Below are 72,089 nucleotides of genomic sequence, written 5' to 3' on the forward strand. Positions count from 1 at the left end.
TCCTGTACTGTGGATAAAAATTAGAAACATTAAGCCATTAAATCATTTCACCAGTACTTTAAACAATAGGAGCAGACTTGCATGTTACTGTACAAGTTTAGAACCGTCTCTTTTGTAGGCTAGATAAATATTCAGCATTGTAACTCTAACACTTTTCACACTTCCCATACACTGCATGACCTATTTCCCAGTCCTTTTTCATGTGGGACAGGTTTTAAATAAAATAGAAATTCCTCTTGCTTCTTACAGATTGGAGTTGATTAAATATTCTACTGATAAAGGGTAAGCAAATGTCAGATTCAATACAATAAAAAGAGAAATGAGAGTTCATACAAGCAGCAAAGCAAACAATCCATTTTCATACTTTATTAGAAACATTTATTGCCATAATGACTGCATTATACTAAGCAAGCAGGTGGAAAGGTGCTCTGTGCAAGATATTCTCAAATATCTTTATTTTGAGGATTTTATATCTCCAATATTTAGACAGATGTTTTATTCCCTATAATATAGTCAGAGTATGAAATGCTGTAATTTCAGTTACTACATAAGGATCAAAATTGTACTTGAAGATCATGGCCTGTCATTGTGATTTCAACAATAATGGTAGACCATTAAATGCTCAATTTTTCTGCTTTGACTTTATATTCCCAATGGTGAGTTGCTTTAGATATAGATGGTAGAGCTCCGTGTGCACCGGCAAATGCTCTGCCCAAATTTGCGGAACACATTGCGAGTGCACTTCTCAGTTATTTTGCTCCCTATACGATTTTATAGATACGCAAGTCTGATCCAGGGCCTAAATGGAAATGACAAAGATAGCCAGTTTTTCCTTCTGTGGGCTCCACCGCTATCAAACAGCTGGCACTCGTTATCTTAACAAACAGTGGGAACTGTAATTAAGCAGATCTGTGTTCAATAAGACACCAGTGCCACCAGTGCTACCCTTTGTAACAAGAATGGTTACTTGTTTCAGAGCTTGACTTTCTCTTAATTTACCAAATCAGGAAGCCCAGTCAGCAAATAATTTAACAAAAGATTTCATTATTATCCTTCATTTAATTTAAGAAAGAATTTAACCTATGATCAGTGCTCAGGCCCCAAGCTTGCATTCCTCCTGCAGCCCAGCTTCCTATTAAAGTCAGTGGGAGCTTTGGCTGTGTAAGTAACGCAGGACTCGCTTCACTCTTAGGATTTTCATTATTATTATTTTATGGCCAATGCATTTTATTTTCAAGGATTCTTCTACTTTGCAACAAATTTTGAAATATGCATCAGTTTGCGTTTAGGATAAGAAAAAGAGAAAAAGGAAAAGCCTGACATCTTAACCAAGAAAATTTACTACCGAGTTTCTTCTTTTTATTAATAAAGATCATTAAGACACCAGTTTTTCTTTTACTGGCAGCATTCCACAGCCAGAGTATTCACAATGTCTAGGACACTTTCATTTTGTAATCTGGAGGATACAGTATATTAATTTTCAGGATTTATCACAAGAAAAGTGAAGTCATACTAAGTACAGTAGGTGTAACTAACTTTCATGTCAAAAAAGCTGTAAAGAGTGCCAGAAGCTCTGCTGGGCTAATAATAAGCTAAAAGGATATAAACTTGATTAGTCTCACTTAAGAAGCAAGAAGATAAAGTAAGCTTGAAAAGGCCTTTGCTCTTCCTTCAACTTCAGTGGGTTGAAGAGAATCACGAAGCTTATCACCATGAGATGCTCGCTAGAATGCTGGTATAGTTATTAGTTATATGTTAATTCATACTATACCGCACCCATCCGCAGCCACACCAGCAGAATTTGTAATTCTGTCCAAAGTGCCAAAATCTTTGCAGCATCTCAGTGCTGTCACGCCATGTCACATTCCCTTAAGTGCACCTTGCAAAGTGATATAAAGCCTCCTTATTAAAAATTTCCAGCTACTAGAGGAAAATTGTTCCCCAAATGGAGGACCAAGAATGTCCTTTCCCTGCTTTTGAAGGCTGCAGACACACTGGTGCATCCTCAGCCCTCCGCACGCCCTCCGCACTCCCCGCTCCTAGGACAGGAGCCTTGGAGGCTCTTCGTTGCCCTCTGCCATTGTGGGGGTCCAGGGACATCTAAAACGGGACCTGGGGCTGAGCAAATGCCTTGAGTTCACCAGTGCCATGGTGTCTTTGCACCTACTGCAGCATCCACCCCTTCAGTAAAATCAGCTTTAGTATGGACTGTGCACGGGTCAAAAATGCAGCAAGTTGGGTCCAGCTACCAGGAACATCTCAGAAGGGTAAAGCAAGAGTGGGATAGCAAGCTTGCTGTAACTATGCTTTTCTATGGGAAAATGCACCAAAATCCACATATTAGCAATCCGATTTTAGTAAATTGTAATCACACGCCAGTCTCGGGTTTACCCCTTACTCTCGTGGAATATCGTTTGTGTGCCCTTTCCAAAAGTCTTTGAACTTGAGAGAAAATTATGTCTGGAAATACTTGAGCGCGTGGCTCCGATAGTTGCTTACATTTCCCCGCAGTTACACACCCATACTTTTTTTAACCCTTGAGAATTAAAACTAGTTAAGGAATAATAATTCTTAGTGGTTTTGATTAACTCTTCTCACTGTGTTTTCACTATCCTCACTTAACCTTTGCTCCCCAAACACCTATTGCTTCTTGAAGTTGGCAATGACTGCCAGTTTGCCAGCTCCTTTCTCATCATTTTCCCAGAAATCACGAGTCTCACTTACCCCCAGGTGAATCAGCAGTAACTTGACTGAAAAATGACTTCTGGTCATTCAAGAAGAAAATAGTCCTGCTTGCCATCCGAGCCCAGGCAAGAGGACATAGACTGCGGTTTGGCCTCAAGGAGAAATAAGTTGGACAACAGTTTTCTGTCACCGAGTGTTTCCCGAAGTAAGCACGTCGTGACGGGAGCCGTGTCCTAATGAAGAAAAACAGGGTATTATCAAATGTAAATTGTAGTTAATGGTGCATATGGTTCTGCATGCTGATATTGATTATTACAGATTAAGATAAGTTTCGGGATGGAATATAGCTTGTGTATGCGGTAACATCTGCAAACCGGGATTCTCCATCAGGTGCCACGTCAGCGCGGCACCGCCTGTGATGCTGGGATGTGTGGAAGAGGCACCAGGAGGGAGGAAGGAAATGGGAACCGGTGCAGGAAACACTCCCGAAAGGGGTGAGCAGGGCAGGGGGGAAGGAGAAGGGAACAAGACTGAGGACGGGAGGGGAGACAGCAACGAATATGAGAGGTGATGGGGCAAATGGACAAGAGCGTGCAGAGGTGGGCTGAGACCCATGCCGGGGTGAGCTGCGGTCTGTATGTAACCGATGCTGTTTTCCTTAAAAAGTGGAAAATATATATAAAACCATCAAAAGAGTGATATTAAGGCAGGTCACACCCCAGAGACCACCAGGGCTTAGGATGTCCCAGGGAAGGCAGAAAGGATGGCACATGCCCGCAAGACCTGCACAGGCAGGTTAACAAGTTTGGGGGGCCAAAAAACTCAGTGCTGTTCCAAGGTACAGGCACAGGTCCAACATAGAAGATATTTTCTCTCCCCCCCGCCCTTATTATATCCTTCGTTATTACATTGTATCCAATTATCATATGTATATTTTTGCTAGAAAGAGATAAAGCTGCTGGTGTGAATTAAGGCACGATCTGTAGAACAAGTCAAAGATCTAGGTTTTGAGGGATATTTTGGTTTTATTTCCTGGTTGTGTCCAGGATGTAGAAATCATGTTCGTATGATAAATTACTCACTGCATAAACCACAAAACATGAAAAAAATGTAAGAACGGTGGATCTTGGCAATTACCAGATCAAATGAAATTCAGTAAAGCCATATACAGAGTCCAAAGGTTTAGGCATTTATCTACACAAATAAAACTTCTAAAACAGTTTTAAAAGTTTTCCTCTAGGTATTCATTTTAATGCAGCCATCAACTTCTTTTTCCTTATTTATTTTATAACCCGAAGATTTTTACCAGAGATCCCTGAAAACCTGTATGCAGAGCAGCCAGGAGGTGCAGCAGCTCCCCAAACCCCAAGAACCTTGCACAGCTTGTCGCCAAAATTTCCTTCAGTGTAAGGTCAGGGAGTGATTTGCACGCACAGCCCAACTCACAAGCGGATCCAGCCTGTCTCTGCAACGAGAGGGACCAGCACATGACATCTAACCACTGGGACCCTCAAATGGGTTCAGCCTGATCCAGGCTTCAAACCACCCAATTCAGGAATGATGAGGACAACGGCTGTAGCTCCGACTTGTAGTTTACAAGGGAGGAATAAGGTTGCAGCACTTGCTCCAAGGTGTGGGTGGTGCATGCGATGAAAAAGCTATGCCCGCTTCAGCAAGAAACCTCTTAGGAAAGCACAAAACCCTACAAGCTCAAGTTTCAGGAGGCCAGACAAGCAAAAGGTTTAATGGTTGTAATTATCTGGAGTTTTTGCAAAGCAGTGGTGTGTGTACTTTCACACAGCCATCAGCCCTCTCACCACCCAGCTCAGTGTACCTTTGAAATCCAAACGTGCTTCAGCCGGACGGACGTTGGAGGAAGGAAGGCTCAGTCAACACCACAGTGCACGTGGCTTGTAAAGCTTTTTTTGTGGTTGGCTTGGTCCTAATTTGTCAGGAAAACAAAGTAGGTCAGGTAGAGGGAAGAGTAAGTCCCCACTCCAGAGAGCTCGAAAATCTCAGCTTTGAAGAAGTATAATATGGGAAGCTCCCCGGTTTGTCTAGATCGCCTGAAAACACCATTTGGGGATGCCGTGCTGCATGCCCCACAGAGGGGACCCAGACCCAGGTGACCCTCAATGCTTTGGAAACCAAGTCATGATCTGGTCTTTGCTGACCGAGTCCTGACAGTCCGCTCCCTACCTGTCCCCAACATATCATAATGATTTAAGCACCAAAACTCAGCCATATAATTAGCAGAAGAAACTGAGGGTTTCTGCTGTAAGGCTGTGATTAAATTAGCCATTTATGGATTTCTGAAAGAAAGGAGACTAAAATGTTTTATAGTGTAGTTAAAAGAACCAGTGAACGATTCCCTCATGTTGAACATTTCCTAATGTCAGAAGCAGGGTGGATGACATAGAAATCATAAATCCAATTGACAAGTGTTAAAAATCACTTTAGTCTGCCAACTTACTAGAAATTCAATAAAATGGTATGGGAGAATTTATTTGTGTATGTGCAATAGATATGTGTGAAATTAAACCAGCAGAGGTGTCCGTGTGCAACACGCACACGACAGGGTGAGGTTCTCCATCACCCACGTATCACAAACGGGGTAGAAAAGGGATGCAGGAAAACAATCCCAGATGGCTGGCTTTGGGAGGCGAGAGGAGGCGGGAAGGGATGGAGTGGGGTGGCGGGATGGGGGCAGATTCTTTGGGGCCAATCCTGCTCTCTGGCCGGTGGCCCCATTGCACCCGCACGCTGGGGATGGCCTCGGTGCTTCCAGTGAGGTTGCTATTTATTTTTGCATGCTTATTTTATACTTCATCCTGTTTAATGTATATTAACTCAGGTTTTTGCCTGCATGGAGTGGGACTTTTAGAGGCATGAAATGACAAAACACGGCTTTGTTTTCCAGCCGGATTCCCTCCGCATACGCTCCTCCGGTGTCTGCCTCGGCTTCCAGCTCCATCATCACATCCAACAGAGCCTGGGGCAAAGCTGGAGAAAAACACCCAGCGCATTCAATTTACAAACAGAAATAAACACCTTTTCAGCAAGTTCTACATAATCACTAAACAAAACCAGGGGAGGAAAAAAAACCCCACCCTCAACAGAACGTTTTCTGTGTAGTTTGTGTGCGGCGGTGACCCTTTATTTTCTTGAGGAAATAACACTATTATGGAAAGATGTCTAGCACTGGGATCTCGAATGGCGTCACAGTCCCCTTTCTTGTTTACTAAGGAGCTAGCGGTTTGGCTGCCGCGTCGCACCTCGGCGGATTGCCCGGCTGTGCCTGCGCGGGGCCGGCACGGCTGCTCTCTCCCCCGGCGACGCCGGTGCCATGCCCCCAGACCAAAGCCGTTTCGCGGTGGCGGCTGCTGGCGGCTCCGGCCGCCGAAACGCGCAACTTCGCTGAGCGGCGGCGGAACGGGCGAAAATTAATCAGATATGAAAATGTCTGAAGCAATAAATTAACACACAGCAGGGGGGTGATAGCTTAATCCTTTCTAGTCCAAACAGTACCTGACACCCATTACTGCTACAGGAGGTGGGACACCGTAGCGGTACTGGAGCGAAAATGATCATTCCCGACTGATTTGAGGCATTGCAATAGGTAAGTAATGCGATTCTGGGAGGGAACCTGCGTGGGGTTTTATAGCGTTTGTACACTGAATCCAGGTTAACCCACCAGTGTGTTTCCCTGGGCTTCCTTGTTTTGATTAACCTAGAGAAGGGGTGTTTTAAGTTTAAGCAGAATTTTATTATTTTAAGTCTTTGATGAGCACTTTATAATAACCACTCATTATTCACGTAAAAGCTAATAATGTATAGCTAACACTCACACAACATAAAACATTACCATCTTGACTGGATACATTTATTTGTAGAATGATTAAACAACTAAGATAAAATCATTAGCAGTCAGCATCTAACAGTGAGCATCTGTATAGTAATTTAATATTTACTGTGAAGAACCATAATATCTATTTGGAACTAATATACTGAAAGTTTCAAAATACATTTTTTAATATAACTGACGTAGATTTCTGCAATAGTTTCTTCCAGGAAAATAACATCAGCCTGTTTTTTAGCATTGATGGCAGATAAACAAAAATGTTGTTGCCAAGAACTTTATTGCAAAATGAAATTTCCTGGGAAACATATTTAATTTGCTGCTTTCCCTAATACTATGCCAAGCTCTCTTTCAGGTACACCCATGTAAACCTACACTGACTTCAGCTTTTACTAGAAGGCTGGGTTTTCTTACTTTCTGTAGCATATATATTGAAACTAAAGAAACCTATGAGCTCATGGACAAATTAAGAGAGCACTTAGATACTTCTTTCCCCTTTCTTCCCCTTCTTGGCTGAAATTCAGAAATACGAGCACTAGATGAAAAGACAGAATTCAGAATTTGAGCACACTTCACGCATCCCACATTTATCTGCTCAGTGCAACATTAATTTTTCTTTGAAAACAACCAGCCACTTGTGAAGCCACGACCTTCTGACTCCTTCAGAAGGACAATAAATAATGATGATATGAACTACATAGACCTATAATAATGGCACATTCACGTTCTGTGGGTCAGCTGATAGGGTTGCTCACCAAATTCATCGCAAGTGGCCACAACCTGCCCATAGTACACTGGTCTGGAGAGAAATGGATTTGGCTCCGGTGCTCAGACAAATACAACATAAACCCATGGCACGGGCTGAAACACCAGGCTGCAACATTATTTTTGCCCAGGTATGAAATCACCGTAACTACATGCAGCTCTGTGCTCCCGTGCATACGTGGCGTTGATAGCTCACAGGCTGGCGCAATCCAGAATCACTCTAGAGGCATTTGGGGGCAAGAAGTGAGGACGTGGAGCCTACCAGACCTGCAGATGTTGGCACTGCTTCTAAAGCTCAAAGTCCACTGGCACACGGGCTTCTCATGGCTGGTTCTTGCCGATGGCACAGGGTCAGCTCTGCCCATCTCATTCACTGCTGAGGGCTGGACCGTGGTTCTACTGACTGGGACCCATCACGCTGGCCTAGGAACTGCTTAAAAATTGAGTAAAATATTAGCTTTAGCCAAATGGTTTCCATCTCCCAAACTCTATGGAAAAATATGAAAATATGAACATTTTGGTCAGCAGCATCTCCGCTCGCCCGGGACAGCTGAGGAGGGGTGGGCACCGGTGCAGCCCCGCTGCCGTGCGCAGGCAGCCCGACCCTGCTCCGTCAGGGCACGCTGCTATGAAAGCACAATTCATCTCCCGGTGATGGACACTTTAGAGCGGTTTCTCAACTGTTTAAAGTTGAAAGAGCATCAAACCCTTTTGAAGAAAACCTACAGATCACCTTGGAAAGTGTCACCACAACTGTCTCCCTCTGCAATCCAGGGCCAAAACTTTGTGTGCTCACCGACTGCATTTGCTCCCTTTTCAAGCCATTTGGCTTTTTGTACGTGTGAGAGCACATGGGTGCTTTTGGTCACCCCAGACAGTGTCCCAGATCACTTCTCAATGTTGTGTGGCTCACCGGTGGCTCCAGGACCACGAGAAAATAAAAGTAGGCTGGAGTATTGAAAAAATGATATATGTCCACATTTATACCTAACGAAATCTTAGGCGTAACAGACTTGATTCTTCACCTCTCTGCGGTGTGTACATAGTGGTTCACACTTGCGAGAATCCAGAACAAACTCGACATTAATGCTACCTCTCTGACAAGGCAGTTTTATATACTCAATTACCACTGCATTATCTTTCATCTCTACTGTATGTGAAAACAGTAAGAACCAAATATATTTCACTTACAGTTCCTTCATTCAAAAGAGTTTGCCTTTGTCTTCCTTTACTCTATTCACTGACAGCAAACTTCATGAATTAACTGGCTCATGGTATAACTCATGCATGGAAATCCAATATAACCTCTTGGCTATAAGCAGTAACACTTCACTTATCATACACTAAAAGAATTTTTACTAGTTAATTAAGATTTGTTTGCTTAATTTTTTTCAGGCAGTTCAGGATGTTGCTATTCTGTCATTTGGCTGGGAAAATTGTGATGTATACACTGTATAAAAGTGCCAAAATAAGAAATGTTAGACTGCAGTGTCTGTGGTAGTAAATCTTTTTTGTAATCCTAACTTCATATTACCATTGAATTGTTCCTCTCGAGCTGTGCAGACAGTTGAAGTATTTGAGCATAGTCACATATGCTTTGCTGCTGCTAACAGCCTAAAGTTAGTAATCTGGAGGCACACATACAGCGCCGAGTATGCTGTTGGCACTCCTCAGGCTGCAAAATATTACAGCACACCTTATATAGTGCTTGCTTTCGAAATTTCCTTTGCACTTTGTTTACTATATATTCCAATAGTGTAATATTAAACAAAAACAGTGTGTCCTGTGCCAGAATGATTGATTACTACACCGTGGCAAGGTCACCTCCTAGGAACAGGCTGAGTGCAGTAAGGGCTGTCTGACTCATACAGTTAACACTATATCCGCATTGTATGAATGTCACCAGCAATCCAGTGATTTATTGCTTGGAAGGCTCTGTTCAATTTTTTCTGCCTGACCAAATTGCACATTTTCTAGAAAAAGAAGCAAAAATATTTCAGCACATGGATTACCCCAAGTCCTCATTTCTCCCACTAGGTTCAACGAGTCTTTTCAAAGATGCTGATCATCAAAACCTCATATTTTTCACTTTTTTTCCACTCTCTTCTGCCAGATATTTGGCAAAAATGATTATTACACTAATGAAAAGGTGCAGCAGAAGATTAAGGGTTTTTTAATCAGATTTTGGTAACATCTGTGGGCCAGGAATAAGGGCAGCTGTATGTTCTGTTTCTTAATTTTAGTAAGATTTACTCTGGGTATAAAATGTTAGCCTCAGGCAAAATTTAACTGGCTTAAAAGAAAAGAAATGATAGTCTTACAGAAACTACCTAACTCAAACTGTTTGAAAACAGTGACTGAGATTAATCCCTTTTGCTCTAAGAAATTCCTACTTTCTGACAAAGAAGATATAATTATAGATTGAGAGAAATGACTTTCAAAATTAACATTCCAGCAGACCCCGACATAATAGATACATTCATTCCTGGTGTATCTGCATGGAAATCAAAGGAGATACATCATGTTTGAATCTGGGCTTTTATTTTTAGAACATAGAGCACATTTGTGGCGCGCTGGTTCGCTCGCACCCCGTGCACAGAGGGAGAGATGTAACAGCCCCGCACCCAGCCGGGAAACCATACTGGGGGTCCAGACACCTGGGCTCAGTTCTGGGCTCTGCAAACCTGGGGCCAAGGAAAGGGGATGGGTTTTGGGAAGGCATTTGGGTGCCTAGAAATCCAGGCAGGTGGAGTAGAGGTGGGCGTTGCAGCATTTTCAAAAATCACCTTTTTCGGTAGGCAACTGTATCTTTAGGTGTCTTTTCCATACCTTTAAAATCTGCTTTCTGTTTCTCTTTCCATCTCATGCCACCCTCGTATCATTAGGCCTCAGTCCTCACAGGAAAAAAAAAAAAGATCAGTGGAAAATATGGGGTAATATAACCCTTTATCTCAAAGAACAATAAAAAATAGTTAGGTAATGTATCTTAACAAATGCTACATAATGCGTCAATTAATGCTGCATCTAGCGAACTGTATCTGACACAGAACTGAGGTATATCGGGTCTCCTGAACCCATCACAATTACTCTGTTTTTTTCTATTATGACAATAAGCGTATCTGTGCAATGAAACTCCCATTACCTACCTGCCCTTCAAAGCGCTCTCTGAACATCGGCTCAGAGGCCACAATTTAGGAAGCAACGACTGGAACCATCTTGAGACATTAAAGAGTGTCTTCCAGCTCTTAGCACGGTTTTTATGCCAGGACCAACATTTCCCCCAGCAGTCTTCTCCTGCTCTTGTTTATACCTGTGGACTAATTTTAATTTTAAATGGGAAAGAAAATTAATCTGGGGTGAAAGAGAGCAAGGATCTAAGCACAGATGGGTATGCCATACCTCTGGTCTGTTAAGTCCAAAAATGTTCCGGCTCAACAAGGATCAGTTCATTGATTCAGCACACTCCAATGAAAAAAACAGAAAAAAACACAATGAAACAAAGCAAAAGTCAGTTCCATGAGCTGAACAAACCCAAAATGCCCACAGCAGAGGGTGGATCATGGAGCCTCCCGCCCCCGGAGCCACTGCCACCATGCCGCGGTGCCACCAGGAGCTAATTCTGCAGCAGCTCCATTACCACCTGCACGTGACTTCAGTCATACTTCATCTTCTAATTGATATCTGCCATTGCCTCATAACTAACGATGACTAATGGTAATATCTAGAAAGACAAATAAAAGCTAATGCAAAACCATACTGTGGTGCAGTTTCCTTTGGAAAGCTATCAGGCCATTAAGAAGCAATTTGAAGTGAAGATTGATGTGCCCTGGGGGTTGCTCCCAGCGATGCGGTGCCTCTCCGAACGCCCGGGGCCCAGGGGCATCTCGCTCGCTGCGCTGCTCCAGAGGAGGGCACGCTCTCCAAGCCTCTCCGGCTGTGCCAGTGGGTGCCACGCCGGAGCACAGCCAGACCCTGGCACCTTGCTGGCTCTGCCAAAGGCGACCGCAGCCCAAGACATCCAACTGCTCTGAGATGCAGGCACCGCCGCGCCCAAGGAAGTCAGCATCCCGCAGCGACGGCACCTTGCTTTCTCCGTTGCGGGTTTGTTTGCTTTTTTATCCACCAGGAGCTGTGCCACAGTGTGACTTCTTGGATATAAAATATCAAGGAATTAAATGCCCAAGTGCTATAGATGGACAATGACAATAAACATGGCTTGTTTTCAACAGGTAGCACCACACAAAACCAAACTTGGTTTATAACAACATAATGGCTTGATTAAACCTGCTGATTTTTCATGAGAGTCATCTGTACCGTTTTGGAAAAGTTACGCTCTTTTAATTACAAAGTTTATGTCACCCAGTGCAATTTTAATGTAATGAAACATTAAACTGGACCTTGCGCTTGATGTAAGATAAAATTATTCATTGAATATTAGACCACTAGGCCACCTACTGTTCTTTTACAAATGGTTGAACTATCACGGGGTTACAGAACTTAACATGTAAATTGCAGCAGAAGTTATAATTTCTGTTACAAATCCCAAAAGACTGTCATTTAAGTCAAATATATGAGTGAAATTTTGCCTCTGTGCCGTAATAATGCAGGGAAAATGACCAAAATCTGAACATATCTAAAGTAATTATTAACCCAATAATAATGCACTTTTAGTTATTTAATCAAGAGCCTTAAAAATTATTAATGGCAAGTTCTTCTTATAAAAATGGAGTTTTAAACACTGGCATTTAATTTTAGGGATAACAATACTTGATCTAGCCCATTAGTGAGATCTTTTGTAAAGCCAAGCAGTCTGCGCGTTGCAGAGCAATTCCTGCTCGTCTTTGAGATCATTACTCTCACATAAGCGAGAACAGCTTTATAAAATAATCTTTCTTAAAGTGAATTTAATATTTAACTGCACACTGAAAATCTTGAGTAAGTTCAGTTAGATTAAAAAAATCAGGGACTGAAATCCCCCCGTAGAGCAGATTTGCATGGATCCTGCTCAGAAGCCCGTTAAAATCCACCGGATCGTTTCCCTTCATCCCCAAAGCCTTCAGATCGGGTGTATAAATAGGAGAGGGCAGTTGCAGGAAAATTATTCGCAGTGCCTGAGCTTGCCTCCCAGCCGCTGCCGAAGAGGAATCTGAGCAGTGACTGTGCATCACCCTGAATCTGTAATAATAGCACCTTTCCTGTCACTCTTTGTCCCTTCATTTTTAAACGTGATTGGGTCAGGAACAGGCAATTTACATTTTTATATAATCTTTGCTCAGGTGATTCAGCCGCTCTGACGTTTTAGCATTTTGTGTGCAGCTTCAGGTTTCACCTACCCTCCTCGTGCATTTCCATATGATGGGGGTCTGCCATCCTTGCAGCTGATACAGATCTATTTAGCTTCTCCCCCTTGCCATACCTGCAGCCTGTAGCAGGTTGTCAGGGAATGAATTTTCATTTTCTCCCCTGTGAGTCCATCACGTGGCTGTCACCAGAATTTGCTCTGTCTGAACTCCTCCATCCCCCTGATTTATGGCTGGTTGATGAGAGGTTGGAGGGCTCTCAGTGTAGCAATAATCTGCACCCTGGTCCAGCACCCATCTAAAGTTAGGATTTCCGATCTAAATATTTAGTCCCTGTGGTACAGCAATCATTTACGAAATTATTAAATAACTTTTCGTCGGACCGAACACCTTTGGGATATTTTTCTAGGTCAATATTCATCAGCAGACCCCGAATGTAAAGGTTAAGTGCACATTTCCTCTGCCAAATAAGAATGAATTTCAAACCTGATTGATTCTGGTCATGGAAACCGTAAATACTTACTCCAAATGGTAGATAGGTTACTAAGTCCACTCATTTCCACATCTGATATCGATAATACTCTGCTTCCCCCTTATCAGCCCCTCTCATATTTCACCGGAGCGAGCGGCGCGCGGGGAGCCGGCCGTGCCTGTCGGGGCTGGCTGATGGCCCCTGCCTTCCCCCGCGCCATTCTTCAGTGGTCCTTGAATCTTTCACCCCTGTCACTCCTCTTTCATCATTATCTGAGGTGATCGGTCAGCCCTGTGCCACCACCTGTCTCTTCGATCCGATGCCAACAGTGCTCCGGAAAACTGTCACTCCCGAGCTCCTTCCATTTATAGTGAGTCTCATTAACACCTCTCTTCCCTCTGGCCATGTGCCACTACAATTTAAGATGACTGTTGTTACTAAACACGCACAAAAAAATATGGTAAAATAGCGTTAAGAGCCTGATTTAAATCTATTAAAGCCTGACAATTTGGAGTTAAAATCTCCCTCTGTGTCTGCGCATGGTTAGGGGGGTGCATATCTTTTATATTAATGTATTTATACTTGTATAAATATATATATATGCATGTATTCCCCCTCCCGCAGTTTCCCCTCAGCCTCGGCATTGCACCTCGTCTGGGAACAAATGCCGCTGCCGGCCCCCAGACACAAAGCCTGAGTAAAGAGGATTTATGCCGGGGACATAAAGGTGGCCGAGGGAAGGGAGAGGAGGCGGCGGCGGCACTCGGGTGTTCCTGGGGAGAGCGGGGTCCGGGGCAGCCCTGCCGCGGTGGCCCCGATCCCACAAAGCAGCTAAGTCTGCATTTATATTTAAGCGTGTGGGCAGTCCTGTTCAAGAGAACGACTCATAGAGATTAACCCCATGCGTGATGCTGCCTTCGTTTCTTTTTACTTTGATTTTTCTGTCCACGAGCAAATGGGGATAATAATACCTAGATAATAACTCCAGTCCCAGAGCGCTTCCCCGGAAGGAGACTGTGAACGTACCCAAGTTACCTTTAGAAAAATACGTTTTTAAGCTTTTAGGCACCCAAAGATGCTTTAATGTTTGAAATGACATAAACAGTATCAGGAGCATGGACAAACTCTGAGCTGTGGGGGTGCATGGTAAACATTTTGCCACTCTGTTTATATAATTTCAACCCCTTTCGTGAGCCAGAAGAGCTATGAAAGACCACTCGGATGGTTTTTAACTGACAACTGTTTTTCTTGTGCTACCTTCACCCTTAAAATGAGTTAGGATTTCCTTCTCACCAGCTCTCCTAAAACAGTGCTTCTTTGGAAGGCAAAAATAAGAAAAGGGTATAAGCAATGACAAAGAGTGAAACCAAAGGGTTTCTCCCCTTTTGGGAGGCCAGGCCAGTGCAAAAAGTATTTTGCAGAAGCAAGCCCTGCTGCCAGGGACAGGCAGGGACAGGCCTTTGCAGCTCACGCGTGCTCCCATGCCCTTGCAATGGGTGGACCTCCCATGGCCACCGCTGCCACCGCCGGCCTCCCCAGTTAAAGCGCTGCTGGGGATGCCCTGGAAATAGAGACGTTACCACAGACTTCTTCAGGATGACCCGGTGCTTATGACTAAGCACCTGCATAAGCCTTGACAAGGTCTGGGGCTTAAGGAGATTTCAGACCTCGCAGGTTTGTTCTGCTGAGAAAATGGCATTTGGAAAGCTAAAATTCAGTGGGGCGGGTAGCAGGGGGCTGTGCGTGGCCACCTGCTCCCATGGCCCGACGGGCACACGCGTGTGGTTTTGCACATCTAAACTATTCCGGTGCAATCAACGTCCTACGTGCAAAATAGCACTGGCACAATTTTAGTGGTTCTTTTTGAAAATAGAGACTAAAATGCTGTATGCCTTTTAGAAAAAGTCTATATTAAAATCAAGTGACGGGAAGGATTTTATCTTTCATAAAGTCTCAGCATATTAAGAAGCATAAACATATATAGCAGTTCACCAATTTAAAAATAAAATATAGCGCTTTTTATTGGGTTGGATTCAACCCAAAACCTCAGGTTTGACCACCCCAAACTCTGAGAAAGTACAAGAACCTCAATTTAGAGCTAAAGCCAAATTTTGCTACTGGTTCTTGTTTTAATACCGAGCAATGTTTTAATAATGAGCCCACTCTTGGACACCCAAGCTTCAATTGGGCTTAAAACATGAAGGCTCCTCTCCAGCAGGCAGCTGCCTGCAAGCAGAGGGGCTGCCTGTACAGAGCTCCCTGTAGATTAAGGTCTCAGTGGGAGAAGGGCAAGGAGCACCAAAAGGCAAGGAGAAAACAAACTTTTATTTCTTTTTTTTTCTCTGCAATTTAGAAACGGCACAATTTTTTTTTTTTTTTTTATTCTATAAAACGTTTACATAGAGATTGAGATCTCAAATGCCAAGTCTGAGTGTGGAGTGAATTCTTTTTGCCAAGTTACACACCGTGGAAAATAAACCTTTGTAACAGAAGCAGTCCTACGAGCCGCTGCATGAACAGGGCTGCTGTAGCACTCATCCTCCAGGCAGGCTCCCGCTACATTCCCAATCTTGAGATGTTCTCTGCCTATACACGGTGTTTAACGAGCTAAGGTTATATCTAGTAACGCTGAGCTCCTTCTGTGTGTTCAGGCTAAACCACTGGAATAAAGCATTTCCACTTCTTGCTATTTACTGTCTATCAAAATGCTTTCTCAAGTGTGGAGTTAGGGACCACCTGTGCCCACAAGCTCAGCAAAGCAAAACGTGCATACAATGGATGGAAATGAGAGACGAGTCAAGCCACCGCTCTCAAAGTAGCACTCAAGCAATTCACATAAATTTCATCAACAGCCGGACATGTTCTTTCATACCTTCACGTGCATCTCTGCAAACTATGAAACTACCACCATGGACGCCGGTTTTAGCGTCATCTACCTATTTGCCTAGCGAAGCCTTTTGAAAACAGATTGTGAAGTGTATTCCATCATTCAAAATAATCTGATTGAGAAATATAAAATGTGGACATCCAAAGGCCTGATTCATGTTTTTCTGATTATTTTCCTCTTTTTTGATCGCTTATCTACACCTAAAGGTTATGGATATAAGTAAAAATATTTTTAATGCTTTCATGTTAAACATGCCTTGGCCCTGTACAAGCTGCAGCATTTCTTCTCCTGGCTATGAAACGACATCTCCAAAACACGTTGGTGCTATAGGTGATGTCAACATGGACTCTCAGGAAAGCAGCATGGCCAGATGGCACCTTCCCTTCTATTTCTGAGGGTGCTGTTCCCCACACATACACCTCTACGCTCTATTGTATCACATGGAAGTACAAAATCGACTCTGAAACGAAACCGAAGCTCAGCACCCCAGAGCAAGGCACAGCCTTGCAGACCTCACGGCGCGGCGTTAGCGGCGTCTCCGCACAGAACCCTCACTGCACCGAATGTTTAGTGGCATCTTTCTGTCATGTCGATGTCGGGAATTGTATTTCTGGTCCTGAAGTTTGCTTGCAACATTATTGATCATGCAATCTTGTTCTATGACCTGGAACATGTCTGTCAACAGCGTTTCTTAGTCTTACAATGTTCAAAGTCGCAAAGGAAAGTTACTGTCATGAGCTCGGGGAGAAGTCATGCTTTGTGGCTACTCCAGTGCATTAAAGTGCATTAGATTTGTCCATTTGCCAATCATCACTTATTTACTTTTGTGGCGTTAAATAATCTAAATGCAGCGACTACAGATTGATTGTCAGGCTCACGATACCTAGTTATCGTTCCCCCGGAGCAGCACGGGTGCCACGCTGTCAGCGGGGAAGCCCAGGCGTGGTGTGGCACAGCCGCCGAGGCTCGGTCCTGCCTCCTCTCCTACTGACCTCGTCACTGAGGTCTGGCCCGATAGGAATTAGGCAAAAGAAAAAGGCTTAAATATGCTTATGCATATTTTTTTATGCTTATAAAAAGCATTAAAAATGCTTTGTGCTTTTTGTCAACATTCATCCCAATGTTGCTTGTCTAATTATGATCAGCATCGGTTTTACTATTTATTATTCTTTTCCTTCCAACCTGCATGCTTCATACTCCACCTTAAAAGCAACCTCTGTTACGATGCTGAAACCAAAAGAAAAATCTGCGATGGTTAAGAAGCCATTGTACTGTCAGTGCTGCTTATCCTGCTCACGGGCAATGGTTGTGACTTTTTTGCTTCCCCTACCCGGGTCCTGTATCTGTTTGCCCAACGTGCAGGTTTGCATGTTGCTCCGAAGCAGGGCTCTGCCTTCACTGTCAATGTTCACAACACATAACGCAGTGAGATCCTCACTCCCCGTACCAGTACCAGTAAGTACAAATAACGTCCAAAGGCAAGCCAATATGCAGATGCTTTTCTCACGTTTCCTTTTCTTTTTTTTTTTAGATATATGAAAAGTTGTTAAAGCTAAAATTGCAAGCGCAAATCATTCTTCAGCAAGGAAGGAAGGAACAGCAACAGTGTTTGAAGATGGTAATTTTAATTATGCATTTCTGTTGCACCGAGTTAATTTTTTAACCAAGTTTGCAAGCAGCTTCTAATTACATATGCCATGTTTTAGGTGTATCTCAATCCAGAATGAGTTTGAAATACTGGCTTTGCATATACCAGTCCAAAACCTTACCTAAAATCTGTCCTTACATCGTCTGTGAATAGCATTTTTAAAGGAAAACAAAATCCTCTTTCACAGTCTCTGGCTAAATCATCAGCAGATGATCATCACATAACAAAGTAAGCTCTTCTTAAATACAAATGAACACAAAGAGGATGACATGAGGAGCAAACTCCAGCACTCCCATGAGCATTCATGCCTTGTAGTGTTTTGAGACTAAGGAAGGCTTAGGGGAAGGTACCTCCCTGCCTCTACAACTTCTTCACAGGTTTTAAATTAAAAAAAAAGAAAAAGGTTATGCTTGGCTCAAAATCATCTACTATCACAGGTCAACGGGTTTCATGTCTGTTGGCATGCCAGATTTGTACAGTCCCTCATATTTAGCTATAGGGGTTGCTACCATACAGTGAGAATAATGAATTGCAATTAATTTCTTTCATTAAATGGGTTATCAAGATATTCTTCCATAATCTCAGAGAAGGGAATTTTCCAGTAAGCATTTATTTGATGCTTAGTGTAATAAAGTTTTAGGTCCAACTGTACGACAAGTAAGTATCAGCAATAGCAGTAAATAATAATAATATTCTCCACACAGCAGCAAGATCCTACTTGCCTTGACAAAAAATGCTTATGCCGACCGTAGCTCACCTATGGACCATGAATTTACTGGGAGCCGGGCATGTGAGAGTTTCACAGCCCCTGGTATATGCAGATGCACAAGCCCCGTTCACAACACCAAAGGTCCCAAAAAGATTCATAAGGTTTTCCTTTTTCTTTTATATTCTCTTTAATTCAAGGTGTCAGTAACGAAGGTGGGTCAAAAAAGCATATCCAGAGCTCAGATTTTTGCAGTTTGCCACTGTCCATCTCATGGCATCTCCATCCACCTGTGCCTGCAGACAAGGCTGCCAGGAGGTGTTCAGGGAGCTTCAGGGTTGGGGAAAAAAAAGACGATGCCGCAAACATGTAGCTCTAATTGGAAATTTAGAATACAAGAAGCCACTTTGTTAATGGCACCATAACGTTATCCGAAGGTGTCCGAGGGTGCCGTGCACACCGGGACGTTGGGGGACGAGCAGCCTGTCAGTCTTCATTTGGCCTTTCTTGCAGCTTCCACCGAAGTCCCTGCTCCAAATGTGTTTGTTCATCCCCACGTTCGAGCCTCTGACCTGCTGATTTGTTTATTTTTGTTGTTGATGTGCCCATCTGCTAATGTTTGTTTTGTCATTTGTTTACTTCAAGTTAATGTTTCTTTGATTTTATTGTGGAGCACTATGAGGTCCTAAATGATATGGACATGTATAAAAATAAATGATGGTTATTTATCATTATCATTATTGCACTTGGCCAGGCCTTTAGCTCACTAAAGATACTGTCTTCACGAGCCTCTGAGATTTTACTTTTAATCTTGGGGAGATTTCTAATTTCTCAGATATATCCCTAATAATGAGCTGCCTAAGAAAACTGTGATCTTAATTTTCCTGAGCATATGATGAGACACATTAATGATGACGGGTAGAATCAACCCGACCCCCTAAATCCCACTTTCCAATGCAGCGTTGGACTCTTTTTGCCATTTTAACTATTACACTATTACACTATTAGTGTAAAAAACAAAGAGCGAGTACACATGAAATTTGTGAAAGACTTGTAGAAAGTCAAGCTAAATTCAAGCTATTTCCCAACTGAAGTGGGAAATAACAGCGTGGGTTAAAGAGGAGGGAATACAGTGAGTAAAGTACCTGCCTGGCACAGGGAAATGGAAGAAGGTTAACCAAGTTAATCTTCCCCTATTTCCTCCACTCCTCGCACAAGGCCTCCAGGCTGAACCGTCATTAGGAACCATATAATTGACTCATCCACAGGATTTCCTTTTTGTGTTCTGAATTATGGCAGATTTTCCACATTCTTCTTTTGTTTAATTTTAAACATTTGAAGCATTAAAACAGCGGGAATCCTTCATCTACAGGTAGAAGATTTGTCCTATTAGTGAGAACACAGAGCCATTTCTAATTCAGGACACCGCTACCACATATTCCCCAGCACCATTAAAATCTGCTGATTAACCAATGGACCAATGGATCTCCGTGTGCTATACAGCTGTCACATCAGATGTTTTCTCTGCTACAATTGGTGTGTAATTTTGCCGGGTTTAAGTGCAGAAGAGGGGAATTTCCTTGTGATGGTACAAATAATTCATCATGGGCTATAGCTCAAGATTGTTATGAGGGAAAGAAATATCTCACAGTTATACTGTAGTTCATCCTACACCTGACAAGAAGGTGTTTGGCACATATAGTGGAAGCTTGATAAAATGTTTTAAAATCAGACACCGAAAAAGAATTGCAAAAGAAATTCTTCTTCAAAATCATTTTGTGCTGAATTATTTCTTTTTGCTTGAAAGCCCTGTTAATATACAGAAAGCATAGCAGGTCTGTTATTAAATGTGTGCGAAAAACCAGCATAATCACTCATTTCATAGAAAGACGCCTTCGTTTTTGTTTTGTTTTCCAAACCGGTTTTAAAAACAGAGAGCAGCATGTCCTATAGCAAACAGTATAAAACAAATGTTGCTAGCTTTGCTTCATTATGTGGTACATTGTAGTTTTATGCATGTACGCTGTGTGAACAAGAGGGTTAAAAGTTAAACAGTAGCCTAGGGCTAACACACTTGCAAGCTGAACAGGTACAAAATAGGCTTTTGTTGCTTTCAAACTATTACTGTATGTCTTTAGCAGAAACTAACATAACGGGCATCTGTGTGCAAAAATGTATTTCCTTACGGTCTCAGGTATTATGAAATGGGACTATTTTAATGGCTGAAATGCCCATATGACCTTTAATCCAAAGTCGTAAATTTGTCAGTGTCTGAAACTGGCAGGATATCATTCCTAATGAGGCTAGTTTTTAGGACTTTGTATATCAAGAGTACCATCGGAGAGTAACGCGGAAAGTAACCTCACGTGAATTCGGGGACACGGTATTGGTAAATCATTAAAGGGAAATAAAAGAGAGAGCTGTGACGAGAGTGTCATTACAATTTCGCATAAAGTAATGAAGAAATAGCAAAACACGGCGAGCTCAGGTTATTCTATATTTCATAAAATGATAAATAACTACTAGTCATGTTTATGTATAATGAATTACAATCCCGCTACATTTACCTTAGTAACATTTTACAGAGGTTGTATTTTACTCCCAACTACCAATTATGTCATCATCCTGGCATTTACCTGGACGTAATGATACACAGCAAACCCATTCTTGTAACATAACTCATTGCTTAAAAGTGTTTGTAAAGCCATACGGCATCCTATATACTCAGAATGACTTGGATATTGCTATTAAATTTTACAGATTAAAGTTTACTAAATCTTAAAGTCTCGCACAGGTTCCAATATTTCTTATTAATCCTAAAGGAAAAGATGCTCAGCTATTGAAATGTCAAAAACTATGTAGCCCTCTTTAAAAACAAAAAGGAACAACCCAAGCCAGGGAAAGGGCACGTATTAAACAAAGACACACGGCAGCGAAACTACCCCTGCAACTTCAGAATTAAGCTGTGCGTGAATTTTAACGGTTCCTTTGACCCATCACGGGAAGCTCCTTGCTCCATCGTTGTTGTTTCTGTGGAAAACAAGCTGGGAAGGGCACAGACACTTCCCAGCATCTCCGTGCAGGTTTCATTTCTGCAGAACTCAAGTCAGAAATATCTACTGTAATATTATCTTACATTTATTCAATTTAATTTCAGTTTGGGAAGGATAGCATATACATCTTTTTATAAGCTTGTAAGGTCACCAAATTTAAATTAAAGTGACCTCTTTTAAAGCACATTAATAAAAGTACTATGTGGAGGGAAATTTAATATGAATGGTTAAAATGCATGGAATTCAGATTTTACTGTCAAACAGCTCAATTAAACAAATTGAATTTTTAAGCAACAAAAGGGAATTGAATCAAATTAGAAACAGAGTGGGATCTGAAATGTGGACATTTATGAGTGATAGTCACAGGGCCCTCCAGCAGTGAGTTTTCTTTATTTGTTGCCTCAGCAGTTAGAGGGGTTGGCAGGCTGCAACACAAAAGGATAAAAATGTTCACCATTGAAACACAGTTTTTGGCTCCCAATAAATCATCTGTCACTTCATCACAGCCCAGTAGATAATGAGCAATAAAGTTTTCACACTCAGGCAATGAGGAAGCAGACACAAGAAATACAGCTAAAGCTGCTGTCTTTCTTTTCTGTAAACACAAGGTGCTTTGTATAATAAATGACCTCTGGATTTCTGGAAAAGAATAATTCCAGTCTCAGTAAAATAAACCATTTGATGCACTAAAAAAAGCAAAATCTAATAACATTACTTAGTTCCTTTAATGAAAGAAATAATCACATTATATATATGAGCTACAGCCATCTATAACAGGAAGAGATTCCAGGGTATTACCTCTGAAGTTGTCTCTCTACTGCCAGCAAAGCACATTGCTGAAAATAGAATAAAGCTGCACAATAATTTGAAGTGTGATTGTTTGCAGAGATTCAGGAGACATTTGTGTTTGGAGCCCAATCCTGAGAGGTTTTCTCAGCCGTACCTCGCTAGCAAGGCTGGATGCCCAGCGCTTCGCCAGGGGCACACCGCACCACGGAGGACTCCGAGGGTGGCCCAGCAAGAAGATGCAATATCATCAGGCCAAATTAATTGCAAACAGGTCTTGTCTTGACCTGGACATTCTTTAAAGTGTTATTTTTAACAGTATTTTACCTTACTCTGATACGTTCTAATTGGTGTTTTGGTGAATATCTTGGAGTTGTGCCACAACCCAAGCGAAAACTGTCGCTCCTAAGTTCACAATCGCCTTTTTTTTTGTTTTTTAATCTGAAGTTTCAACCCACTTCAGCTTACTGGTAGTGCTAAGCGTACTCATAATTCAAATTTCACATCAAAGACATTTCAGCAAGGGTAGCTGGGATGGCTACGTACAAAGTCTAGTTCACATGCAAAATGTATCAGTCAAAAAGTAACGATGCAGCCTGTAAAACACATAAAACATATCACACATTGGTACACATTTTTCCTTTATATCAGCATTTGAAGTGACTTGAAGTAAAATAATATCAGATATTCTTGTCATATGCAAATAACAGCTTAATATTTGCATAATATGTCAAGGTAGAAATGCAAATAAACTTTGGTAAAGTCTGTATTTTTGCCATTCTCTTATATAGTTAATTAGCAACTTGAAAGGAAATTGAAAGCTCCTCTTTTCTGAACTGTATTTCAGCTAAAAAAAGGCACTGAAGCCTGCTTATTTCTAGAACATGTAAGATGAACAATTAACATATCCATTTTATTGAACTGCTTACACTCATCCATAGCCGTAAAGGTTGTTTATCGGCTTCCTAAGTTGAATACAAAGATACGGTCCTGTTAGAACAAAGCTCACACAAATGTAAATGGAAAAGGCCATATTCTGCTGTTAGAATGGTGTAAATCTAAGCGAGCTTCCCTCAGATAAATGAAAGCTTGGATTTACCCCAATGTACTATAAAGCAGAACCGGGCTCCAAAAAGCTACACGGATGGACCTTCGCAATGACAAATATGTGAAAAAGGCTTTTCAGTAGCTCACAACCTGTCTTAGTTCATTACAAGGTCTTAATACTCCGTGTGAAGGTTTACACTGTATTCTTTTTATAATATTAAGGATGTATTATTTATACCTACTGTAGCCTTGCCATAGCATACATGAGTAGAGTTTGTTTAGCAACAGAGTGAAAAAATATTTGCTACAGGGGCAGTCTGGCAATATTGCTTGTTAAGGCATGCTATTTGTAAGCAAATTTATATGAAAAGTATGCAATGTCTAATACTAAACTACTCCAGCCCCAGACTGAAGGGTGATTTTACAAACGTCCTGCAGCACTCAATCATTCCTTCATTTTAATGTCTTTATTTTATGATTTTGTTGATGAAATACTACTTACCCAGTGCTCAAAATTCCTTTTAGGCTGCAGGCACTGGCTAGTTGACACGGCAAGCCATATTTTACAGCTATATATTTCAGCTTTCTCTGTCCAAGTTGGAGGACACAGTAGCCAAGATGGTTTTTCATAGTAGAAATATATTTTCATATTTATTTATTGATTTGACTAATGTATCTATTTTTCAATTCACATGCTTATGTTTCAATCCATTAAAGTGATTCATGGTCAAATAATATGTTATTGCAAGTACAAAGAGGAGATAAAACCACTGTACACTGGCTATAACACAAGAATAAAAATAATAAAAATCCATTGCATGATTAAATATAGTTTTTAATCCCCAAATGATCAAAAGTAAACTGATGTTTTTAATTATTTTTCTTTAAAATAAGTTGGTTTCTTTCTAAGTAAAGTGCAATTACCACTTAAATAAGTCCTCAGGAATAAATATTCTTACCCAATCTTAGTGCTCAGTGGAAAACTAACATAAAGCATCAAATTACTCTCAAAATAAAAAACTCAAAAGGCTTTTAATTAGTTAAAATGAGAACTAAATGGCAACTGGTAAAGGAATGCTGTGCCCGTCACCTCCAGGTCAGGGCTGGAGCAAAGCCTGGTGCCGCGGTGGCCTGAAGTTGCAGCTGCAATGGCTGGTGACCGCAGTGTTGCACCTGAAATCGCTGGGCTCGGTCCCGTGTTTTGGAGACAGACAAAAAAGTCCACAAAAAAGCCAAAGAAACCCACCCACCGGGATGAGCAGCGCCCAGCCCCAGCCGTGGGATGTCTCCAGCCTCCAGGGCAGAGACCAGCCTTGCCCTTGAGCTACCGTGAGGTATTTCTCACTGTTTTTCCCACAAAAATTTGCTTTTCCTCCTGTCCTTCACTCCTGAACTATGAAACTTTATGGCAAGCAAAGCCAACGCCAGAAGAGGCTTTGGGGGCTGGCCGGAGAGGGATGCTGCCTCTTCAAACAGAGGTTAGCGTGCCTGCTGCCCAGGCGCGGGAGCCAGGCTCAGCTGCGGGATCATCCGCAACGTGAACGTGAATTTGTCATGTCAGGGTCAGGAGGACAAAACCTTACCGAAGACACGCTCCACTCAGCCAGCCCGCTGCAGTCTGAAGAACACAGCCACCGCAGGGTTTCATGCTCAGAAAGGATCATTTATTCATAAATGTGCACCTTCTCCAGAGCTAGAAAATATTTTGCTTTTTCCGGAAGAAAGCTTATGTGTTTTTCAAACCAATATCTGAAATGAATTTATCAGCATAGCTAGCGGATTTCACCCCCTAAAGCCATGAAAAACAGCATTTCTTCCAGATTAAGGCATCTGCATTGCTGTTGGTAGGGTTAGACAACAGAAATGTCGCTCACGCCCATCTCTCACGTCCATGTCTCGCATGGACAGTCACTTGCCTATAGAAAAAAATATACCACGATAAAGCAATGTACCTCAGAGAGGCTGCTGGATCCAGTATGCCTAGAATTTTATATGAAAATCAAAGCCAAGGGCTGAACACCCACCATCAGGTCTCAAGCATGCAGATGGTAGCAGACTCTGGCTATAGCACCGGAGGAAAAAAACAAAGCTTCATATTTTCAGAAGAAACTAAGAATTTTGGATGTTCTGAGCCTGGGACATATGAAACGGGGCTCTGTTACTGAAAGATGTTTGCTCAGCAGTTACTCAAAACACTCTGTCTGAAATCTGAGCTTCCAAAAATCTACTAATTATACATCAGTAATCACTTTTGGAAATAAAAGTTCCAGATTCCAGAAGTAATAAAAGAAAAATAAAAGAAAAAGGAAGCAAGGGAGGGAAAAGAGATTATTTTCATTCTCTCTTCTGCTAGAAGTCTCCACTGAAAACAAAGGAAAAGCAAAAGCATACCAAATGAGTTTTAGGGAGTCATTTTAGCAGGGCGTACGGAACCAGCTGCTGCTAACGGCAAAGACAAAAAGGAACAAAAAACCCAATAACCCTAAATATCATGAAATGGGCAAGATAATAAGCCAGGCTATAGGGAGAGCTGAAACTGAAATGTAAAGGACAGAAAAGCAGGCCCACAGAGGGAGAAGATTCAGAGCCCATAGTGAACAAGTGGGGTGACATCCTCATTTATACTCCAGCCCTTTTACACTTATTGCAAGGCCCGTGATGGCTCAGTAATTATAGATCAGCCATGGGAAATATCCCCCATGCAGGAGCTGAGGACACTATAGAAATAACTGGAAACGGGGACGCGGAGGGGGAGCCGGGAGGGCGCAGCGTTCGGGAGGGCAGTGCACATCAACGCTCGGCTCGGCGGGCAGCCGGGGGAACCCACCGTAATTCAGACAGGCTTCCAAAGCCAGCTGAGTTGCACCATTTCATTTCTGCACCCTAACGCTGGGAGAATGAAAAGGTAGTTTAAAGTCACCTTAGCTCCCCCTGGGAAGCAGAAGCACAGAAGGCTGTCAATGTGTTGAGGTAGAGCAGCTGAGAGGCTCTGGAGAGAGAGAGCTAAATGAATAGAAACTTGTTAAATGATGTGAGTTAATGAGAGCATTTTGGAATTAACCAGCTTCCATGACTTTAAATAAAACCCCAATGTCATTTTAAATTAGATTTTGTACATTTTTAAAACCATTATTTATTTATTTTTCACGAGTTGCATTGGTGGAAGATGGAAGCATTAAAATTTAATCTCCTCAACCCACTAGTGGTCAAATACTGGTACTTCTTCTTGGCAATTTGTTCAGGAACACGGGGACAGTGGCAAGAGCCAAGAGATTTACCAAGAGTTGGAGTTGCTACCCCATACACCCACTGTTTGTGGGTGTGAGGAGCTGAAGCCTACAGCCAAGAATGAGAACGTAGATGATGGGGCCACCAACCTCTGACCCTACAGTATCACACCGGTGACTCTAATCCTCGCCTTGAGCGAGGTTTTTGCACAGCAGATTAACACACGATGGCTTGGCAGCCTTACCATATGCCCTGCCTCAGTGCCATGCTGTCGGCTGGGACTGGAATGACTGCTCGTGACACGCATATGCCTTGAGTGCCCACCACCTTCCTTGTCCTGCTTTTATGGTACTCAGGAGAGGTGAAGTGACTTCAACTTTATTATTATTATTATTAATAATAATAATAATTATTATTATTATTATTGCCAACTTCTTCAGAGATAGGTTATTTTAAAAGAAAGCCTCCCACTGCCAATGAGTGGAAGATGAGGGAACATGCTTTGAAGGAAAATCAAGTCAGGAAGCACTGAAGTGCTTCCCAGGTGACCCTGGCTGATAAATTAAGTCAGTTCCTGCATCATACTTGTGCTGTAAGCAGGAAGATTTCTAGATATATTTTGGAAGGTAATTTTCTGCACCAATTGTATATTAGCAGCAGCTATGCTTTCTTCAAACCACCTTAGAAGAAAAACGGTCCAGTGGGATGGGCACCAACCCGGGACTCCAATGGCTAAGGTTCAAATATTTTTTTTTTACGACATGTTCACGGAGAGCCTCAGGTCTGATCGTTTCTGAAATTTTCATGCAACTCCATTTAAAGATCTTCTAAATTTATTTTTTCTTCCTTTATATGTATTGTAGTTTCTTGCAGGTACAAACTGGGGATGCTGGCACTGTCAGACTCACAAGACCAATGTGAAATTAAAGGCTATGATGATGTCCCTGGCAGCACAGTAATAGGTGCTATAAAAATATTTTAGTCAAATATAATTAATGTTGTTCACGGTGCGGCCATTAGTTGCCCTTCTACGACATTTCAGAGTCTGCAGAATTACTTTGTTAGCAAAGAAAAAGCCTGTGATGGTGGTGGGTTAATGCAACCATTTCTGCTTTGGGCAAGAACCCATTATCTTAAGTCAAGAGTCGCCAAAGCCTAGGGCCAGATCCTGGGTGTTAATGGTAAACAGGAGAACAAGAATTTGAGACTGCAATATGTGCAGCTGGGACTGGGAAAAGAAACCGTAAACTGGTCACAAAATGGAAGAAGAAAGAAAGGGGAAAGAAGAAGGACAGGGTGGGGGACATGACAAGCCCCACAGCTGTCCCGTGCACACACCAGGCTGCTCCCCACACACAGCAACACAGAGCCACAGTAAACTTAACACCACGTCGCAATTTAAAAATTCACAGAGCTTTTATATGATAATTACTGTTATTATAACTGGCCCATGAAATAAACACCTCTCCCAATTATACAAAAGGCACGAGGTCCTTAAGAGACAGAAATCTCACAATAAGATTTGCTTTCCAGCATGCCGACATAGAGTGAGAGGAGTGCAAGATGAATAACAATAATATTATGGTACATATAATGTATGTTTTAATTAGCTAAAGGTAATCAAATGAGGTTTGCCACGATTATATTAAGGTCAGGTCTCCTCATGGTTTCATCAACAACATATTAAGACAAGGGAGGTGATGCCAAATTGGGGTTTAAACCTAATCAACATAATTAAACAAAGCAAGAACATGTGTTTAGAGCTACACCCATTTTACTGATCTCTCTATTTTAATTACTCTTGTAGAGTAAATATTAGTACCAAAATAACTCTTAATTACATTTTTCCCATACAAACAGAAAACACGATCTTCTTTTAATTTGCTATTTTTGTAAAACGGATGTACAATATCTAGGTCTTTTGTAGTAGAAACCATTTCAAAAGTGTGCTCAAATTATGCTAAACAGCCTAATACATTCCAATGTATTGACACACTGACTTCTCATGTGTGGGAAACGGGAAACTACACTGGCCTAAAAAAGTCATGGGAAACCATAAAAACAAACTAAGCATAATTTAAACTGATTGGATGCTTCCTTGTAAGAAGTTCTTAGTTTCTAAATACGAAATGTGGACATTGAAGTGTGCTCAAGTTATGACTTAAATTAGAAAAACATGTTTTCTTAGGTTTCTATCTTGCAATATTTGGCACGACTCAGACACTGGGGAAAGAGTTATGTCAGTAACATTTTCAAAAGTGCCTAAGTGGCTTTGCCCTAGCTTATGTTGAAATGGGACTTAGGTACCCAGAAGTCCAGAGGACACAAGTTTGTAAGGGCTCACAAATGTTTAAAGCTGCCCAGGAGCCTAAAAAAGGTATACGGGTATTTTCAAATTCATTTAAGTGCTTTTAAAATTCTGACCTGAAGGAGATGATGTCCCATCCACCTCTACTCTGCATATAAGGCTGTAGATATTTTTAAAAGTACCAGTCTTTGGAATAAACCTAATAACTCAGGTGAACCGTTTCACACCAGTGTAAGCCTGCTGCCCCACTGGGATCTCTCCCAATTTAGTTGCATAAGGAAAAGCAGAACCAGGTCTGTTAACAGAAGTAGTAAATTAAGAAATACAAACTGAAGACATATAGGTCCTCTTGGCAGTTGTGATTAGCAAAAAGGTTGTGGTGTACTGACGTACTTGCACGTTGTTTAGAAAGGCTAAAGCTGGAAATTTTCGCTTAAAAAGAAGAGTAATTAAAACACACACCAGCGTGGAGGCTTCTCTGCCACTGGTCTCCAATATAGCATGGCAAGAGTTAAAAATGTGAGAGCAGAAAGTTATTAAAGCCGCACGTAACGCAGCCTGCGCGGTGCTCAGCCACAGAGCGAGCCCTTCGGAGTACACCCCTGGCAAGCGCTGGCATGAAAAAGACCCCAAATGAGTTAAGAAGTCTTCCACTCCATCATGAAGAATTGTTCTCTAGAGTAACTACCAGTGGGGAAATGTTTAAAACACTTACCATATGTGGCTAAGAAGGGTCTAATTTGTCCATTTGGAAATTTTGCCTCTTTTGAAAGGATAGTTAATTTAAAGTAATTTATTTCATAGGTGAAGCTTTATTCAGAGTGGTTAATATATCACCCTTGGTTGCCTGAACAATTAGAAATTGTCACCAAAGAAAAATGTCGCAGTTCATGTAAATAACTATTTACCTAAAGGAAATGGGAATCCACAAGAGTCAGCATACTTTAATGAGCCATGACAATAGAAAAAAAAAAGCCAATGGTACACTGCATCTGCTAAAGCTGACATTGCTTATGGTAAAAATTGGCCAAAACAACTATTATTTGTTTTTTTCATGTCAGAAATAATGCAGCTTGAAATTTTCAACAGGCAACATGCGTCCAGACCATTTGTTACTTCTAATGGCCTAATTGTTCTCCTGGCAGAAATAAAAAATTAGGGCACTTATGTCATTTACCTAAATTTCTAATTAATGCAATGGTAATAGAGAAAGTGGAGCAGAAGAAAGAAAAAAAAAGTTGGGTGAAAAATGTTTCTCCTGGCCTTTCTACGATTTGTCTTTGTTAACTTTCCTACAATCTTTCCCTCTTAAACAGCCGGTATACTGATCTCTGCAGAGGTGTTTCACAGTTTTCCAACTGGACAAAAGTATGCTGGCCATTGAAAAATATGACTTCTTCCACCTGAACCATTGAACAGGCGCAATAAAAGCACCAGCTGTAGCACAATGTTCTTTATGTTGCCGTTAAAATGATATAAGAAATATTACTCAAAAACAGCTAAGAAATCTGCACTTTGGGCTGCAATTCCATCTGCGAGTTTGCCACTGCTCCGTGCCCAACCGTCCAACGCATCCTGCAAAGCAAACCGTGGCCGGTAAGTGCCCCTCATTAGGATGCAGGACGAAGAGAAATTTGACTTTGACTTTCACTTACTCTGCCTTTCAGACCATCACCTCCAGAAGGCAGGGGTTATTTCTCTGTGCTGTTTTAGCAGAGAGCAGTAAACCGCCAAGATGTTTCCAAGCCACTCGATTTTAGCTTATGTCACTTCACGTTGTTACAGAGGGAAATGCATCAAAATGCATCAACACACTTTGGAAACACCTCTAAAAGGGTCTCGAATTTACTTTGTCCCGCAGTACTGGCAAGTGTCCACCATCTTCTCATTATTTATTGTTGAAATGACATGGAGAAGGCTCAAGGTGATCTACGTTTATGCCTACCGTCAAGATATTTACACCTACTTCTTTGAAACGATGCCATACGTTGCCCTTGACACCAGTAACGCCATTAAAATATTGCTATCAGGAAATGCTCAAAAGCAGAAAATTGAGGAAATTTTAAAAGGAGCCCTAGACAGGGTTTGTCCAACGAGGTGTCCAGGAAAGGTTAGATGGAGACGGGCTCCCGTTTCTCAGCTGTGCTTAGATCTGCCTGCGCTTATATCAATAGGGTACCCCCAAAATGTTAAGAAAGTGATGGGAGTCCTATTGCTTTACAAAACTCTTCCTGTGGAAGAGATATTCAAGTAGATCTGTAATTAAACTGTAAGTAAACTGCAAGTAAACCAAGTAAGCATACATAAGTGTGCTAGTAAAATATTTTAGTTCTTCTATTAATGCCTGAGGTGCTTTCCTTAAGGACCAAATGGAAATGAAGAGAGGGGATACCCAGAAGAAGGTCTGAGATTCAAACCTCCACCAAATGTGAGCCCAGAGTCACAGGTAAATGTCAAAGTCTGCTGAAGGTTCCCGTGGGTAGTTCATCCTTGCAGTGGGTGAAAAGGCTTCGCTGTTTCTGACCGTACCTTAATCTGGGGACCCACACCCCCAGCACATTCTTAGCGAGTTTTCCCCTGAATCTTTGCTGGTTTAAAGCAATCTTTGCTTTAAAATGATGTGAATCCCTTACTATTCCACGACCTGGAGTATCCCGCTTGTGCCAAACCTTGATTGCCATAAGATGCTCTCATTAGAATCTGAGTGTGACATTTCAAGAGTTAATTGCAAATACTCATCCAGTGAGCCTTTATTTTCTGCCATAAACAAGCCCTCGACACCCCCAGGTCTGAGCCCGCGTGGCGACCGCGGAAGGGGGTCCCTCCGCAGCTGGGGCAGGGCAGGGAGCAGCCCCCCGGGACAGTGCCCTGGGGCCACCCCCTCCCAGGGTGCCCAGCAGGCAGGCGGGCGGGCAGGGATGCGAGCTGCCTCCCCAGCCCCGCTTTCCCACCTGGGCCTTAACATTTCCTCTGCAGTCTGGGAGCCGATTTGGCATGAGCGAGGTATAAACACAGGGCTTACAATAGCATCAGGAACTGGCAGGAGCTGAACTCCAGCAGCACTAGCAAGTATTGCTAAAATAAACATGTTATAGGCAAAGGTCATGATGCCTGTTAATATAAAGACTGCATCTTGTATAATGCATTCAAATGCCAGAGTGAGAGAGGGAGATAATATGATCCATTTGCCAGATTCCTCCTTTTAGTTGTAACACGAAGCCATTCTGGGCTGGAATGACCCAGAGATGATAATGAAGCGGATGATGATGCCATTGCCTGTGATAATGGTGTGACAGGGAGAATACCCTGGAAAACTGCATGAGCTGATAAGTGTAAAGGTATAAACAAACCAAAACAATATGGACTTATAGACATTAGCGCAGAACAAAAGAGAGGAGGAAAATCGAAGCCAACTGATCAACATTAAAAAAAAAAAAAGACTTTGCAAGGGTGACTTTTTCAGCAATTTTCGGTAGCGCAGCGCGTTTCATTCACAAGCCCTTCAACGGCAGCCTGCCGAAACCGAGCCCTTCCCAGCCGAAACAACAGAAGGCAAACTGTCTCATACTGTGGGGGGACCGCCTCTCTCTGCCCGGGAACAGTTTGTAGCAAACAGTCCGCGATATGAAAATGTATTTAATGCAATTAATAATTTAAGAAGTGAGAGCATGTGCTTTTGGAGAGTTAAATGCTTGTCAGAGTGATAGATGCATGCTTCACCACCAATACATTTCGTATGAAGAGCAGAGGGATTTTGCAAACTTGTGTTGACCTTGGGTTGCAGTATATAGGAGGCAGATTGCAAAGGCAGGCCTGCTTATGGTAGGAGAGTGCGTCAGCTCTCAATTTACAGCCCTTTCCCCAATTAAAGGACTGTAAAAACATTAAAATTAATGCAGTCTTAACTCCAGAGCAGGCTCTACTTTCTTAATTAGTGCATAATTATTCAGTTTTTGATATCCTGGAAAATTATCACATGGAAATTATTTTAGGCACAGTAACAATAGCAAAAATCTCTCTACCCCCCCAACTCGATTAACATGTGGAAGTAATTAACACTTTATTACAGTGAAAATACTATTACTGCTAATGTTTAATGACTTTTGCCATTGCATCATAAGCAGGAAATTTAGAACACTACAGAGCAACGGTCTGCTATAAATATAGTACAAAGATTATAAACCAGAGTCAGATGATTCGCACTAACAGCGTTTAAGACAGGGATATGACATACAATACGTTTCCAAAATGTCATACGCAGGAAATATCATTTTCTTGATAAAGTCCACTCCATACAGAAAAACAGCTAGTGCAATAACGTTGGATGCGTACAGTATAGGCAGCAGTGCTAGAGTCCTTGTAAAAGCCTGTTGTTAATCAAATTGAAACATAAAACCTGAAGCATAAAGTTATTTTCTCATAACAGTTTAATAGAAATTTCCAATCAAACAAAGGCCAAAAAGTGTTATTACGACGTGAAGTTCCTTGTATAAACAACTTAAAATGAAGTAGGGGAAAGTTTCATGGGATTTATGGATTTCTTTATTTTTGTTATTTAGAGTAAATGTCTACTGTAGATCTCCTATAAATGTCTGGAGAAATTATGCACTGGCTTTAGATGATTCACACTAACAGCAATTAAGATGCTGAGTCCACATAAGTGTCGAAGAGGTCAGTGCTCAGGAAATATCATTTCATTTCAGCTGGTGTGATGGAGCCAAATGTGCCGGAGACAAAAGGAGACCAAAAGAGACGGAGACAGCTTTGTCTCGAGCTGGGCTTCTCTGCAGCTGTGACAAAGGTACCACAGATGAGTAGGGCAATGTTTAGGAAAATGTTTCACTATCAAAATGTAAATAGAAAATTGTATTTAATACCCAGCACAGCCTTATGGAAATTCTCAAACAAACAACAGCATAAAGCAATGCAATACAAAAGCTCTGTAAAAAAACCAACAACAACAAAAACCAAATATAGAAGGAAACAAACAGAAAACAAGGCTGACCCTACGAACCTTGGGAAAGCTGCATGAAGTTGTACTTTGCTTATTTGCTACTGCTTATGTTGTTGGACTGAGAATTAATGAAGATGAGCACTAATCATGATTCAATCCATGGAATTATTGTGAATTTTAATATTCTACGTGCATAGCTCATTGGGTTTTCCCCTTTTAAATATTTTTCTTGATGCTTTAAAATGCGTTCATTGAACTGGACCAGTTTCAATGGCTAGCTAATACTATTCATAAATTAAGGAACCTCGTGTTTTAGAAACATCTCCTTGATCCATTGGCCATGGATATGGAGAGGAAGAATTTGGCACGAGGATGCTGAATATAAATTGCTATTTTGGAAGCACCTCTTACCAGCCAATGTCTGGAGACAGCATGCAAGAAGAATTCACCTGAAGTGGACATAGCTATTCGCGCTGGGATTAACTTGTTGCAGTTGCAAATGAATCATGAAACCAGCTTTGGCAAACCTGAGCCTGGACCCGCAGTGGAACTGAAATAATGTATGTGAAAAACCTGAACTGGATTATGAGGCCATCTGGAATGCATTCGCCTTATGCATTAGGAGTAGCAGTTTCCTTGACAGAGGTTGTGAAATATTAGAATTCCTAATGGAAGAAATATAGTAGTGCAAAATGACACAAAAATCACACAACCTCATTCCCTGACACGGAACAGTGAAAATGCGAATCTTTCTCTCAAGGGTACTCTATCAATCCTTTGCAAACAAGGCACTTCAGCAGGCAGAGGGGGGAGCTGACAGGGGTTAACCCTTCCGCACCACCGCCGCGACGCAGGGCAAGAGAGAGCTTCCCTCTTTGGGGAGGCCAAAAATGGGAAGAAATGATGGCAATTGCAAACCCACATGGGGAACTCCTCCTGAAGCGGGGGGCACCTCCAGCACAGGCAACCCAAGGAGCAGTAGACCCCAGGGACAGATTCCTGCTGCTCTCGCACCCCTCTGGAGTGATGTTTAGACGACTCTAACCTCACTCCCTTGGCAAACGCTACCTCTGGTTTATGCCAAAGGCAGGGGGGAACCACGCCAGTAAGCTTACGGACAACATCAACCAAATACCATTGGGACTTGCTGCAACTGACGGCAGCGAACGTTGCAATCTTCCCCTCAAAATACCTTATGTGGAAGAGCTGTGGTGGTAGGTCAGCCTGGACTTTGGAAGACTTGACCCACAATAACAGTTTGCTGCACTAACATCTATGCCACTTTGATATTTACATTCAAGTGATGAGTATTTTCCTGGTCATAATGATTTACCAGCAAAAAGTTGATGGCTGGGACCCTGCTGAAACACGTACTTGCACATCTCGGGCTGCCCCCAGAGCAGCTGACGACATCCACCTAGGAAGCAGCTCCAAATTCTTCATGTTTTATTCTTAAAATCACAGTGTCTCCCCAGGTCAGCCCTCCTGTACCGCAGTAATGATTATCTCCAGAGGTATTGCAGTAGCAGACGATACCTCATAGCACATGTGATGGAAGTTGATATATTATTTACTTTTTGTTTAGTAACAAACTTTGTTAATTTGCACTAATGACTGAGAAAGACACCACAGGTTATCCGATTTTGTGAGTTAGCTAGGAGATGATACAATAAAACAATAAACAATAAAAACAATCACAGATAATACTCTGAACAAAGTAATTTGGCCACCTCATTCAGCAAATATCGTTTAGTTTAAAACAGTAGCTTATTCTAACTCCAGACAGAGAAAACGGGATAAATCAAAAGCTACCATTGTCATTGCTGCTTTCTAGAGCAGTAGTTCTAGAGACGAGGAAAAGAAAACCACACTGGGGCTCTGCTCAAGTGTGCAGACCCGGGACAGCTTTGGGAGTGAGGTGGCCAAGAGTGCAGGGCTGAGGTGGGAGGTGGCACGTGGACCACTGCTGCCGGCACGTGCAAGGGCAGCCACCAAACCCTTGGTTGATGGGTTTTGTTCAACTGAGTGATTGAGTGGTTTACACATGTGTATTGCCAACCAGAGGTGTTTAAACCAGACTTATGGATCATGTTTACACTCAATAGCTCTGAGTGAGTACAACAGGACACTGTTTGGAAGGGGTTGCAGACCTGGCCACGTATAGGAGCAGATGTAGAAATTATCCATCATAAAATGAATCTCATTACCATAGAGGAAAGGTTAAGTGAACTTAGATGTCATGGCTACACTTCTGCTGGGGCTTTATAGCAATGGCCAGGCTAGCGATGCACTCACCCTCTGCATGGATTCACTGGAGTCATCTTGGATAATGTACATCTTTAGAAGCACCTAACTGATTTAGGAACCCTGACATTTTCGGTTTCAAGTACTTTTCGAAATCCCATCCCTAGTCTCCCTCATTGTCATTTATAAGACGCACAAAGCTACTGTTTATTGCTACTTCCCTGCAGAAAAGGGAATAACTCAAAGATAGATTTTCTGTTTAGGAAATAGATCTGGGTTGAATTATTCAAAAAGGCTAACAATACCCAGCCCCAGAAAACTAAGAAAAGGCATCGAAGACTCCAGAGCTAAGGGGCTTTTATACAGCAGCCAATTGTTATGACTCCTTTTAATTAAATACAAATGAATTAATTGATATGAAGTACTGCTAGGCAATTATTTTGCTGACATTTTGTCTCTTTTGAGACACACTTGTTTACTGCATCTATCATCTGCCAAAGCCTACCACCGTTCTGCACTATTTTAAACATATATTTAAAGAGTTAAAACTAAGTTTGTACTGTCAGAAACTTTTACATTAATTTCATATTTGTGTTAATGGTAAGCACATTAGACCCAATAGTATTTACATTTTTTAATCCATCTCCCGTCCCTAGGCCATCATTGTACATGAGATATTGCATCTTAATGAATTTTTCTGGTTAAAGATTTTTAAATAAATGAATAAATAAATAAGTAATGAAACACTGATTTTTATCTCACTGTACACACATTTACTGGTTGATTTTTTTTTGCTTTCTGGTTTGCAATGAAATATTTTCATCTTTTCGTATTTTCATCCAAAGATATGCATGAAAGTACAAAAATGATGGCTGGTTTTCGAACAAACCTTCAGCAGCAGCAGTGAGCAGTATATTAGCCTTTAAACAGTAGGTAAAATTGAAGGGTTATCTGGAAAACCATAACTAGCCTAAACAATTTTACATCCTCTGATTATTTTGGGGAATTGTTGTGCTTGAGCTACTGCATGACATATCCTCCAGTATGCGTGTGATCCATTTTCTTAAGTCAATGAGATGCCCCTCAGTGATTCAAAGGTGCAGGATGAGATCACAAGTGACTCGAACCCTTTAGACAGAAGCAAGATACATTTCAGCGCAAGGAGGAGGAAAGCATCCGCAGGACTTTTAATTTGGTTTTGGTGCATCATGGGCTTGGCTCTATAGTAGTGGGCAGCTCCTGGAAGCAGCAAGCCCTCGGAGAGCTGCTGGCTGTGAAGTGAGTTGTGGACATGCAGGACACCCAGAAGTTGAGCCCCTACCTGCCAGGTCAGTAATAAAGTAAAGCTGCCTATCTATCCGATACTTTTCTGTTGTGTGCATCAAAATAAATAGCAGGCTGGAGAGTAATTAATTTACCATTGGTGAACTAAATTAGCCTACTGGAGCACGAAGAGCCTTCAGAGACAGATAACCTGAAACTATGAGCACACACATTTAAAGACCGAAGTACTCAGAAATGCCATCGCAATGTAAGTATTGAAATACCAGTTGACTTAAAGTCATGACATACATGTTAAACTCTAGCTATACATTAGGCTGCGCAATTACTTCCACTGATGCAACCCTATTCCTAAACAAAAAGACCCAGGTGGCCAGATATGGTCCGCTACCCCAACATGGTCTGCTAACCCCAATGCAGCAGCGTTAACGAATCAGTAGGATGTGCTGAAGACCTCCATACAGCATGCAAATAATGAGACTATTCTTTACAGCACCGCAGCAATTACGCAACCAAAAGCAAAGCATATTTTGCTGATTTTTTAAATCATGGCTACTGTGGTATTCCCATTTCTCACCATTGAAAAATCATGAATCAGATTCGCTAAATCATGTCATTGCAGGAGATATGAATGTACCTGCTTTGGATTGCACAAGTTTTTACAGAATGAGTCACATTTTTCAGCCTCTTCAACTGCTAAGGCTGTAGTCTTACTTTCTCTAGGAGAGGGGACTTTCTGTACTTGTACGACTCTAGGACCTGGGACTTTGGTATGTCTTGACTATGTCTGTTTTCTCTTAGTCAGTGGTTCGGGCTATCAGCAAGCTCCTATAACCTTTCCTTCTGATCAAAGCACATGAATGGCCATGCAAAAACTGGCTTGAGGAGAGTGCCTCTGTTTTTCCTATTTACCTATCACCCAGCTAGACATTTTTACACATTAATCATACTTAGAAGACTTCGCAAAAGCCATTAGTCACTTAACAAACTGTCCCATCTTTATCTGGAGGTAACAGATGACTGCCGACTATCTGTGCCTGCTAGACAGACCATGCAAAGTTCCTGATGAAAGGCAGCATGCAACCAAAGTTACAGACATAGCATGCAAAACTTGGCACCGCTTTGAGCAGCCCCCTAAACAAAGATATAGGAAGAGATTGGTGAATGGAAACTATACAGACATCCCCCCTCCACGTCTCCCCAGGGACCACTGACAATGACCAGCCTTTTTGGAAAATTCAGGCACTAGCAATTCCTGCCACCAGCTGGAGAACAGGGCAAAGCAGACTGCGCAGATAACGCCATCCCTTTTGCGCAGAGCAGGGATAAAAGCACAGAGCTCCACCTCGATGCTTCACAAACAGTACTACAGCATCACTTGGGGTGCAAAGCATGGCCCCATGTCCTGCTTTAAAATAAAAGACCTTTTGTGTGGTTGCTTTCTCCTGACCTGACTGTGTCAAACACCAAGCCTCGCTAGATTACTCCCACTGGCTAAGCTAGCAGAGCAGTTTCTTTGGCTCACCAGAAAAAAAGCTGGTGTTTCCGAAGCTGAAATTTCATAGCAAGTCTCCTGAGATCCCATGCATGAATAATGAAATAATTGTGTGTCCTCACTCATTGCTCTAGCATGTTACCATCTCTCCTAGTGCTGCTGCTGTTCCCATTTTCACGGAGGTAGCATCAGCGTAGGCAATACCTACTGAAGGATGAATCGTCGTGCAGCGCCAGTCCTGGCAACGCCGTCCGGAAACCACGTAATAATGAATGACAAGGGGGCTGAACTCAATCTCCCAGCAAGACGTCAGGAAGATATTTCAGTCATTTCCTATTTTTTTTTAAATTTAGCTCACCCTTTCCCACTTTATGCTGTTTTCTAAAACCCTATGGGCCAGAAACATGGGCCCCCTTTATCCCAGCCAAGCCTCTGGCCCGTGTGCAGCTATGGCAAAGTTAACTGCACGGATTCACAAGCGTTTGTAGGACAGTGTTTCTGCACCAGGATTTTCTTCCCAGACACCCCCCGTCTTCCCCCGTGCATATGATTGTCACACCCAAGAGCAAGACGGTCCCATTAATCAATCATACCTTGGCACTGCATCTTTATGCGTGTATTTCAGGGCTTTACAATACAATAAAATTTACAGCTTGTATAATTAAGAATATGCCAGATTAAACAAATTAAAGCTCAGCTTTAAAAGCGAAGGCTCTATCAGATCAAGACATTATGCATGAAAGAAATTTCAAATTCAAATCAACAACATCTGAAGGCTCTGAACACAAAAGCCGTATAGGAGTTGCTGGGAACTACTACGAGACCTATTTCCTAACCTCAAGGTACAATTCATGGCATGGGGCATAAGAAGGTCACAAAGATTAATTGAGTGCAAGGGTTAGTTGGAGATTTGTGGGGAAGCCGCACTGTTCCTGCAATTTCTTTTTTTTTTTTTTCTCCATGAAAGTAAAAAATAATAACTTCTACTGAAATTTGCATTCATGAAAGGGTCTTTGTCTCTCTGGTGTATTCCTGGGAGTGAGAGCATGGAGCGGAGGAGAAGGGAAGCCCAAGCACCCATCCTGTGCAGGCAGCTTCAGTGGCAGCAGTTGCCCCTGAGAAGGAGCCCTCAGGGGGATTTGGAGAGTCCCCCCAGATGGGATGTTACGCCCTGCTTGGCCCTGTGGGATGTTGGGTTCCAGGAGTACCTCCACAGATAAACCTAACTTTATTTAACCCTTTCCCAGTAGATGCACTTGGGGTGAGAGACAGTGGACTGGCTGCAGGAGAGCAAAGCAGGAATGGAGGGGTCAACAGGGGCAGGTACCTCTGCAAGAGCCGACCCCAGAGAAGACCCTCCCAGCTGGGCATGCAAAGGAAATGTGTAGGTAAAGCACAAGATTTTGGCACGGTGGCAGGCACACGTGCTTGGAAAGACTGCATAGTTTGGCAGAGGATACAATCAGTGACAACCAAACCAGACAGGAAGATGAAAACACAGAAGAAATAAAATTTCTCAAGGTTCATGTCCCCATTTTTCCTCTACCGCATTTTGCCATTTTTCAGATAATAATAAATTATTCTTCGGACCCAGTTTCTCTTCTCCCACATCAGAAACCGATTTTTTTAAAATGTAAAATATGAAGTTTTCAGGCTTTTTCCCTTATTAGATTCTTCACAAGATAAGAACATGGATGACAAACAATATGAACACCAAGTCTTGGAATTCAATACTGAATATTATATTGCATATCACATCATATCAGACACTAAGAAAAAGAATCTTGCTTCATAAAACAGGACACCAGTGACAAAAATAGAAGACTGCAAACGGTGAGCACAATCCTGTATCCGTGCAGATGTCCCCCTCCCATACACCACCATTCTTTGCACACAAAGTTCAATGAACAAAAAGTTATGCGCTACTGCAAAATGACTCTACTATAGATTTTTACAATCATCTGAGAAACTTATTTTAGAAAAGCTCTGAGGTCAGCAGCAATCTCCATTTTCCCATTTGTTTCAGAAAAGCTGTGCATGACATTGGCATTAGGTATATATATTAGTGAGTATATATAAATATAAAAATATTTGTTTCAGTTTTGAAATCATGTTTCGTATACAGTTTGTGCTAGATTTCAATAAGCATCTAATTAAGATAGATTTTTTTCAACCAGTGTTCTTGCAAATGTTATTTATAGGAGCTGCTTCAAGTACTGCAGACTATCGAAACAGCAGCCAAAGCTGCAACTTCAGCAGAAAGACATTTTCACACAAAAGGGGGACCAACACAAATGCTAAATTAAGATACAAATAAAGCAAGAGTTTTGATGATATTTAAAGATGCACATTGCCAGTAGGTGTTTGGCATATCTTCAGCGGTGATCACACACCTAACTTTCATTTTTCATGAAACTATTTTCATTAGCATGGTGCTAAGCTACTTCTGAAAATCCCACCAAACAGTTTCAAAACAAAACCTTTCCCCCTTTCTAGCCATAGTCACTCATTTGGACCTTCCACAGGCTTTTCCAGCCCTTTGCTCCCTACTGGAAGGCGTGGAGGAGAAGGAGCAATGTGCACGTGGCAGCAAACCCAGCAACATAAACAACATGATTTGCAAATCACTAGCGTGTCTGGCAAAAAAGCCAAGACCCAAATCTTGGATTTATCATGTTTTAGAACTGGCTTTTCTATTTTAGTTTGGGAATGGAGTTATGGAGATTTTGTGTTTGAACGTCTTAATATTTACATATGGCACGTGTGAGTCACACAAAGAAAAAACCAGATTGTTAATATTAAGCACATTGTCCTTGTCCTTGTTGACAAAACTAGCTAGTCTAATAAATGTAGCTAAAATTTTCAGAACTTCAAATAACTCTGAACTAGTAATGTCTTTGTCATTTTATAACATTCAGGCTATTTTTCCCATCATTTAAACATAGAAAGAAAATGTCTTGCTTCCTTATTTAGCAGACTTGGAATACCATTATCAATCATCAAAAATATGTATTAGACACATTTATTCCCCTGACAAATTTAGGCCAGAAAACTGATAGACTTATTATAGAACCTCTTCCCACAACAACAACAACAAAATCCATGGTTTCATGTGCTTCTCTCAGTCTTAGAATTTGGGAAACAAAATCTTTATCCACCAGCACACCCCTTGGCACCAATATCTGATCGTTTTCTGAGAAAATCTTTCCTCTGCTAGGTTCACATATTGCAAATACCATGAAGGTATTATTATCCACTATGACTATCTAAAACTCTAAAAAAGTAACTGTGTTAAATGGATTTTTTAATCCCGGTATTTTCTAGTCATCAGTAAAGCAGATTTAAATCTATTTTTTCTATCACTGTTAGGAGAGAGGAAGAGTCATAAGACACACATTTTAAGGATACCATTTATTACAAAGGTTTCACTGCGGTTTTGTTTTGTGGGGGTTTTTTTGATCAGCTGTGAAACTCTGCTCATCAAGATTTGTAATAATACACTTATTGTATCTGATGTTGGGAATCCATCCTTTGTAATACTTCTTGACATAATTGCAACTTTTGACATACTCAATCGTGGGATCCTTCTAAACCATCTTGAAAAATATGTTGGGCTTTCAGCTTCGGTTATTCAGCAGTTCAAATCTTATTATAACCATCGACAACAGTTTGTTAATATAATTTCTTTCCATTCCTCCTCTTACATTGTCATCTGGAGTCATCTGTTACAATGTCATCTGCAGTCCCACAGGGAACTCCTCCTTGTTCCACGCGCTCCTTTATCTACCTGCTGCCTTTAGGAGCTACAAAACCCCAGCTACAGAGACATGGGCTCTCTTATCACGGTCCTGCTGACATTCGGCACTTTAATTTTCTATTCCTTGTGCCTATTTATTTGATCAATATTCTAATGCTTTTCCCTCCTGCTCAGCTATTTAGATGAGACTCAGTTAAAAAAAAAAAAATGTTTTTTAAATATTTTGAAATTATACCCCAGACAGATAGAGGCAAAATAAGTTTTTGATTACATACCTTTTTCACAGCCAGGTGATTCATATTATTGTGCTTTCCAATTCCAGAATTGCTTTATTTATTTATAAATTTCCACATATTTGAGCATGTAAAAATGCCCAACAATACCATAAAAACTCAACTATAAGCTATAAAAAAGGCATGAAGTAAAGAAAAGGAGTGAAGCAAAGCAAAAGAAAAAATCAGTACTGAGTTGCTTCCAAATTTCACCAGCTAGATTGCTATTTATGACACTATCTCTATAGTACGGTACCAGTCAATCTGAGTTACGGTACCAGAATCTGAACTTTAACGATGGTGTGGAAAGAGAGGTTGAGGAGAAAGAGAAGATCAAAAAGAAAGCGGAAGGGGACTGGAGGTCTTTATAAGATTTAGCATAATGAGTCTCGATAGAAAGATCACTAAGAAAATACAAAGCATTTCAACAAATCATGCTTTTGACATCGTAGGAACCTCTTCTCCCTCCATGGAGCAGTGCTGGCTGGCAACACCGTGCCCCATGTGCCGATGCCATGCCCTCGGCTGTACGATAAGAACTGCCAGCTCCAGGTCATTGGAGGTGCCCATGCAGATTTCACGCGACAGAGCGGTACGGTTCCCTGGCACCAAGTGTCTGGGAAGGCACACACCTTCTGCTTGTCCAAACCGCCCACGTGGTTTCAACCGGCTCCAGAAACCCTCTTCATTTCTTTTCCAAAGTGGTTCTGTTGTGTGGCTCTCCATGGCTCAACCACGGCTGGCTCCCACATCGGGGATGGGTCAAATGCCTCCTAGATATGAAGTAGCTTGCAGGATTCTTTGGGGATGTTTCAAAACAAAAAGCGCAACGTAACTGTCAAATAAATACATTATTATTAGCCAATCTTCCTGTTTATTTGACCAGACACTTTCAATTTAGGGAAACATACGGCAGTGAGATTAACTCCTACAGAACTAGAAATGGGCTGGAGTCCGTGTTTCGGGTTTGCAAAACCAAACTCCAAATCAGAATTGCTCTGGACCACAACTATATTTTATTCAAACTAACAAATTCTAGCCATAAGACAATTTGAGATAAAGGGCTCCAGCTCTAATCAGCTGAAGAAAGAAGTGACGACTGATTCAGTAGTAAAACCTACATGGCAGCAGAGACAAGCCAGCACAACCCGGTTTTGAAAATCCCCAACAAGGCTTTACACTGGCTGACAGGAACTCTTCAGAGCCCTTTCTGTTTGCTTTTATTCTACGCAGTGACTCCTATTAAGCCCTAAGAAGCTCAGGAAGCTCTCAAGGCTTAGACGAGGCCTCAGACAAAATTGTCATGGCAGAGATGAAATGTTTATGGTCAGGCCAAAGAAGAGTTGTGGTAGACCATGGAGGAAACGAGTCCTTTGGCAAAATACCTCACACCTCTGGGCCCTCCATTGCCTTTCCACGCACCTCTATGAAACACGGCATCGGTGATGGGAGCCCAGTGCAGTACAGGGAGGCTCAAGGGTTCCTTAATTTTCCCTGACTATACCCAAGCATGGTAATGACATCCATCCTCAATCCATATAACAGGTGCTTCTAGACTCCCACGTATTGTTTAAAACCTGTTTTGTTGAAATTAGTCTTTTGTCAGCTTTACTGTGTTGTTAGGAATATTTCCATATTTCACAGTTTAATGATTACATTTCATTTCTGCTATCTTCTGCTGTGTACAAATTCAGTGGGACTCCTGGGAAGAATGGTATAAAGAGAAAAACTTATGGATTGGGTTGTTTTTCATATGCATTGTTACAAATTCAACAGTTTAAAAGCAGCATCAAAATAAGAATGAGATAAACATTGAAGTGGGACAAAAGGGAAAGGAAGAAAGAAACTTTGATTATATGCGGTAGTATTTTAAAGTTATTTCCTTTCATAGCACCAGGTTCTCTCCTTATTTCAAATTCCCCAGTGATCACCGGGTTTGGAAAGTTTTCTGATAGAGCAAGACCTTTATTTAGTTATATGCAAGATTTTCTGGATTCCATTTGACTACAAGACTAATATGCTTAATTTCTGTGTCTAACCACATCGTAGTAAGGAAGGTTAAAAAAATCAATGTAGCCACACACAATCTTCTTCAAACTGCATTTTAAATTCTTTTCTTATTGATAGTGGTGGTGCTGTCACTGAGCAACCCTAATGCAAATTAAAAAATTAATGGATCAGGCATGAGAATAATTATTGCAGAAAAGGCCTGGACGGTGCCTTTTCCAAATAGACTACACGGGATTGATACAGAAATGACCTAAGTGGGCCCTACTAGCTTATTCAATAAGGGTTCACTCAAATTCCATCTGTGTACATTTGGTCAGCACTTTTATGGCGACGCGGCTATTCCTCCAAGTTCATATTAATTTTTGTGCACATCTGCACACTCACCTAATCCCTACCCACATGCTACTTAAATTACAATTAAAAGAACAAGTTGAATCTTGGGCAAATTTTAATCACAATAAAGTCTATAGGGTTATTTAAAGAAAAAAATCTATGAAAAACTTTCAACATTTTTTTTTCTTTCTACATCATTTCAAGAAAAAACTGGACTGGTGAATCTCCAACCATTGCCCTCATGGTGTGGATTTTGCCTTGGATGCAGAACAATAGGCACAAGTGTCATTGGACTTTTGGAGCTATCTGAGTTCAAGACAGCGGCATTCAACTGCGTGTGAGTGTGGCCAGTATTTCATTGCACAAATCTGGAGTTTACTCTAAGATCAACAAGTAAATTACTGTTTTCATGCTATTATTATGATCCCTGAATGCATACCATCAGCATCGTTATTTTAAGCAAACAATTGCAAGGGTTTTAAATAAAAAATGCAGTATGCAGAGCATTTACATTTTAAGCATAGCATATTAATAGGAAGGAGGAAGAGAAAGATGACAACTAGAAATGTCAGCTGGTTTAATCATACTTAATATGAAAAGACTGCTATAACTTTAAGAATGCAGCTTAGCTGACTTTGGAGCTTAGTTTTTTATTTTTCTACTTTATAGCATGCTTCAAAACTACTTGGACAAATACAAAACAAGAATTACAGTGCACCATAAGTTATTTTAATATCCTGTAGTGGTGTATACTTCCAATGAAATCCCAAGACTATTATTAAGGTTCTGTGTTTGTGTGAAAATGTCAAGTTGTTTCGAGTGACTACATACTCTAAATTATATATAACTGTTACTTTATAGCTAATAGGCACTAAAATTACTTTAAAACAGAAATGTAAAGTTATATTTTCATCCTTTTTGACAGATAATAAAGCTTATTTATGAGATACATTTTCTCAAGTATTAAAATATATAATGTTTACAAAAACATTAAAAATACCAATACTTGATATTTAAGCAAGAAACTGAGCCATCATGGAGATATTTTCCCGGATATATCCAGCATGAAGTCAAATAGATGATAACGCAATAATTTCACTTGTGAAAGTCATTTGTTAAAACAGTAAAGAATAAAAATCTTGTGTCTCAAAATGAGATTTAGATGCTCTTCCTCTCCCTGTCTGTCATTAAACTGCAGGTACGAAATGCTCGTGTATATCTTTTAGCTAAAATGATGCCACATGATATACTCCCACCCTTTATTTTAAATTGCATCCACTAAGACGTGTTGCTTAATTGCTTTGTTGTCGTGTCCCTACCCGAGGAGGCAGAGGGAAAGTTTCTCCTTCTTACAAGCGCAATGGAAAGGGACATGAGCACGAGAGTAATTTCTTCCCTTGTAAACTCCAGTTAGGATGGATAATTTATGAAAGGAAAGATTACTGTTGGCGTGATGTACACTTAAGTGTATACACCATCGCTAACCCACCAATTATTCACAGTCTAAAATAAAAAGGCTTCACATGCAAATTATCGTTGTTTATTCCTCCCGAGCACTTAGTAAATAAAAACATATAAACGTCGGGATTTATCTTGTTATCTGCAAAGTGTGAGGGATATCGGTCGGCATTAGCCCTGATGCATCCCGGTTTGAAGGCAACCTTCACAGAAAGTTGCAGCACGCTCATTGCAGAGCGGCAGCGGGAGCTAATTGCTAACCCTCTGCTGTGATTAGGATTACCTCTTCTGCTGAGGGGCTGTGGCTAAATTTATGCTTCATAGTTCTGCTGCTCTGCTATACAATATTATGCCAAAGCATGAACAAAAGAAAATTACCCTGAAGCAATGGAGTGCCACAACGCATTGTCGCTATTAATCTTTTAGTAATAGCAATGCTAATTTGACATGATGCATAGTAATTTATTAATAGAAATATTTGAGGTCCTAAACTTAAAATATTCTGTGCGAGAAAGGACGGCTCTGGAAGCGGGTAGGGGGATGCGAAGCCTTTCACCTCCAAAGCGCTGCCTCTGCTTCGACCCCCATCAACAGCGGCAGGAAGATGTGCCCCGACGCTAGGCAAGAGGACGAGACCCAAGTGTTTTGGGGGAAAACAGACTAACGGCTTTGTACGGTGAACCCAGATGCAACCCATGAGCTGTGTGGGGCCGAGAACCCCGTGTTGGGCATCAGCCCCAGCCAAGCTCAACGTTTCTGTGGGCAGGGAGAGGAAGGAGGGTTAACGCCGGGTCCTTGGCAGAGGCGATTATTGCCTGGCGCTGGTCGGCAGGGGATGCTCCTGCATCAACCAGCTCTTTGCTTTCTGGGAGAGGGGGGCAGCCGGGGCGCAGACCCCGGGGGCCCCTGGCCCCCCGTGCCGAGCCCGCTGCCCGGCCTTGGTCTCGGCAGGAGGGCACAGCAGGCTGCTCCCAGGCATTGGCGCTCCTACAAACTGTTTGGCTGTGTTTATAAAAGGGCTAATCCATGTTCACATCGTACGGGCTTTGTTCCTTCTCCCGAGTCGTCATTAACTATTAATCGAGGGTGGGTTTCTTCAAAGGTCTGCTCCATTTGTTGTTTGCTCTTGGAAAACAGGAGCCCATTTAGGATTCAGGAGAGCACTAGGAAGGGAGAGATATTTGTACACAGCGTAATGGTCATATTAACAGACTAAATGTATTTCAAAAAAACCACACATTAAGGGGAAAAGGAAGGTGTGGGGGTTTTTATATTGAACATCACCAGCAAACTGCAGAACTTCATGATTTGTTACGAGAGCGGCACTGGAAAACCTGGGGAAGCCTTAAATTCCACCTGTCTGATTAATGTCAAGGTTATGTTCGATCTACATTGGTAGCACACATGAATTTCATGTCCCAAGACCTTAGCAGGAGTTGATGTAACATGAGCCATTATTTATTGGCGATAATGGCCACTAGCCAAGGTAAAACCTGGTACAATACATTAATAGCATCGCGTTGTCTTGGGAAAATGAGGCCATTAATGCAGGTCACCTGCACTATATAGCACAGACCGGTTCAGGTGGAAGCCATCAAAAACTTCTTCTTAAACTGGAAACAAGCAGAGTTCAAGCCTTGCTGTATCAATTAAGAGAAAATACTTGCAGGTCTTCTGTGGCCTGCCGTTCCCAGCACCCTCTCAGAGTAATTTCACCTTGCCCATACTTGCTTTCAGTTTTTGCAAGTTTGTTTTCACATCTACAAAAAGGTAATCCTTGGTCTGGCTGGTTTGGGAACAGGAGATGTTTTAGTACGTTTTACAGTAAGATTGTCTGGTAATGTACTGCTTCCTCCTTTATGAACCACAGAAATTAAAATGTTTACTCACAATTCTTCTTTACTGTAAATAGCACCATTGAAATGCATTACTTCAGCATATTAATGGTATGACTCCAAAACCAGAATCTTACCCAACAGATGCAAGGCAACTGCTGGCAATTCACTTCTGTTAAGAAGCCATAGCTCCCAACAAACAGAATGCCATCAACACCCCAAAAAAAGAGTTACGCTGTGCATTAGCATCACACATTACACCGCGTGTTCCTGTGGCCAAAACCAGAGCGAAAAATTCCCATTTACATTCTGTCATAGTCTTTGCATCCTCCCGAAAGGGTGGGGTAGGCTTCCGTACTTTGAACAGGATGTCCTTATCACCATCCTGTTGGGCGATTTATTTGTTTTTTAAGAAGTGTGAAGTGCCTGTGGATACTTTTAACTTCAGTCACTGGAAGACTTCATTTATAACCTGATACCTTATTATTTGACTTTCCTAAACTCTCTTTTCCTTTTGTTGTTTCAATTTATCTTATATCACCACTCAAGCTACACAATGATAAAAAATAAAGGTGTTTTCTTTTGTCATGTAGAAAATGTGATTCATTCATTGTCTTTAACAGGCCTTCAGACCACCAGACATATGTTCAATGTTTGGCAGCAATAAAAAAACCAACAACAGCAGCTAAACAAATATATATATTTGTAAGGATTATAAATCAGTGCAAGTTATTCTGGCACTACTTTATATAAGACATTAGTGGGAGTATATTTGAAATATTGTGTGCAATTCTGGTCACTATATTACAGGCAGAACATTGTGGAGATTGAAAAGGTGCAGTGGAGGGCAACCAAAATGATTCAGGGTTTGGGGGATATGAATGATGAAGACAAATTAGCCAGATTCAGGCTGTGTTACTTAAGGACTCACTTCTGCCGGACACTGGGGGGGCCCTGCACGGGCACCCCTCCGAGGATGGCCGGCACCCTGGGCTTCGCCTGCCCCAGCAGCACAGCGGCAGCCCCCCAGGTCAGCAGGCGAAGGGGAGCTACTTGCAGGGCTACAGCTCAACGAGAAATAAGTGGACTCACAGCTACAAGTTGCGGGAGTAGTAAATAATTCAGAAGCATGAAAAAACTGACAGGGAGGAAATTATCCATCCATTCATGTACTGAATTTAAGATTAGAGGAGCTAAAAAACGTTGCACATAAAGTAGTGCTAAAAGCAAAATATTGCCTTTCAGTGAGGAAAGCGTATTTTTCCTAACTTTTTTCTTAAGATGGGGAAAATGAAAGGCTCCTTTTTGCACCTGCAAAAAATGACTTCTGCTGCAGAAAAAAAAAAAAAATTAAGCTGTGTATAGGAGTGGAGGGGGATGTGAAGGTGAAAGGGTAAATTCTCTCCATTGCAAAACATGCTGCTGACCTGGCGGTTATCAGTAGGGCCGCGCCACAGGGACACCACACTGGGGCTGCATGGACAAGCCAGCAAAGAAGACTTCTCCTGGAGAGGAAAACAGTCAGAAGCAATCCCTTGTTCTCAACTCACTGAAGAAAAGGCAGTACTTCCCAGAATTAGATGCGCTCTATATTTTTTTCCCCCCATTTTGTTCTGGAGCTCAGATAGATGTCTGAGCAGCAAGAAGAACACAGTTCAATTAAAATAGAGAAGGAAGGGAAAATGCTATCGCAACAATCTCTGCAGTTTTTGTTATTTACAAGAGCAAAACTTCCCACACTTCATCCTAAGTAAAGGATATTCACACCATCTGCTCAGGCATAAGGGTCTGAGGAAGTAACGGCTTTAGGGGAGCTGGCGGGTGGATGGAGTTCTTCTAAAATATCTTTATTCCATTTTTATTTGCCAAAAAAATTAAGGCATGGAAAATATGCATGAATATTTGTTTTGCCATGAGGTCTCACTCTGGAAAAGCACCCAAGGTTCTCCTTAATTAAGCACATTTATATGACACGCATTGCTGTTTCCGACACCTGACATACTACAGAGTATTTCAATCTACCCTACACAGGGCAATCTCAGCATCTTACTTGTGGAGTCAGATATTGCTAAGGCTAAATCAATCCTGTGAGTGATATTCGGCAGAGGCTTAAGACATTTAAATATAATATCTGACTTCTGAGGGGATAAGTATTCCACGTCTCGCTACTGTGCACTATTCAAAATGCAGAAAACAAGAGATCCGCATGCTGGGAAACGGGAGGCAGGAGCCTGAGAAAAAGAAAATGACTTCAAGGAGACGGCAGTGTGACCTTGGCGTTGGCCAGTTCAGGTAATTTTCACCCTCCGGCAGGACTGCACCATGTCAGAGGCCAAATTACAACCCATCTGGTCAGTGAGACTTGAAGCTCAGGAGATTTTGTGAAGAACAGAAAGCTACAAGAGCTCTATATATCTGTCAAGGGCTAAATTACGTTATGGATGAGAATGGACTTCAGTTTGGGACAGTTCAGAGATCTTTAAGTGAAATTTTCCTACCTAGGCAACACCTGCTCAGCTCTGATTCTTTGGAGAAAACTAGAGCTACAATTTTGAAGGCAAACAAATCCCATTTTTGAATACCACTTTATTTCCTACTATTTTTTTCATGTAAGACAAGCTAAATCCGTCATCCCAGCCATGCTCACTTAAGAACTTTGAATGTAAGACATCATTTATTTTCTTTAAGGGGAATTTTTCAGGAAGATGTATAAGGAATATTCATACCAACAGTAACAGGAGCTAATACCTTAATGCATAGCCAGAAAGCAGAATGACTTGGCCCAGAAATTCCTAAAGTATTTACTAGACCCCAGGGATGGGTGATCCTACTAGGATAAAAATGTTTCCTTCTCAAAACTTGAATCATTCGTAGCAGGAAGCTCAATGGGATATTTTTTCTCCAAGATCTTTCATCCTACAGCTCATGTTCCCCTATACCAATAAGAAACACAAGGAAACAGTGTACGATATAGTAAATGACCACTCAAGGGACTTTCTAGCCCAGCTGGAAGCCCGTTTATGAGATACATGGTGCAAAACACTGGAGCCAGGTCCATCAGAGCTGTAGGAAAGGATCCAGCCATAAGGCTGACCCCAGCATGTTCGCTCCTCCCCAGATTCCTGTTCTTGCTTAGAAGAAACCCTGTCCCAATCACGGCTTAAAAGCTGCAGGACTTTTGCAGAAGGGATCAAAACAGTTGCAACAAGAGAAATCTATTTATTCAGGTATCTCCAAAATCCCTCATTGCATCATGACTAAATGCAATGCACTTATGCTAGGATCTCGTTCCTGCAATGCATCAAGTAGATTAGAAGAGTATAAAATAGACTATAGGCATCTGACCCACAGCGTGGCTGCAGTCTCCACCTACGCAGCCAGGCGCCACATCGACTAGTCCAGCCTTTGCCGCTCATACAACTTCCACTAGGAAGCTCATTTGACTTTGGTTTCCCTCTTCCAAGCCTATAGGCAGAATTACGATGTATGCCATGAGTGAGACCCTTGAATAGTTTAAACAAACCTAGCACAATGTAAAAGTAAATCAGTAATCTCATGTGATATTTAAAAGCTAAACTATATTTAGGTAATGCTATTTAACTCATGTAATATGCCAAATATATTTGAAGAGTATATTTATACTGTAACTCCATTGATTTCCACAACAGGGATGAATTAGGCTTGCCTCTCTTAAGCAAATAAAATAAACATTGTACTCAATCTTTAACTTTCAAGCTAAGTATGTTCCAGCTCAAACATTCCTGTTGCCTGAGCAGCCTAATAGATTTATTTGCTGATGTCATTTTTCTCATGTCATTTTGGAATTTGATTGCAGCATATTTAAAATGTTGGTTGCAATCATAACAAAGTGCAGCATTTAAAATGCATTCAACACACACATTGTCCTTGCGGAGAATAGTTATTTGTCTCTGTCCTCTGAGGAAGAACATGGTATGATGAGCAAAACCTGGCGTAATAAAGAAGAATGATGTGTAAAACCCCACAGAAAGAATGGCTCTTTATTTCTTAAATTAAATATGTTTGTGGGTGTTAAATATCTTATCTGATAGAGTTCGAACAAAACTGTTAGACAAATAAAGGCATGCTTGCTATTCCATCCAACAAACTGTACAAATACAGAAAAACCTTCACATATGAATAATTGATAAAGGATTAAAACTGTTAAAAGCATATATTTTCCATGCACCAAGGGTACTTGTCTAATAGGTTTCCACTGTGATAAACAAAGTACATCTCCTGCTTCATAATTTCAACATAGTTTTCAAATATTAAGCTAAGATGTTTTACTCTTTGCTATTATTTGCAATAGGGCAACCATCACGATAGCATCCCGGTTCATGCTGCTAGGAGTAAAAATTGAGAGGGAAATAAGCCATGCCTGTGGAAGGGTGACAAAATCAGAAAGGGAAAACACCCGTTGAGGGCAGACACAGAGGGAGCATTGCAATACTGCAAATAAGCCATCACAGCCGCTCAGTCATGTTCACTTGAATATAGTTCTTTGATAAAGCAACAAAGTTGTACATTTTGTCCTAAAGCATTCATAAGACACTACCGTCTTTGTCTGATTTAATAAGAAAGAAAATAAGTTTGTGAAGAAAATCTATGATTAAGCCAATGTGGTTAGCAATTATCATAGTGCAACGATAATGACACATTAAAACCAAAGAAAATGAAAACTCTTTAGCAATCTCAGGTCAACACTGTTGAGAGAAATCCTACTTCCCTTAATCATGTAAGCACTAACCTGACTGCATTCATGGGATTTAGCCACTATAATTGTTTTCCACCTTACTTTAAATCAGCTAAAACCAGAATCTTGTGCTTTATGTTTCACAGAATCACAGAATCGTATAGGTTGGAAAAGACCTTTAAGATCATTGAGTCCAACCATAAACCTAACACTACCAAGCCCACCACTACACCATGGCCCTCAGCACCTCATCCCAACGGCTTTTAAATACCTCCAGGGATGGGGACTCAACCCTTTCCCTGGGCAGCCTGTTCCAATGCTTGATAACCCTTTCACTGAAGTAAAATTTCCTCATATCCAGCCTAAACCTCCCCTGGTGCAACTTGAGGCCATTTCCTCTTGTCTTATCACTTGTTACCTGGGAGAAGAGACCGACCCCACCTCTCTACACCCTCCTGTCAGGCAGCTGTAGAGAGCGATGAGGTCTCCCCTCAGCCTCCTTTTCTCCAGGCTGAACAACCCCAGGTCCCTCAGCCGCTCCCCATCAGCCTTGTGCTCCAGACCCTTCCCCAGCTCCGTTGCTCTTCAGGGGTATCAACCCCAGCAGTCTCCTTTCCTGGTGCCCACTGACTTCCCAGTGCCACCAGTGGCAATTCGGCAGAGGATATCACTGTTCCCAGCCTTTGTGCAAGCACAAAACTTCTATCTGCAGCTGGACAGTAATTATCATGGGACAGGCTGGCTGCTCTTCCATTGCAGAACATGCCTTACTGTATCTCCACTTCCTTATTGAAACTGTACATAGGAAATACACCACCGACCCCATAGTCCACTGGATTTTATTCCACTATATCCACTATATCCACTATATTCATAGTACAGTATGGTTTTATTCTTTGGATACCAAAACATAATGTAAAAATAGTTATTTTCTCATAACCATATTTGGAGACTGGTTTAGAATAGCAGTTCTGCCCTCAAAAGAAAAATCCTAGAGTGCTTGCTATTATTAGCAAGGTATTCCTCTGAATTTTGTATCCATAGCTAACAGTAAAGAAGGGTCACAATGTTGATGTTATCTTATTTAGTGGGTGCCAACAGTAAGTGTGAATTTGGGTGATTCGGCAATGAGAGGAGAACCAGAGGTCACAACGGGACAATGATTTCACTGAGTAGCCCTTCAGCTGTCACACTGCCTAAACAACGCATGGGGTCACCAACACGGCTGACCGTGCCTATGATACTGCTTTATCTAAGATCACCTTGCTATTCAAATAAGCACTGAGCACCCAGACAGAAACAGCAAAGATGATAACAGCAGATTTGTTTCAAGAGCCCACAGAAACCAAAACCTTTTCCCAGCCTGCCGTCAGTTTTGTAAAAGAAGAATTCAGATGAACTGGAAATGTGCCATGTGTTTTGAAAAGGAAGAAGATAACAAAAATTTGCAGTGCTCATTCGTACAGCTTACACTTTGAAGAAAAACCTTGCTATGATTTGAAATGCATAGAGAAAATAATTTTTGAGCCAGTATTTTAATTGCTCATGTCTATAAAAAATGGGTTAATGAAAATTTTCATGGACTTTTGGAGTAGAGAACCCTTGAAGAACGGGCAGCGAGGTGTATCCTGGAGCTGGGAGGAGCTGGGCTCTGGCGGGCAGCTACGAAGAGCAGGGGGGCACTGGAATAAGAAAGCCCTGCCCTTGGCCCCTCCAGACTGCAAACCGGGAGGCACCAGCAAGTGCACCCCAACCAATTTTAACTGCATTGACAAAGTACGTATAGAGAGAAGCATGCTCTTAGGAGGCATGATCCCAGACCATGCAGTGCTCCAACATGCTCAATGGCACGCGAAAGCATGCGGAAAGCCCAGCGTAAAAGGACAGATTGCAGGATACTGGTAATTCTGCAAAGCATTAGGAGTCAGCTTGCTGCTTCGCTAGGTCCCTTCTTCTTCTTACCCACAGCAAGGGAGGTTCCACCACCTCAGCCAGACCAACAGGACACGAGCTCCAACTCCCCTCGTCTGCTGGAAGCACCTCTAGATTTTGGGCATAGATTAAGTCTGCAGTGTCCCTTTAAAAAGCCCAAGTTGCCTGCCTTCCTTCCAAAAAAAAAAAAAAACCAACACAGGAGCCTTCAACTATGAATCTATTTGTTGTGCACAAGTCATCCAACACTCCTAAAAGAGAGCTAATTTTTTTAGCATCCTTTGCTTTCAAAGCAACCAACTAAATGCAGAAAAGTGGGCCCTCCCCAAGGGACTGCCTCCTCCCTGTGATGCAGATCGCCTGCAGCTAACATGCAAGTAGGACAGAAACAGAACTTGAAAATACTGAACCCTACAGATGACTCCATGAAAGACAAAGAAAAATGGCTATTTGGCATGCAAAAACTGGCTCCTCATAACTGCCTGCTACCGCACTGTGTCTGGGAGGGCTCCCCTGCAACTATTCATTAGTGGCAATGGCAAATAATTTGTAAATATAACTATAAAGATATCTGCAATTATATTAATATGTATGCATCAAAACTGAATGACCTTAAGCACTGTATATTTCAAATGCCACAGAAAAGTGAGACACTTAACACATTACAGTATGGCATTTTCTATTGGGTTTTCTCTTAACTGCTCACGCAAATATACAGGAGGCAGAGTTTTACAAAGCCGTGTTTGTCTGTCCACAACACATCTCATTTCCTCCTCAACATTAAATTACATAACCACTTGCTACAAGAAATGCTTTTAAAAAGACAGGAAAAAGAGAAAAGGGAGAAAAAGAGAGAAAATAAAAAGCCCGGGTACAAAATATATGCAGAATTTGTTTTCCAATGAAGGTCTAATAGGGCTACTTCTTAAGTCTGGATATGTAAAAAATTGCCCTTTTCACAGCTGATAAAATACAAATTAATCCTTAGAGGATTTAATATGTGCCTATTTATTACTTTCAAGTATGAAAGTACCGCTGCAATTAATATAACCTACAATACTATACGCGCTGGTCTGTAGCATTGTCTTTGAAACAAGAAATATATGCAAAGCTTTTATATACAGATATGTAGAGAAACACACACACACACAAAATGAATATATTTCTCCTTAAAATCTGCAAGAGTAGGTGTGATGCAGTGCCTTTTCAAAGGTTGAGCATCCAGTCTCTCTCTGTTGTTCCACCGCTGCTGACAGAGTCAACATGAACCCCAAAGCTTTAAATTAAGGTGTCTTACGGGTATGAGACAATGTTATTTGTTTGCAACTAACTTAGCTTTGTTATGAGAAATGCAAACATTTTAAAAGTTAAAGAAACATTTTTCATTCTCTTCACAGATTAATGTTCATTTGACCTCCAATTTTTATATTTTTTTTTGGTAGAGTACTGTTTCGTTTATTTGCTTGTGTTTCCAAAATTAACTCTTGGAATGCCAGTATTTTCCAAATTCCTGGTCAAACAAGTGTGCCTGTCTTCAGTCAGCGAAGAGTTGTCATTTTAGAAATTTCTGACTCTATTTGCAGAAAAAATATTCTTTACTTGCCTACTCCTATGCACATATATTTTTTTTTTCCATCTGTTTAGCATATATTGGCCAGGTGACAAGTTTCTAGTACTTTGCACACCTTAAATATCTGCTGACTTTGAAGTTAAAGTGAAAGCGATTCATATCCTAATATTTTTTGAAGGCAATATTCAAAAATTCTTATTGCTCCTGTAGATGTGTGTGTGTGCATGTCTCCTTCATATATATAAATATATATGTCTGTGTGTGTGTACATATATGCATTTAAATAATAATAATAACCTTCAGGTTATTCATTTATCTGCCATGGCTTCAAAAATTTTTTGGCGGAAATGGAGAAAGGAAAATGATTCCAGTTTTATCCTTCAGTAATGAATCCCCCAAATTACCATAAGCCTTGTTCTTTAAGTTCAGGGTAATGAGTCAGATTTTATTCATATTTTTTGAAGGGTCGAATATCTGTTTGATAGTCTCCCTTTGTTTATTCATCGCCAAAGTCTATATAATTTCCTGCGTGGTCGGCCGTTTATTTACAGTCTCTCCAGTAGTATTTATTTAGGGTAAAAGACCACCTCGGCAGGAGTGGAGGAGAGCAGTACTTCTGCATTACGCTGCCTCTTCCGTCCCATCTCAGCCCATGGAGCTCTTTTGACAGACAGCATGAAAAAAATCTGCATAAGGAAAAGTAACTGACAGCTGGGGTCAGACTCTCTCTGTTTAATGACACTGCCAGTTACACATTTTGAATTGTTTAAATATGAGTCTACAGCTTCAACGATCATCATCTCACTGGTTCCACTTTTCATACCCAACAGCCAGGAAAGTGACACGTAATTACACACTTACTGATGGTATCGCCGGGGCCGATAATTAAAACTGCCACGGGAGGATTGCTATTGCTAGTCTACAGCTGGGATGTTGTCAAGAGGTAGAAACTCCAGCAGCTTTTAACGCTATCTTCTTACAGGTGGACCACGGGCGCCGGCGGTGAAGTAATAGAAAGGCCTCAGCACATCATTCACAATGTCTCGCACAAATGAAGAAAATCTATTAACAATCCAATAAGTGAAATACAAACACGCTGACCCAAGGGTTAAACTGTCTGGGTGGACGCGCTGCTCGCCACCGCTCCGCATTGTTCTTTTTTTTTTTCCCTTTCGGACGTGTTTGCAGAAAAAAAACATTAGGAATGTTTTGCCACCTTTGGTAGCACAAAGGGATGCTGGGCGGGCAGCGCCGGCAGCGCTGCGCAGAAACAAGCCCTGTTTACTTCCGATGAGCTCATCGCTTCTTGATGACTAACGAAAATTCAGGGACAAGGAACGAACAAGCTGCCAAATGTAAACATTTGAGGAAACACGGAAAGATCTCATTTTGCACGGTAGATTTTGTTAAATAACCAGCTCTCGGGGCATTGCACCAGCAATTCGCATCCCGCCTCAGCAAAGACAGGGCAGAGGAGTGACGAACTAGGAATATAGAACTGGAGAAATCAGCACAGCCAAGGTAATGGAGCACTCAATGGACAGCCAAAACATGAGCCAGCTTTGTCGTTGGTTTGATGCTTGCCTACTGATAAACCACCCCAGGTTTTCCTCTTTTTCTCCTCTGATGAAATGGAGATTAAAATATGACCAAATGATGGGGGAAGTCGTATCTGCACAGTACTTGGTAGTTGCTTTATTTCAGGTTTACACAATGCACTTATCAGGCTTTTCTGAAATGTAGAAGAAAAAAGCTGGCTAACTACCTGACCTTGCGGTACGATTACCAGCACCAAAGTTCCCTGGCAGTTTTCTCACGTCAGCCCCATCACACGCAGCCACGGTCAGTCGGGATTCGCTGTGACCTCGGCTCTGAGCCATAGCGGGTTGACGATGAGGTGTGTTTTGGCACATGAGCAGCTCCACGTCTGCAGGTTTGATCCCCAGTCGCTGAACTCAACCATCTCAAGGGCTTCAGCTGGGCTGTGGCCAAGGCAGTCACTGCTCCAGGCTTCCCACTAAGCCCCCTCCCTGCCTTCAGAGGAGATGTAGACTATCGAATGTCATCCACAGGCAGCTCCTTCGTGCCCCCACAGCCACAACAACTCTGCTGGCTCGCTGCGTGCGCTCTTTCATCCTGCTCGTGGCAACTGTCCCCCTTCTGACTGCCTGCATGAAATGTCCCTAGCAAATGCTGGAAGCCATAACGAGGACATGGATCCCCACGCAGCCTTAGCATACGTCTCACAGATTGGCCTTGGTGTATTTAGAGATGTGCAGAAAGCCTAGAAGAGTGAGGCAGCGAGTCAAGAGGATGAAGACTCAAGTGCCAGAGGGGTCAGGCTGGGAAGAAGCTCCTTCTCCTGGGTCCAAAATGCATAACTTTGAACTGTTACTTTGTGTTAAAAAATAAAATTAGAGTGACCATCACAACCAACGACCAACCAACCCACCATTGCTCTTGCATTTAAGCAACCTTTTTGGCATATTAGGCCAATCAATATTTATTAAATCTGGTCTCTCTGTACATCAAGCCATCTTTAAAAGGAGAGAACCTGCTCTAATTCCTTCTTCTTTCCATCTCTACAACCATGCCTGGACAGATACTCATACTACAACATGTTGTATAATAATTAAAAAAAAAGACTTCTGCTTCTGCATTGTGGCTAAATTACCCATAACATTTTTTTTGTTTTACATGATACAAAATTTGAGAACGTGCGACATATATCTTGCACAAAAGTCTGAGTGTACAGTTGGACAAAACAGGCATTTTGGTAGCAGCTGCTGACACAAGGGGGAGGAGGACGGCCGCCAGGAAGCTCTCCTGAAGGTCTTCTCCTCATTCAGACATGCCAGCCACGTTGCCTGCATTTCACTGATGTATGCTGACTCTTGCCATGTTCAAGCATTTTCAAGACTGTTCCACTGCCTGCACCCATATATAAAGTTTAGGTGACTTTTGCCATTGACTTATCTAATTCTTAAGTAAAGTATACAAGCTTTCTATGACTTTGGAAATTAAGATCTTAAAAACTATTTAATTTCCCTAAGCTGATTTTTTTTTTTAAAGCATAAGCTTTCTCTATTTAATTTTGGGAACTTATAAAATATTTCTGCTAAAATCTTTGCTGGGAATTTCTAAGTTTCAGACCACTTTGGGTATTTTAGAAAATTAGATTAATAAAGAACCTTGAACAATTTAAGTGCTATAAAACATATTTAACTAGAAATTATGACAAAACTAAGCATAGAGTTCTCTGTGATTTGAATATTTGCCAGTGAACTAGTCACAGAAGTCAAGCTGTTATTAAGTAACATTAACGCTAAGCACTGCAAAGTACTGAAATTCAACAGATATTTTTGCTAGACATTTTCCCTCTGGTTCTGAGTTTCAATTTCTTCTTTAATGACCAGTAAACTACCACTATAAAGTACTAAAATAATCTGAAGGAATAAATATTACCTTCCTTCATTGAAGGCTCATATCTAAGATAAACCAAAATATAATTATAAATAATATCTGCTAAATACTTTTCAATTACATGAACAAGGCAATACCCTAAAACAACCAGACAAGCAGTGGTCAGATCATGTGTATTGCAAGATGCTGATATACTTACTTACAATGCTTCATTTTTCTTAGAAATTTAGCATCTGAAACTCTACCCTGTTGAGGTGAATGGATGATTTGCCATCAGCTTAGCAGCAGCATCATTTCACTCTGCAACACCTTTGCTAACTTAACAAAACTTGCAGTTGCCTGATATGAAAGTCCTCTTCTCAGTTTTGTGTTTTAAACTTATTCGATTGATGAAAACCATTCTCTCCAAATCTTTGATAACCAACCTGTGTTGGCTACAGATAAATGTTATTCCGCAGAATAGATGGGGCAGATTTTCCACTCTACAAGGACAGCGAGATGCCTGGATGCTTTCACACACACAGGTAGCACATAAACCTGTGCAATGTTGGAACAGACGAAGTGAATGTGGATCCTGGATGAATCCAGGTATCACTGAAGCTCGCATAGCCCCACCAAGTGCTTTAGCATCCTCACCTAGTCCATATGAAACCGTCAAACCCTGGTTTCACGAAAAGCCAGAGCAAAACCACCATTACCTTTAAAAGGAGCAGGGTTTGATCTACATAAATGCCAGGCTGCTTGCACTGCATATGGAAAAATGTCATCAGCTGGTACCTTTCCAGGCCAGAAGAGTCAGAGAATAAAGAGATGGTTGCTCCGGCTGGCACTGTTAGCACTTCTGGAAGAGGTAAAAATGAGCACCATCACCCCTCTTCTTCATCATTGCCTCTTCACAGTACCGTATCTATAAAATGACATTGAGAAAACAGTTCAGATTGAGCTTTTCCAGTCTCAGAAACACCTAATTCACACTAGAATGAAGAATGACAGTGGCGAGCCATTTCGAGTAAGGCAGAGCTACGTGGTGCCCTGTGGGTGCAAGTGAACCCCCAGAGCGGGCACCTCGCAGACGTGCCCAGGGACAGGCACAGCTCCTCGGGCTGCGGAGCAGCATCGCTGCGTGTGCAGCTGTGATAACGTCTGGAAAGAGCCTAAGTCACTGCAGTAGGAAAAGAGAGAGGGGAGAAAGAGGAGGGAGGAGGAAAAGAAGCATTGATCAGTTCTGGGTAGAATCCATGATAATTAATGACAAACTGTGCAGGGTTCAACAAGCTTGAAAAATACTATCTGGAATTTTAATTAGAAGTTTTAAGATAGCGTAAGCAAAACTATTTCGAACTGATATTTTACAGTACTCTTGACCAGTGAAATTTGAAAACTGATGAAAATCCAATTGTTGGAAACAAAGTAGAGCAGAGACAGATAGGAAAAAAAATCAGCTTGGAGGAATGGGAAAGACATAGAAAGGAAACTCTGTGTGCCAGAGACAGCATCTTGCTCCAGTCACAGATGAGAAACAAATTACAGATCAGATTAATCTCTGAACGCACACGAGGTCTGAAGACAGGCAGCTTTTAGCTCTCTGGTTTTGGGACTGTTAAATCAGAGCAAAGTCACCCAAGAATTGCCTCCAGCAGCTGCTCTGACCTCTCCAGATGTGGCAGGATGCTCTCAGCAGCAGCAAGCACAGTGTTCCACATCACCATTCACAGAGCTCCTGGGGCACAACACAGCAGCTCACCTATTCCCAAATGGTATGAAAACGGGGGCTACTCTATATGGATATACGTGCACATGCATACAATGCAACGGCCAGGACTTCACCAGATGCGAACCAACGCGGTACTGTTGATAGTGCGTCCTTGGAGCAGCGCCAGTTTATAGGTCCTAATGATCTCTGTTTAAACATAACGCATATTTTATTCTTGAGTCCTGAACCACACAAATTCAATAACCTTTTCCATAATTTCTGTGTGGAATAGGCACACAGTACAGAAAAGCCAACTTTTCTTCCAGTTGGGTTTATTTAGTGACTGAAAGTAGCGGGATGGATAGCATAGCAGGAACAGAGCCAGGATCATGTAAGCAGTTGTTGGGTGAACTTCCACCCATGCCTCTGCCAATACATCTTCATCTCAACTGGCAATGTCCAGTGCTCCACCCCAGCCTTGGAGCGCTTCTGAGCAGAATTGGCAGTCATGTCCACCTGCGGAGCGGTTGTCATGATAGCAAGGAATGGACACTAAAATGAAGTTCCCAAATCCAATTTTCACTTGCGAATTGAGCCTCGGCTTGTACCCGGCTCTGCAGAGGTGAAAGGCTAATGCAGTGCCCCGGCGTGCCACCGAGGCTCTGCCATCGCCTGCTAATGATGTTTTGCATGCCGCGCAAGCCTGCATCGGGAGCTGGGAGTGAGCTCGGGCTGCCTGGGGGAGAGATTCACAGCCAAGAGGAGACGGTATGCCAGCCTGACAGGGAACTCGGCACTTTGCACAGGCAGATCCAGCAGCCGTTGAGCAATGCTAACAACCCTGCTCGCAGACCTGCGCAGCAAACCACAGCTTTCACGGTACCCAGCGCGTTCGCAGGAAATTTGCCCTAGCAGAATTCACACCTACCTTTTGCAGCTGCAAACACCCATCCGAGACCAGCCACTGGGAACTCGGTTATACTAATGCAACCCCTCATGTACCTATCTAAATGTATTGATCTTTATGCAGGTGGAAGGCTGTTTAATGGGCGTCTCAAGGATTAGTAAGCACCTGCACATTTATAAAGGTTTATTTCTGAGCCCGTGCAAGTGAAAGCCAAGTGCTTAAAACTCAGCATATTTTCGCTTTCTTGATATAGAAATTATTCTCTAGCTTGTCCATGGAGCTCAGTGGACGAGCAATAATAAACACATGCTCACCCTTCAGTCCATAAATATAGGCTTCTTTCCAATCCCTGGCTTAGAAATGTACCTCAAAAAGAGCAGGTAATTTTGCTTTACTGTCAGCTGTATCATAGCCACAATGTGCTAAACAGTGCAGAAGTACGAGAAGATATTTTATTAGCTGATAAGCTGGACTACTATTCACTGAGGAAGAAGATTATCAAACAAATTACACCGAGAACCAATAATAGGGGAAAGGTTAATGATTTCTGTAAGCCACCGAATTCACCCGCCCCTGTAGTTTACTAAGAAAATTAGGGTTTCTTCATGCTGAGCTTATGGGAACACTTTACCCATATTTCAACCCTTCTTTCCTCAAAGATCTTTGACATCACTGCTTTCTTGCTTGAGAATTTACATTAAGGACAATTATAAAACAAAAATATACCACCGTTCAGGAAAATATACAACTTCTTATCAGAGGGATGTGGATGTTCTTCTTGCCAGTCTACAGACATGGAGATTAAATTTCAGAGAGAGATTTATTTTGTGCTATTGTCCTGTTATTCACCAGAGGATTGTGCAATGCAAGTAATCTGATCAGAATAATGCATAGGGACATATTTCAGAAAACCAATAATTGTGGTAACGTTGAGCTCTGCAAGGTGCCAAAATAAAGTCCAAAATCACTCTCACTCTTTTCCACAATTCCTTAATCATGGCACCATAATGTGCTGCTCTGTTGTCCATTAAAGCCACAAGCTTGAAGTAATCAATGCTGGACATTTGGAGATTTATTGTAATTTTAGATCTACAGCACTTTTGCAGGCTGAAAAGCAAAATTATATTTTATAGGTGTGCCATATCTTACATTTTACAGCTTTTACTTCTTTAAGCTGGCTTGGTGCGGGTTTTTGTTATTGGCTTGAGGTTGTTTTTTTTTTCTTTTAACCTGAGTGCTGCAGGCTTTTTTATGATGTTAGGAAGCAGTTAAGGCAAACAACAGAAAAAATTACTAAAACTGACTGTATTTAAATTCTGTTTACTTCCTTAACCTTTTGACTTACCTATACAAAAAGTAATCTTTCATAAACAAGTCCCAAACAAAATCATTGCCTATTTTACTTTCCTTAAACCCTTGTGGAATAAGCAGAAATTGTAACAAGATCCTTTTGACCGTTTTTTATTCCGCTCATATTCGCAATGATTTTATAACTGATGCTTGGTTTGCCTCTCCACATTATCACAATCAGTGCATCCTGGGATTAAAAACCATTTAGGGCCCAACTCTTAAAGAAACTCCCCACACAGCAGTATAATGAACACTGTTCCTTTTTATTGTTGCTAGGTTTATTGGTATGCCAAAGACGCTGCAAAGCTCAATTCTCACTCTAAAAACAAAGGAGAGACCCACTTCCCAGCATGGCTCTGGTACGGAGACAGCACAAAAGGTTTCGAGGAAGGTAAGCGTGAGACCACTATCTGGCAAATGTGCCATTAAAGTGGGGCTGGGTCAAAAGTTTCACATGCCTCAAGACAAACGTTCATGAGTTTTCTTCCATTTTGAAGAACATGTCAGCACCTGTTATCAGAAAATGAACTCATCATTCCCCAGTCAGTATTGTTTGAGGGGTAGAGGGGCAAGGCAATTAAGCAGCAACCTTAGGAACCCACCCACATGCTGAATCGGGGGCAGCTGGTGCCGTCCCCCCACTTCTGCTCCAGCCCAGATGCTGCAGATGTTGCCAGATGTGGTGCTTCAACTCACAACTGAGAAAACATCCTGGTTTGGGGCATTACTTCACTATGGCCGAAACTTTAAGCACACTATAAAAACGGCTAAAGGCTATTCTGGATAATAATGGGTTCACCATGTGCTTGTGCAGAACGGACTTAAGGACGTGCTTAGACATTTCTGTGAACTGGAGTCCAAACCAGGGCTCACACGAGTAGGGCAGTTGGCATTTGATGCTCTGAAACTTGTGGTTATGGACATGCCAAGGCTAGCTCCTCATGAAGCATGGCAAAGATTAATCCAATATTTTAGCTAATATTGTGTAAACATGCAGTCCCTGACTTCTAATAGCACCTTTCAGCCAAGTGGAGCTCAAATCCATACAAATGAGGATTCCTTACCGACTACTGAAATATTAGAATTCATGTGAAATATAGCAGTGCTGGCACAGAAAATAAATATGTGAGTCCTTGTTAGGAAACAGAGTGCAGAAAATATATTTGATTAATGTATTTTAGAGGGATGAATTATAGCTTAGCCATGTTGAAATGTGACCAGACACTTTGAAACTGTCGCTGGATCCTGTTAGAGAGCACAAATGGGCACGTTTTACATTTCATGGGAAAGGCAGGCACTCCAACCAGCAAAGTTACTGAGAAAATATGTTACCCACTGAACAACAAATGCCATTCCCTGCAGCAACTCCTATTTCTGTGGAAGACCCCACTTCTACAACCCACCTGGCAAAAGTGCCGCTTAGTTTTCATGGAGGGAAAAGATCTCAGCTCAAGTAACAGATCTCCCAAGCCAACAGGAACAAGACTAGAAACTCTGTAATTGGATAACCTACAAAGACAAATTCCTAAGTAATTGCCTGTGCAAGCACCAAAATGTGAATGCTGTGTGTCACAAGACAAGAATATCGGATAGAGTAGGTCTGGCTAACAACTGATATTCACAAAACAGACGCAAAAGCATCCAAAAACAAAGCCATGAGGTCTTTTTATTCTCAGAGCAACCTGCAGGCTCTGATCTCGCTCTGTTGCAGGGAAGGGGAACACGGCCATTGATTTCAATGAGTGCAGGATCAAGACCATAATGCTTATAGCAGCCATACACATCAGTGTAAACCTATTTGTAACAGAACCTAAGGGCACATTTCATGTATGGCTGGGAGGAAAACCCACTCACAATGGAGGGCAGGAGTGTTCATGTAGAATTTATACTACAAAAGAAAAAGGAAAAACTTTCGTCTATGCCTCTATGTGAATTCATCAATTTAACTTACACTTAAATGGAAAATCGCTATACAGAGACCATAAAAACGTATTATGTTATCAATTGAATGGTTTACACTGCTGGCAAGCTCAGGGAAAACATACCTTTTCACTATCACCAGCCTGAGTGAACCGCATTATGAAGGAACCCGTATATATCTTTAACTTTTGTCCATGGCAATGCTCTTCACATGTGCTCTCCTTACCTTAAATCAAGTGAGTGATGAGAAGAAGGATGAGCACGGGTAGAGAAAAGAAGAAGATGTAAAGAAAAAGAAAAGCTGAGAAGGAAAACAAAGAGAAAATAAAGTTAGGGATGAAGAAGAGACAGAAATGGAAAATAGAGCAAGAAAAGGGCAAGGTGCTTCTCAGGAGTCCATGATAACAAATGCATCTCAATAAAGGCAAGTTGCTCTAAAAGGAAAACAATTCACACATCTTTCCTTCCTAACGTATATTCTAGTTTCACAATGCCAGGAGGCAGAAGGGCAAGAAGAGACCAGAAAACAGGGAAAAGAGGACATGATGCTGGGTAGTACCTTGGCTTAGCCAAACATTTCCTGCAATAAACCCAATGTCGATTAGTGCTAAGAGGCAATATTTTATGCCTATCTCCATTCTGCGACTGCCACAGACAACCGACGACAATGCTGGGGGGTGTCCCTCCGGATCAGAGCACAGCAAAGCAGTAAAGACTGCGTGAAGGGATGTTCAAGAATCCTATCGTTCTGCTGCTTTCCCATACGTTTGCGGTGAGGCAAACATGGAGGACGCTGTCACGCAGTATGGCCGTGCATCCCTCAGAGGCCAACGTACGCAAAGCTGGCTGCAGCACGTCTACGGCTGTATCACCAAACCGCAGCTCTGACAGTCTAACAACAGCTTTTCCACTCCCAGATCTGCAGAGAGAGAGAGAGACAGATGTATATAAAACATTTTTTATATACACAGATATGTAAGCAGGAAGTGGTTTCTGAAAACTGAAGTTTCTAAACTATTTTTGATTTTTTTTTTAAGTCAAAAACATAGTGCTGGGGCACACTGACGTGCGGCCTTGGAACGAGTCCTGCACATTGCCTCATCTTGATTCATCCCTCTGCCCCGCCTCGGTCAGCAGGGCCCGGCAGAAGCAGTCACTGTTTGGATGTCACCTTGACTCAGATTCCTGCCAAAACCCCTCATAATTAGCAGAAGTGATGGTGATATGCAGTATCCCAACGAGGGCCCACGCTTGGGCAGTGCAAAGGGCCCTCGGCATGAAGGAGAGTTTCCCCCAGCCCTGTCCTCTCCCCCCACAAGCCAGCCGGGTCCGACCTCTCCGACGTGTCGGGTTTCAGTCCGCTCTAAAACTTTTTATAGCACAAAAGTGCAAAGGGAGTAATGAAACTCTCACCCTTAATGCTGCACTCCCAGGCGGGAGAGCAGGCGCGGGGTTGCTGAGAAGGGCAGGGGGCTGCTTAGGTGGTTTTCTCCAATTGACCATCCCTTGTGGTCCCCCTCCCTCTCCCTTCCTCTCTCATTACCGTGTAAAAATCCACTAATGCAAAGAACAAACATTCCTCCAAACCTAGGCACAGGAAAAAATTAAACGTAGATTTGGAAAGTACCGTTATTTTTGTTTTAAATCCTTTGTGGAAAGTTTGATGGTCTTTACTCATGAACAATCCAAAAATGATTTTACTTTTTATTTCTCTTCTCTCTTCCCTTCCCCCGTAGAGTAGTTCTGTGAATATTGAACAACTCTGTCACAGGGATTACTGATGTTAATCAGGACCACACAGTCACATTAGACAGAAGTTTCTGTAGGAACTATCCTAAAGAAAATAAATTAATGATGGAGATTGTTCTGGACTGCTGACTGCAGTGTTGGTTACTTCGTGTTAAGAAAACAGCATTGCGCAAATCCCAGGAGCTCAGAGAATGATGACAGGAACGATCAAAGGAGGGCTGGAAATCTATTTATTAATGAAATATAAAGAGATTGGTAGATAACAATTATACCTTAGAAGGAAGCCCATAAGAGAAGATGTGATGGAGTATAAAAAATACTGATCAGCACAGATGAGCCAGATCAAGAGCTTCTGACTCAAAGCACACAATCAATTAAATGCTCACAAATTCAAAGCAGATGAAAAGAAATTTTGTGTTGCCCAACCTGAAACTCAGACAAGTGAACACCGCTAGAATCGACATCGTAGCAATATTCAAGTACAGACATTTATGTATCACAAAGGAGCAGAATCATTATTTACAAACTCTGGAAGGGGCATGACACATCAGTCTTCTGGCTGTAAGCCCATCTCCAACAATGTAGCTAGAATAAGATTTAAAGAGAAGATAATTCCCAAAATTCATTACTTCATATGTCAGTGGTGGCCACGGTAGGACACGGGGCACTGGACCAGGTGAGCAAGGCAAGGCGTTGCAGGTCTCTGATGAAGTATCTCGTAGACACTTTTACTGTGCGATCGCATCTCCGCATTTTATGAAACTCTTGCTGTCCAACAACGACGTGCTAAAATCAGATTGAAAAAAAACATTAATTGTGTTGGAAGCCTGTGCTTATAGTTATGACCCACCTGATCTCATTGACCACAAAAATCATTCTGGTGGTAAAACTATGCAGCAGAATTGGAAACCACTGCGCATCGGGTTTTATTCAACTGAAGCTGCCTGAAGAAGAGCCACATAAAAATGTTGTTAAAATAAACTTTGGTAGACAGAGACCCGGTGTAAACCAAGTGTAAACTCTGAGTGGATTTTTACTACAGACCCATAAACCTCTGAAAATAAAAGTTTGTAGTGGAAATCGAGAGAGACATCTATCATGGGAACACTGGGTGCTCCCATGGTTTGCAGGTACTGGCTCCCCCCCTGCAAATCTCACCTTCCTTTCCAAAGCCGTGCCTATAAATGACACTCCTGAAACTTCACTGCTGCCTCCTCTATCACAAAATTATTTCAGTGCTGGCACCCTTCCAGTCTCAGGCCACAGCCAGCAAGGCAATTCCTTTCCTGCTTTTTCCACATCCCTCAGGAAAACTTCATGGAAAAGACACAGCTTTTGTTGGTTGTAGTACATCAAGATCCCAAAATTGCTACTAATTGTAACATTTGTAATTATTTCTAGCTTTTAATTTTTATAATGACTCTTCATGGTTCTGTTGACCAGAGGGAAATTTTAATCCCAAACGTGCCCAAGTGTCAAAATTGCCATTACACTTCAGGAAAAAAAAGGCTTTTAAGAAGTCATAAAGTTTACTTACTGAAAATTAGAAATGAATATTTATTGTCAGATTTCCATCAGAGATTGAAACCTTTTATTTAACACTGGCTGGAAGTGTAAATTATTCAAATGTTTACATTTGAATGCTGCTGTACTCTAATGATTCCATTTTCTGCAGTGTGTTAGTGGTAAGATAATGAAAAGCTTCATCAGAGTGTTAAACAAACATCTAGCTACAACTTTTCGTGGCACTGGAAGAGGCTCGTTGGCGCAGTCAATTAGGGCAGCCTCGCGCTCCTGCAGGAGTCAGTAGGGTGAAATGAGGCTCTGCAGCCATAGCCCTCTGCTCGGCCACGGTGCTGACCTACACGGACAATACAATAATATACTCATATTGTATACTCATGTTCTGTAGCATCAAAATGACCAGATAGTTGTTAAAAAGTAGGGTTTTTTTTTTCCACTATCCAGAGGTAAGCGTATTTAAAACCTGCATGGGCTTCAGCTTGGCCAGCAAAGGGGTTATGTAGCTATGAAGGCAAGAGGCATGCTTTGAGTTTGATTGGAGGGGGTTTTTTAAGGAGATGAAGGACTTGAATGGGGAAAGCGGTTAAGTTTGGAAATTTTTAGCACTGTTTGTTTTTTTATTATTGTTATTATACTTAAGAAATAACAGAAAAGATACGTCTATCGCTGTTCTTCTCTAGGACACCTCTGTCTCTACCTAGTTTGTTCTCAGTCTTTTACGGGAAAAGACAGGAGCTTTCACTCCTTGAGAAATGCCTATTCCAACATACCCTTGCACCAGCCGGCAGGCCAGGATACAAAGGCAGCAATAAACCCCAGGGAAGGCTGGAGGTCGCCACGTCCCTTGTGCCAGCCCCGGGCACCGCTGCCCGTCCCATCCCCACCTCGGGGCAGAGGGAAGCACCCCAACGCCAACACAGCCCGGAGAGGAGGAGTTGGTCTGGGCTGGCACATGGGTAATATTTTCTGCCTTAACTGAGATTTTTCTGAACTTCAGCAGTTGCTTTAGGTGGTTAATTTTTTCCCCTCTCCAGGGTTTTCATGGGATATCCTGTTCATGCATCCAGAGCCTAGTATACAGGTGACTGGAGTTTCTCGTATTTAAAGAAAAAACAAAAAACACACGCACGCAAGGAGAAAAATGTTTTTTAAACTGTTAAGACAATTTTTTCTACCTCATAAAGAACCAAAAAGAGGCAAAAGCCCAATTTTCCCACCATTACAACCTCAATTCCAGCCCTCACCTGTGTCACTTCTGTTACGCACAGTCCAAAGCACTGCAGCTGCCCTTGTATTTTCTGCCAGTATAATTTTTTAAATACACAAATATTATACTCCAGGGCATGTTTTCCTGGGCCAACAATACATGCCTCACTTTTATTGTGAGGCACAAGCCCTTCAGTTTCATGTCTTTTGACCTCCCAAGAAATGTATTAATGACCCTATAAAGCTCTCTCTGGCACGTATTCATATTAATACAATATACTTCTTTGTTTTTATATTACATAGTAAAAGGGGGGAGGAGGGAAGAGAAGGAAAAAAAGACAGTTGTTTCAATATCCGTCCACCACAAAACATAGTTCAGAGGGAAAAAAAACCAACAGCGATCTGAAGAGGGATAGCTGACATTTTTTAAGCTATATTTTAGCCTGGCTTATTTCTATTCCTACTTATTTCTCCGTTACCTTCAGTTATGACTCTGCTCAATCCAGTAACAAAGTCCAGCTGCTGCTTTCTGCAGCTGCCCGCGGCGAGCCACGGATGCCTCCTGCCCACCGAAGGAGCGAGCTCCTTCTGCAGGCAGCGTCCCGGGGCAGGCTTGGAGAAGGGGCTGGGGGAGTATTTTAAAATAACAACTTTCCCCTCCCTCCGCCTCGCTCACGCTCCCAGGCGCAGCAGTCGGCAAGTTGCTTTCAACCTGGAGCTAGAGAATGGCAAAGCATAGCTCTGAAGGCTTAGGGTGGAAGAAAGTACCAGATTTGAGCACAAGCCCCAGCCTTGGGTCCCCTGAGGAGTACACATTTTGTCTCTTAAAAAAATAAACAAATTACAAAAACAACAAAAATGCTGGGAAAATAACTTCTGCCACCGTTTCCTCTAATTATTTTTTATTCTAAACCAATTAAAATGAATTTACTAGAGGCTTAGTTCAATACTTGAGCTACTCTTTGATCCTGGTGAGCACACTGGGATCAAGTTTTGCCATAACTGGTTCATTTAACCCCCTGCACACACGTAAGCAAACAATGGTAGCGATAAACAGTTCGCTAAATATTGGTGTAGTATCCACACTGCATAGTATAGTACATCCATGGACATTTTCTATTGCTCCAATTTTGCTTTTTGATATAGTGGCTCTATTAAAATTCCTATCAAAACCTCATATCTAATATTGCCATTCCATTATCAGTCTCTCATTTGCACAGTAGACATAAATATATATCATCACCCCTTACAGATGGCAAAACAGGCTCAGCTAGGAAAATAACATGCTATCATTTACATCTAACTGATACAAACAGAATGTGTTTTAACTAACCTTTTAATTAAACCAAATACTTGATAAAATCAAACATAAAACCCAAAATGAGTACACCAAAGGATGTCCCAGACTCCTGAAGCAGACCACAGTGCTCCAAAACCACAACCAGAGTAATTATTTTTTACTACTCATGAGGCAAATCAAGTAAACCCTAATTTCACCTACAGTGTCCTCAGCTCTGCTACATACATGGGAAAGGAGGGCAAATCTGGTCTTGCTCCTACTTAAGTCTGGGAATTTTTCCTCCTACTTTGAAGGGAAAAACATCACAGTTCATAAAGTGTGTCCTTTTTGTTAACGCAGAACTACTTTTTTTCCTTCTAACACTTCCAAAAAACACTTCAAAAGTTAATAGAAGCAAGCTAGCCAACAACTCTTTCAA

This window comes from Ciconia boyciana, chromosome 8, assembly GCF_034638445.1.
Source record: "Ciconia boyciana chromosome 8, ASM3463844v1, whole genome shotgun sequence".
Lineage (NCBI taxonomy): Eukaryota > Metazoa > Chordata > Aves > Ciconiiformes > Ciconiidae > Ciconia > Ciconia boyciana.